Raw genomic sequence first — 72,089 nt, 5'->3', positions numbered from 1 at the left:
TGAGGTCTAAATCCAAAAGCAAAAATGTGAAGCATTTACATTTTTAAAAGCATAGTGGGTTTATAAATAACACATATGGGCTGGTACACATGTTCTTATAAGCCCAGTCCAGACTTTTCACATTTGCAATTAAATAAACTTAATTTTGTCCATTTATCACAAAACATAACATCAGTGTTTAGATGAGAGATTAATCTTTGGGTGGGCTTAATTTGGTCACTTTAATGTCACATCAGCATAATGTTAAAGGAAAACAGAAAAGAGATATGACTTCATATAGGTGGCCCAGATGGTGCGTCTGAGTCCTGTTTAACCTCCACGGCATTTCTGGTAGGTGATGAACGTGGCTCCGGGCTTCACCTGTAGTTCAGACAGCGTCTGGTGCAGCCGGACAGGTTTTCCGTTGTAAGCGAGATCCACATTTCCAACGAGCTCTGGTCTCATCTTCAGGAACTCCTGCTGCAGTTTCCCAATGGTGTCGGTGCTTCTCATCTTCAGAGGAATGGAGGTCCCATTGGAACCATTGAAGATATTGACATGAATGGGTCCAGAAATTGGTGGAACTGGTCCTTGAACCTGGAGAACGCTGTGGGTGGTGTTTTCAAACACCTGATGGAAGGGAACCTGTACTGTGTCTTTGGGGTCTCCTTTTACACACTGCCTGGGTCCACAATATTCCTGTAGATGCCTCTGGTACAGAGCCTGAAAGAGAATCAGGACATTCAGAAAATATTTTTACACATGCGGCACTTTCGTCTTACCAACCACACATGGCTGGGCACAATTCCTTACTAAATGGGTTCCTTACTATTCATTCATTGGCATATGAATCGGAATGACAGGAGGAATTTACAATCACATTTTCTCAAATTAAATAAATCAACGCACAAGAAATGAATTTCATTTGTCCATTGCAAGTTTGCAACAAAGCACAATCACAAACATTTTTACAAATTATGACTATGTATTCTCTGATACGTAGAATATATTTTCCCACCTGTGTTAAATACTGTTAAAACAATTAACACAACCAATAAAAATAGATTTTTAATTTTTGGTGGTCCAAAAAATACAAATAAATGTATTTAATATTTGATATGTATTTAGTAGATATTCTGCATGTGCCATTTCAAACATTCATTTCTAATCGAATCTAATGTTTGGGGAAATACCCCATATGTTTAGTGTATGATGTAGTGAAAACTACACCTACAGGAGGGCAGGGCCGGGCTGTGAGGACACACAGCTCACGCTTAATTGGGCTAATCAGCCAGGAAGACGAGCTGGAGGCGCCAGTTCGAGAGAGAGAGAGAGAGACAAATGTGTCTGCGTTTGTTTATGTTTGTTTTATGTTGAGTTTTATCCTTAAACTTTACGTTGACTGTTTAGCCGGTTCCCGCCTCCTCCTTGCTCATCTCTTACCCCGTTACAAGCAGTCTTTGCATTTTAAAGCTGAAGTGTGTCTGTTGGAAAGGCCGAGTCATGTGCGCATGCGCTACTTACGTTCAGTCATCTTCAGCACAGAGCGGGACTGTACAAGCAAGACTGTGTGTGCGAAGTGCGTCAATAAGTTGACTGTTTACCTAGTTTGGTTATCAATACTTGATAAGGAGCTGTAAAGCCTTGATGTCATACTTTCATAAAGTGATGTATGATTAAGAGAGATGAATCCGTTAATCGCGTGAGGTTAAGGGCTCGTGAATGTGCCGTTTATGTTAGATATTACTTGCAATTTATAATATTGAGATCGCACCCAGTGTTTGATTGTGCATATGTATGTGTGATCGTTACATTAGTATTTGAAACTCTTGTTATTTCGAGTTTAAGGACGCGATCTTTATGACTATGTGCCGTTCATTTAAATTACCTCAGATTTGGTTTCGGTTTTGAATGTTATGCCATTTCTGACCACCTGGTGGCGGTGTTGCATATTTTTCGTTGCTTGTATTTTGATTTCTTTATTTAATATAGAATCAAACCTGATAATTCTTTATTTGAAGAATGTAGATTTGGAAGTAATGTTTGTATAATGATACTAGGGACATTTGTTAATATATATCTTTATTTCTTTCCCATTTGTAGACCACAAATACACACAGCTAAATACTTTAAGCAACCTGTGTACTGCTGTTTTGTGCAAGGCCAAACTGTCAACAATAAACCTCCTTTGCATGGAACTGATTGAATCCAGTGTGTTCTGATCGACACCCCATTGAGGAAAGCTAGAAATAACAAATCATCACCTATTACAGTCCAAGCCTCCTATCGAACAGTGTCAATTCTGTATTGAACAGCAATAAACAATGTTTTTAAAACAGCTTTTAAATATGACCCCCTTTTGTCATTGATCAAGCAAACAGATAGTCCCACCCACAAATATTGTGTCCGTATGGACATATTAATTCAAATTGGAATAATAATTAAAAAAAGCATTCTCAATTTGCTGCATCTGATGATATTGCACAGACATTGCTGAATATAATTTTACTTTAGAACAACAGTATTGATTGGGATAAAATGACTAAAACCTGATGTTAACCATCTTATTAAAAACAATCAAATCTTACACTTAAAAAAAGCTCTTATTTAAAACCATTTAATTGTACCTGTCCTTGGCAAACGTCTGCCATACTGCTTTGAAATCTCTCTGTTGTTTGTTGGTGTTCGTTTTGCAGATGCTAGTTTTTTTTGCCCAATATATGTAAAGTTGACCTGTTATATCCTTTCTAACTTTGATTTGTCCCGCCCAGTTGTGTCCCTAGAGGTGAAGTCACAGGTATGAACCCATTCCGTCATTGGGGGCGTGTCTGGGTTATATAATGCCTCCTCATTTTTACAGCTGCGTGCGTGTTGTTTGACAATTGCTTTCATTTGGACTTGCAATGATATTTACCACTTGATATGCCAAGAAGGTGTGTGCATGACCCAGAATTCCAGATAAGGAGCTGTAGAGTATGACCAAATTCCAATCTTAATTTTCATGTGTTTTAAACGTGATCTATGTGTCATTATTTGTTAACCAAATATGTGACCTGTGCATAATAAAAACTTTGCATTAAACGCTTGCAATTTGTGGCACATACCTACCACAAATCTATCATTAGTTACATTTGATTCACTGTAATCAGTATCTTTAAATGCTGCCTGCTATATCCACCAACTACAAGTTTCAGTCTGATAAAGTTGAAACCACCTGACAATTATATAAGATTGAAAGAGAAACTAATAAGGAATGTGCCCATTTTTCCTCCTTGTTATACTAACCAAATAAGGCCAACCATTCATGGTTAATTCTCACGAAACACAAGACTTCAAATAAACCAGTCCTCAGATAACACCTGTGAATTATTCCCCCGGCAATTTTTTAATTTTTTTGCAGTTCAAAAGATCTTGTTTCCTCGTTTGTGTTTTTCTTTCATTTTAATTTGATGTGGTTCAAGTTGAATCACTTTATATCATATTTCATGACGCTACAGTAATTCTAAAGGGATATTCTGGGTTCAGTGCAAGTTAAGCTCAAGCTCAATCGACAGCATTGGTGGCTAAATGTTGAAATCTGGGTTCCAATGAGGCACTTATAATGGAAGTGAACGGGGTCAATCCTTAAACGTTACAATTCTCACCATTTTAAAAGTATAGCCACAAGATGTAAACAATATGCATGACAACATTTAGTGTGATAAAACTGCTTACTAACCTTTTATGTGTAAAGTTATATCCAATTTTCTTTGGGGGGCTGAGCCAAAAGTTGTTGAGGGGGGTGGGGCGATGTTCGCTGTCCTTTTCTGCATATCGTGACGCCTTTTTGTGGTTCGTTCTGCATAACGTGTCACCTCATTATAGCTTATCGCAGCCCATTCGGTCCATTTTGCTGCCGACCCACCAGCCCGCTCCATTCTTCCGATGGTCAGTCCAACCCTGATTGGCCCCAAAGTGAAAATGCCCGACAGGCTTGGCCGAGAAGGATTTAACCTCCGGGCCTCTTAGGAACCTGATGATTAAGTCGTGCTTACCCAAAGACTTGCCGTCTACTGCGTCGTGGTGGGCCGCAACATACACCTTCAAGGTGGATGGGGACAGCCTCCCCTCCAACCTCTCCTGCAGGAATAGGAGCACTGACCTAACTGTGCACCTCTGTGGGTCTTCAGCCCGGGAAGAACACCAATTCGCGAACAAGCGCCACTTCAGGGCGTAAAGTTGCCTGGTAGAGGGGACTATGGCTCGATAGAGCCTGTCCCTCCAGGCTGGCTGTAAGGCGAGCCGCTGTTGCCTCGAGAACGGACGGGAGTCAACGAGCGTACCGGGGGGCGGGTGGCATACCCGGCGGAGCTGCACCCGCTGCCGTCCCCAGATCGCCTCCGTCACCAGCCGCACCGTCCTAAATCCCGTGGGAAGAAGGACCAATGCGGGGGGTGTAACCTCCATTCCCTGATGGAGGGAACGAGACGTTGTGTTGAAGAAGCGACACTAGGGGTCTCTCTTGAGCGCCTAGTGTCGCTTCTTCGACACAACGTTGAAGTGAGTGGCAGACAGGGAACATCAGATTTGCTCTAAAAATAAAGGCCCCTATATTGAGTGTACTCCCAGTTTAAGTAAAAAGGGTCTGCCATCTGTCAAATGATTTCTGACGGCCGAGTAACATTTATAGGAATATAATCCCTTTGTTATTTTTATGAGGAATACAAAAAAACAGAATTATATTTGAAAGCTTTCGCAAACAAAAGCAGTCATTGCTAATAACTGTTAGCACCCTATTTCTAATGGACTGAAGGATGGCAAATATCATTAAGTTAAAGACAGAACGTTGAGGGTTTTATGTGTTTATATGTATATGTATAATACCTTTGGGCATTACAGCTTAAGACATTAAGGCATGACTTTCTATAAAGACGTTCATTGGGGCTTTAGGATGTTTAAGACATTGCAGTATGATTTTCTGTAAAGCTGCTTTGAAGCATGTAATGTGGACAGCGTTATACAAATAAAAATGACTTGACATTTCCCTTAAACCATCATTTAATTCATGCGAGACATTTCAGAGATCTATTATAAGACTAAATGTTGTCTGTTTTGTATATTATAGACATTAAAACCCATAAAGCTACCATTGCTTACAACTGTGGTCATTCAGATAGTTCACCTAATGATAGGTTGGTGGTCTCTTTGTGCCTTTCTTGGTACTTTGTACTTGTTAGAGAGACAGATAATATTTTTGCATTCTCTATTACACACCAATTCTATCTCTATCTCTGTTCTCCATGAAGCACTAATGAAAAACTTCCAGACAGTGTACAGATAAACACTAAGAACAACATAGTTTGTCTTATTGTGGCTGTTTACATGACACATCGAACAAAAGCATTTGAGAAATTAGCAAATAAGGCAAACTACACATACAATGTAACTACAGTCTATTACCCTACAGTATAATGATAAAGGAAAACAAAATAAAGATGTTGTTGACATGGTTTTATTTCTGGTAGGTGATGATCGTGGCTCCAGGCTTCACTTGTACTCTGGGGTCTCTTTTTATACACTCCCTGGGTTCTCCTAGTTCAAGGAGATTCCTCAAATCTGGAGCCTGAAAGAAAAAAGAAGTGCAAAACAGTCAAAGATTCGACAGTCAGAGACACAATAAAAAGAACAAAGTTGCACATAAGTGACAGATTGCAGCTCTATTATCTGACCATGCATAGCATAACGCGGTTAGTAGGGGTGCAACAATCGATCGGCCGCTGCATCGTGCTAAGATTCAGGGCCGATATTTTTTGTAGCACACAGGGAATCACACATACACTGCTACTCTATTGAATGAGTGCTTGCTCAGCCCTTGATGCATGACAGTGTGGAGGGTGTTGTTGGCAATTCTGCATTCACAAATTTAAAGTTTCAGACATACTGTTATCAAGCCAGATGAATATACCGGTCTGTTTCAAAGAGGATCCCCAGAGAGGATCAAGAGACTGCAAATGGGCACAAAAATGTATTAAACAGCAAATGCAAATCTGAGTATATGTGATGTAACAATCAGACGTTGTGTGGAGCAATAGAGACGATAGAGTGATCCTGAGCACTTTCAGCTTCACTCCCTTCGACGTGTTCACACTTGGTGTCAATAAAACAAGTGTGCTCACCAGGTTACATTTATGCATTTGGCAGATACTTTTATCCAAAGCAACCTATTACAGTGCACTTATTACTGGGACAATCCCCTCAGAGCTATCTGGAGTCAAGTGCTTTTCTCAAGGATACAATGGTGGTGGCTGTGGGGATCAAACCAGCAACCTTCTGATTACAAGTTATGTGCTTTAGCCCACTATGCCACCACCACTCCACTATACCACCAGCCATCCATCTCACAATATCACTAATAACCTAAATAACTGTTTAACCTTCAATAACAGCACCATGTCTTCACACATTTGCTTAATAATTAGAGATTTGTGTTACAACAAAACACTAAAGGTGGTAAACTAATCATAGATACTAATGACTGTTCACTGGGGCAATTTTGGAGCTTGTAATGGATATAACTTATAATGGATATATCTTACTTAGTTTTGAACAAGTCTGTGATGTGTGTGTGATGCTCTCATGGTGACAACTCTTTTCAATACAAATAAATGTTAATAATTCACAATTAATTTTATTTTACTGTGTGGGGCATAAACATAACTGCCGCATATAACTTGCAAAAGTGTGGTTAAGGACACTTTAAAAGATAATCATTATCGGTATCGCCCAATCTTAGTGTTAAAAAAACAGTGATCGTATCGGCCTCAACTTTCCCGACCGGTGCAGCACTAACAGTTGGTTAAAATTGTTCTGTCATTGGATTTCTAAACTACACTGAATGTGAGACCTGCTCATTATAGGCAGTTTGCATTATATGTCAAATCTGTGGCATTTACCCACCATAAATACACTCTCTATCTTTATTTCATTTGTCAAGTTAAATCCTTTAATGACACCAGACTTTTAAACCAGACTTGATGACACCAGACTTTTAAACCAGACTTGATGACACCAGACTTTTAAAGTGAAAGAGAAACTGTTTGGGAATGTACCTATCTTTTGTCCTCCTGTTGTGGCACTAATTAAATACGCCCAACCCTTCAACTCACCAAACACAAGACTTACAAGAATAGATGACATAACCAAATGTGTTTGCAAGAATCCAGATATGAGATTACACATCAGTGAAAGATTACATAAAGGGAATCACTGTTCTTTTCTGCCGTGCAAAACAAACTAGTTTCCACCTTTTTGTTGTTGTTTAATAGTTTCTTTCACTTTCATATTCATATAGATCAAATTTAATCAGTTTATTGAATATTTCATGATGCTATAGTGATTAAGGATCTTCATTAAAAAGCCATCAAACCTATATAGATGGTACATATATGACAACTTTACTGAGATTTCTATATCACTGTTGTGCCCTAAAGCAAAACATCCTATTTGTTCCTCTACAGTTTGAGTGTACTCTCAGTTGCTTTAAGTAAAACGTGTCAGTCAAATGTCAAATGAATTCTGACAACAGAGTGAAATAAGAGTCCTATCAGTTTATGATTCTTATGAAGAATTGTATTTGAAAGCTTTTACACACAGAAGTAATCATTGCTGATAATGGTTAGCTCATCATTTCTGAAATATCACGAGTCACAGTAAAGAGAACATTTGGGTTTTATTAGTGCTTGCATACAGTAAGTACTGACAGGACATGATATGTTTGTGTTGTGCTTATAACAGAATGAAATAACAGATTTGTAAATTAAATATTGAGATTAAGAGTGTGAATATGGTTTTATTTCTCTACTTTATTATACAGGTTCTTGTGTTATAATGTGTGGGTACAATTCTACACACAAAAAGACAGCCCACTTTATTTTCAGTAAAATAAAAGAAATGAACATTTTTAATTTCACTTCAGTTTAGGATAGTTGCAACATGATAATGTCATTATGATTATACACACTTCACATTATAATTTAACCATAAAATCTCTTTTAGGTTGCATAAACATTGCAAATAAATTCCATTAAAGCAGCTCATTCATGTAGGACATTTAAGAGGTTGTATCTATGACAAGTTGTAGAGCCTATAAAAGACATTAAATCCCATAAAGCACATAATGAAATTGCAGACTTTAGATAATCCCACTTTTATGTCTACTACCTTCATTGCCAGTGACAAACTTACAGCGTACAGATAAACATTAGAAAAGGAAACTGTTGTGGGAAATCCCTGAAAATGAACCCACATCATTTATATCCTGTTATACCACCAAGTACTAATAATTAAAATGAGATCTCACTTTTTAGATTTGGAATATGTATCTGTCTGTTTTGTGATTAACGGTGGTAAATATCTCTTTCATAGTGTGGCTTTTGACGTCCATGACACATTGAATCAATTAACTGTGACACAAAATGTGACAAAATTACTAACTTATCAACCGCAGCAAAATGTTGAAGGAAAACAGAGTAAAAAATCACATTAAAACATGGTGCGTCTGAGTCCTGTTTAACCGCCATGGCATTTCTGGTAGGTGATGAACGTGGCTCCGGGCTTCACCTGTAGTTCAGACAGCGTCTGGTGCAGCTGGACAGGTTTTCCGTTGTAAGCGAGATCCACATTTCCAACGAGCTCTGGTCTCAACTTCAGGAACTCCTGCTGCAGTTTCCCAATGGTGTCGGTGCTTCTCATCTTCAGAGGAATGGAGGTCCCATTGGAACCATTGAAGATATTGACATGAATGGGTCCAGAAATTGGTGGAACTGGTCCTTGAACCTGGAGAACGCTGTGGGTGGTGTTTTCAAACCCCTGATGGAAAGGAACCTGTACTGTGTCTTTGGGGTCTCCTTTTACACACTGCCTGGGTCCACAATATTCCTGTAGATGCCTCTGGTACAGAGCCTGAAAGAGAATCAGGACATTCAGATAATGTCAGAGACAACAATTAAAAACCAATATAGGACAGACACATGTGACAACTAATACTTTCTTCTGACCATAAGTGACACAGCTGGACAACATTCAGAATTTGAAGGAATATTCCGGGTTCAGTAAAGGTAAAGCTCAATCCACAGCATTTGTGGCATAATTTTGGATTATTTAGATTCGTTCTTTTTCTTTTCTGAGGTCACAGTGAGGCACTTACAATGGAAGTAAATGGGGCCAATTCTTGGATGGTTTAAAGGCAGAAATGTGACGTTTATGTTAAAAATTGAGCGAGGTTAAGATAATTTTGTTATCATTCCAGACACGTTCAGCGATAAACAGCGATATCTTTTAAAGGGCTTAGCAAATACTTTCCAAAATAGTATTACTGTAAAACGTGGAAAGTTAATAATATTCCTTGTTTTCATTCATTTCACTCGATATTATGAGCACTGGCCTGCAAAAGCTGTCGTAATGTGAGTCACCCCGGGAAGAGTTCCTTTGTTGGCACTAAGGGACCGTGGAGAAAGTGCAATTTTCTTTTTTTGCAATAACTCGCTGTGTGAACTGCATGTCCAAAATTAACTTTCTTTCTGTAATAGCTTTTTGGTGAAGGAGATAGACATGAAACCAATGCCATTCAATACAGGAGGACAGTGTGCAACTTTCACAACCTTTCTAGTGGTTGAAAAGGGAACTGCGTGTCCAAAATGAACCTTGTTTTTTATCCAAAATCTTAACCATGCTGTAAAATTGGGTATAACTTTGCAGATATACTGTATGGTTAGCAAGCAATTTTATTGCACTAAAATCGTGTTAACACTCATATTGTTTACATCTGGTGGCTATACTTTTGAAACTGAGTATTTTAACATTAATGGCTTTGGCCTCACTGTAACCCAGATCTTTGCTTTTTTTAAGTCAAAATTATGGCACAAACACTGTCAACTGAGCAAAACTTGTATTGAAATCGGAATATACATTAGCTGTAAGAATTAGTTCCTTTTCAATTCATGGATTGGTATTTGAAGAGCAATCTAATGAAAATGCTTAAAAATTATATATATAAAAAAAGATATGTGGCATTTCAAACACTGATCATTTCTACTGTTTCTGGAAATGTCTCAACTTACAGCAGTAATGAATTTCTTTTAAATTAATTCAGTTTCATACTAATTCTACTTAAATTCACATTTTAGTTAAATACGGTTCTATTTGTTACCAAACTTCAAATTGGAATTAGAAATGTATTCTTTCTTAAATTCTGGATGATGCCCAACCCTGATACATAATCATTTCATGTTCAAAAAGCATTTAATGGTTGCACAGACATTGCTGAATTTTATCTTAGAATATCGGCATTGCTGAGGCAGTTCCTGAAGCTTAAATACCTTTTTCAAAAACATATAAAATCTTTTGATGAATGATAAATCTGCATTAAAACATACTCTAATTTTACCTGTGTTGGGTAATAGTGTGTAGCCATTCTGACTTGAAATTGTTCTGTCCTTTATGTTTCTTGGTCCTTGGCTTGTTGTTGTTCTCTTTGCAGAGGTTTTTATATCCAACATCAGGAAAGTACCTGTTTAATACTGATACAGACTCCACCTCCAATAACCATTTTCGACTTTGGTTTCTTCATGCTAATTTAACAATGTAAAAGCATGCCACAGGTGTTTGAAAAGGTAATACTTTCATTTTCCATAAAGACTGAGTTTATAAAAGTGGGGTTGAAAGAAAATGAGATCACTGACATCTTAAAAGCATCTATCTGTTGAATAAAATTCACAATTCAAATTATTGATCATGCCACCACTCATGCAAAAAGTCCCTGAAAAAACGAAAGAAAAAGTAAAAGCTTCTTGGCAAAACAAACATTTGATAAGGTGGAAAGTACCAAAGTTTTACAGTTGAAGTCAGAGGTTTTTCACAATTCCTGACATTTAATCTTAGAAAACATTCCCTGTCAGAAAGGATCACTACTTTATTTTAAGAATGTGAAATGTCAGAATTATAGTACACAATTATTTCTTTCAGCATTTATTTCTTTCATCACACTCCCAGTGGGTCAGATGTTTAAAAGATCTTTGTCCCCATGTGCACTTACAAACTGTAGTCTGGCTTTTTTATGGTGGTTTTGGAGCAGTCACTTCTTCCTTGCTGAGCAGTCGATATAGGACTCGTTTTACTGTGGATATAGATACTTGTTTACCTGTTCCTCCTCATCTTCACAAGGTCTTTTACTGTTGTTCTGGGATTGATTTGCACTTTTCGAACCAAACTACATCCATCTTTAGGTGACAGAATGCGTCTCCTTCCTGAGTGGTATGATGGCTGCAGTCCCATGGTGCTTATACTTGCAAACTATTGATTGTACAGATGAACTCGGTACCTTCAGGCATTTGGCAATTGCTCCCAAGGATGAACCAGTTACAAAATGTTTTGCTGAGATCTTAGCAAATTTCTTTTGATTTTCCCATGATGTCAAGCAAAGAGGCACTGAGTCTGAATGCAGGCCTTAAAATACATCCGCAGGTACACCTCCAATTGACTAGGGGTGGCTGTGGCTCAGTTGGTATAGCGGGTTGGCCACTAATCGCAGGGATGGTGGTTCAAATCCTGGCCCACATGACTCCACATACTGAAGTGTCCTTGGGCAAGACACTGAACCCCAAGTTGCTCCCAATGGCAGGCTAGCACCTTGCATGGCAGCTCTGCTGGTGTGTGTGTGTGTGTGTGTGTGTGTGTGTGAATGAGTCAGTGTAAAGTGCTTTGAATACCGTTAAGGTTAAAATGGTGCTATATACGCGCAGACCATTTACTCCAATTAGCCTATCAGAAGCTAAATTAGGCTTGACATTATTTTCTGAAATTTTCCACACTGTTTAAACTTCATGTAAACTTCTGACCCGCTGAATGTGATATAGTCAATAGTGAAAACATCTGTCTGTAAACAATTGTTGGAAAAATGAACAAAGTAGATGTCCTAAAATACTTGCAAAAACTATAGTGTGCCAATATTAAATCTGTGGAGTGGTTAAAAAATATGTTTTAATGACTTCCACCTAAATGTATGTAATCTTCTGACTTCAACTGTATATTTCCACTCATGCAAAAAGTCCCAGAGCAAATAAAAAAAAAAGTTTCTTGGCCAAACATTTGCCAAGGTGGAAAGTCCCAATGTATTATATTTGATAAAAAGTTGACTTCATTAGTAGGGTTATCCACATCTTCTACTGTAGTTGAGAACAATAATTTCTCACCAGTGTTAAAAATGAATGTTTTCAAACAACTTTAAAACACCTGCCATCCTTCATGATTCACACCCCACTGATTCAGGCAAAGTTAGAATGCCAGGATGCTCAAACAGATTGCAATGCCATTTGGTGCCAACACACAGTACATAAACCAGGATTCAATGGATCAAGATATTTGTGGGGGGGAAATCATGTGACAATTACATAAGCTTATGTTCACAAATAGAGGTGTTGGGGGACAGGTGTCAAATAAAGGAAACGTGTTTATTTGTATTTCAATTTGCTGTACAAATATTACATAATAGTCACTCATTCCTACTCATCAAAAGCCACCATCCTGCTGGGTTTATTTCCAACCCTGTTTGTACACAACCAACTTTAATTGGTTCAAGAGCATTTAATTAAGAGTTGGAACTAAACTTTACACTGGCTCTGAAGAAGCAGGAATACGTTGCCCTGCAATAACCTCAGACATTTTTAAGCAGATAGACAACCTAAACCTCTCCACAAGACATCGTTATAACAGCTCACATACAAAGCAGTCTTCTTTGAGTCTCAGAGAGAGGTCAGCGTGCCAGTGGTACAGACAGGCACAAAAGGTGCATATTAAAAACAGCAAGCTTGGGTCTAAAGAGATTCTCACATCTACTAAACCTACGAGCTGCTGTTTGGTTTCCCTGCTCCTTTCTTGACACTAGGTGGTGTTATCTGCAGCGCTGAGAGTGTGTCTCTCTTCTCAATCTTTCTCAGCTGTTTCTTCTTCATTCTCTTGATCTTTGCAGTATTCTTAATCTGTGAGGAGCAAAGCAGTAAGTTACTAAGAAGGCACATAAGCAAAGAATAATGTCATTTAATAATAATACTGCAAGCAAGTATGAGATTTCCAGATAGCATAGCAATATGCTAACGGTAAGCTCTTTTTGAATAGAGTTTCCTGTGCACTATGTACTTGTTTTCTTTGCATTATTTGCGGTCTGAAAATGCGGCATCTTTTAGTTATTTTGAGCAGTTGACATTTTCGGCAAATAAATGCTCTAAATGACGATGTGTTTATTTGGAATTTGGGAAAAATTTTGTCAGCACTTTGATGTTCATTTTACTCAAACACGTGCCTATAAATAGTAAATCCAGAGAAACTGATAATTTCGCAGTGGTCTCTTAAATTTTTCCAGAGCTGTTTATATTTCACTAGATGAGGTTTATTGAGGAATAAGGTTTATTATTCACAAGATATGAAGCTGGAGACACAATGTATGTGCTGACGTTTCCATAGTCGCATTTTATTTTGCATGCCCACGCTTCAATATATAACTCCCAATTATTTTATCATAATAAAAACTTTATACATTGAAGTGAGGAGGGAAAATATGGATGAAAAGATTTAGATCCCCATGTGATTATCTATCGGCATAGATGTTTGAAAAAACAACTATTGGCACAGATCAATCGGTAAAACCAATATATGTTGGTTCACCTCAAAAAATAACAATGTTTTTCTTGGTTTTTTTTTTTAAAACCATGGTTCTAATGCAGTATACTGTACATGGTTTTACTAGATTAACAATAGTTTGTTTTGTGGTTGCTATGGGTTTTACTACAAATACCAGTTAAACTGTTTTTTTGGTGGTTGTTTTTTTCTATTAAAAATCATAGGAATCACAATCATTACTTGTATTACCATTGTTTTTGTTTTCCTGAGTTGATACTATTGTCACTATGAATATCACGGTTTATAAATGGTTAGCGACTGTAGTAAACCATGCAAAAATATTTCATGAAAAACAAATTTCTACCCTGTTTTCTACAGGGCTCCCACAACTTAAATAAATGAGATGATTTGTATTTACCACTTGAACAATCTCCGCTTTTCTCTCATTTTCTGCTCGTCTTTGCAGATTTTCTGCTCTTCTCCTCTTCTTGTCCTGCAAAAAAAAAGGACATAATTTAGTTTATCTGAACTACATGCCACATTGTGTGTGTGTTGAAAAGTATTCCATTCAATAATGATAAAAAAAGCTTGCAGATTGAGGCACAAACGCACCTCTTTCTCTTTGGCCTTCTCGTCTTTGAGCTGCTGGTGGTACTGCTTCACCAGTTGTTTCTCTCTCTTGGCCTCCATTTTCTTTTCCCATGAAGTACGCAGAGGTTTGTCTCTCAACAGAGCAGAGAACCTAGAAAGCACAGCTACACATCAAGCATTGAACATGTAAATACATCTGAGACTAGAGGTCAACTGATAGTGGATTTTGCCGATATCGAATACCAAGGTGGAGGAGAAGTCCGATAACCGATTAATCGGCCGATAGTTTTTAAAATCTACAAATTGAATGTAAAAAAAAAAAAGTCCAAAATAAGTTAAATCCCAAATGTGTATGTTGTGCAACCAAATTCTCAATAATAACCAGAAAAAATTAAGATTTGATGCATAACATGAGACTTTTAATTATAAAAAACACTGAAATACACTGGGGACTCTTATTTTGAAATGTATGTTCTTCCAGCTCATTCATACACACAAGGGAAACAAAACATGCACTCTTACAATTATCTACAATAGAAGCACTTTAAAGTACACATTGCAATATGGGCTATTGAACACTGTATGAGCAGTAATTCATCAACAGTATATTATCAGCAATAGCTTGTCAATTGTCATGTTTATTTATTTATTTAACATTTCACATTAATAATAGTGAGTCCATAAACATTGATTGTGACAGAGTCTTAGCTACGTTGCAATGCTTTATATGGAAATATTCACCAAATTAAGCTTTATGTAGCCAATATATTCTCCAGATGAAGGGTTTTGGCCACAGAGCAACACGGAGAGATAATAAGAAGAACTATCGCTGTCGTTTTGGTTAATAACCGATAGTTCCGGAAAAGCAACTATCGGCACCGATATATCGGTCAACCTATATCAGAGTGTTGGTTAGACTCCACTTTTTAGCCAATTATAAAAGCTTTCTGCATATCAATCATTTTGCATGTTGAGTTTGCTGACATTAGATTGGCTGACATATCTTTGGGGGTGTGGTTTTGTGAAGAGGGTGTTGAATATATATATTTTAATCTATTTCTTAAATTATGGTCCGAGAGTAGGTTAGGATTAGTGAGTGATAATGCAATGCCATAATTTTGACAAATAAATTAACAAAATAAATAAATGAAATTGAACATTTGTGTAATGTTATGGTAGAATGGTTCAACTCCCATGAATAATGTACATATAGAGCAGACTTTAAAAAGGCCATCTGACATTGACAAGAAAACAAGCAATGCAAAAAAAATTCGTCACCTTTGCTTATTACGGTCTTTCCATACTCGTCCAGATTTGGGTTTCCCAAGAGGCACCATTTTACTTTTTATCTCACTGGATTCTGAGTGAGTCCTTTTTTGGGCCCTTTTCTTCTCAGCGTCAGTGGGACATGTAGACCCCGTCTTTCTGTTATTCGCCACGTTTACCAAGTTCTCCTTCTCACTGGTCTGATCTGAACCAATTAACTCTATTTGCTTTTCCTCTGTTGGTGCTGGTGCATCTGGGCCCACCGCTTCTGTCTGATCAGTTGCATGTGCTGTAGATCCATCAGCAGGTTTTCCGGACGGTAATTCCCTGATCTCTGCAGGATCTTCTCTGATAACAGACTTTCTGGTGCGGCGGACGGGAGTTTTGGTCGTCGGTGCGCCGGAGCCCAGCAGCGCCGCGGGCGCTCGAACTCTGCGGCCGCTCCGTGTGCGACTCATCACGGGAAGATCCTCTTCGGTATCGGGAACTTCTGGCTTTATAACACCATCTCCACTGTTTGTGTGTTTTTCCTTGTTTCTGGACGCTGACATCATTAGCGTTTTATCGGTCAATTCATACGAAAAATTATTAAACAATATCGGTTTTAATAAAATCCACACATGTGCGCAAACATGCGTATTCCCCGTTTCCTCAAGAGCCGATGAAGAATATTCGTCGTTATTTTGGAAAGTGGCGCCACCTAGTGGTTGGGAGACGCAGCACCCGTAAATAGCTTTCTGAAGCTTCGAATCAATTGAACCAGTTCATTGATTCACTATAAAATGATTCACTGTTAGAAGAACTCGAAACAGAGCGGAACACAATGGTTAAAAAAATGCTGCCATCATGTATTTTCTTTTCAAATCAAATTGCATTATCCTCCAACAACCCATGAAAAGTCCTGTGTTCAATACAAGGTAAGCCAAAGTATTTATATCAAATCTTTGGAACGCACTCGGGAGGCTATTTCCAGTCAAGCTAGTGCAGCTCCTATCTATTTGAATGGAGAAAGACGAAAATCTCAAAAACGGTTGGTCAAAATTGTAATGAAAGAAAAAAAATCTAATCTGGCGACATTGGTATCACAAATTGTGTTGCTTTACCTCAAACAAAATGTTCCGGCGTGTATAGCTAATACGCATGCGCATTGTCGAGATGATTGACAGGCGTTGTCTGTATCTAAAAGGTGATTGGATCTTTTAACTGGAAGGCGGGACTTCTTTTCAAAATCTGTTGCCCGTTGAGAGCTTGTTGGTTGGCCGTTCCAATTTCTCCCATTCATTTTAATAGAAGTGGCCTGTCTATGCTAAAACATATCTGATTAAGCTCAATCGACAGCATTTGTGGCAGAAAATTGATTGTTAAAAAAAAAAAGCAAAAATCGAGGTTACAGTGAGGCACTTACAATGGAAGTGAATGGGGCCCATTTTTGGAGGGTTTAAAGGCAGACATTTTAAGCTTATAATTTCATAAAAGCACAAACATTAACTCTTCTGTTAAAATGCATGCATTATTTGAGCTGTATAGTTGTTTAAACCCTAATTTTACGGTTTTAGGGTTAGTTGTCATTATATTGTCATAGCAACAAAGTTGTAAAATGGACCGTACATAGCAACATAAATTTATTGCAATATTTGAAAAATGATTAAATATTAGATCAAATTGCCTCAAAATTAACCTTTAGACATTACACACAATGATCTCATGGTAAAGGAACATGTTGCAGTCCATAGTGACAAACAGGTGTTTAGGAAAGTAATGTGGTAGTTTTTTGTCGCTATTTGTTGTTTGGGAGCAAATAAAATCAATGGAGCCTTCAGCTCCGTTGTGCCCTATACTTATTGAACCAGTGTACTTATTTAAAGTCTTTAAAACTGACTCGAGATCAGTTAATAGAGGCTCGTTTGCTGCCTGAAGAAGTCGCACAACTTCACCAGTTTGATTCGAGCTCCGAATCATTGATTCAAATGATTCGTGAAGGATTCGATGCTTTGCGAACCGAGCCCGCTCATCACAACATCTGACTTCCGCACCGCGTTTGCCGATTCAAGCACACACACACCATGGCTCTCGGTGTCCAGCTGCTGCCGCTTCTGCCGCTTCTGCTCCAGACCATTCTTCCGATAACGGCAAGTATTGACTTTGTCTGATTGTTTCAAAAGCATCGTTTACGTCAAATGAATGCTTTGCTTACAGCGTGCAGATGTTTTCTCCGTCACTTGCTTAATATCATACTTGGAATAGTGACTTGCTGGACTGAAAATGTCATTGATCCAAATGCACCATCTCAGATTAGTATCACAGTTTTCAGTATAGTGTAATTAATTGTTTATGGACGAATGTTATTACGTAAATTGACTCGGTTCCTGTTTTGGTGTTCTAATGAAATGTAATAATAGACTGTGAGCACGGATCTCTCAATGATTATTCTTGCGTCTTGTGACATGTCATGTGAGCATGACAGTCATCATACATATACATTTACATGAAAATGACAATTATTTAGAGCTTGCATTCAGTGCATGGATGATTATTGACATATTACTACCAACCCTTATAAATGCAGACTTCACACCATTAGTTCACTAAAGTTACTGTATATAATTAAAAGGTTAGTTCACTATTTAAATGGTGTAGAAAGTGAATGGTAACCCCATATAAAGAAAGAACATTGCACATGAGGGTATTTAAATGAAGCAGATCTTTTTATTTTTGGATTACATTTTTTCTTTAAAGGGATTTTTCACCCAAAAATGAAAATTTGCATAATTTACTCCCCCTCATGCCATCCCAGCAGAACACAAACAAAGATTTTTTTGGAAAATGTCTCAGCTTTGTAGGTCCATACAATGCATGTGAATGGTGACCAGAACTTTGAAGCTCCAAAAATCACATAAATGCAGCTTAAAATCCGTTTCTCATCCACATCTATCATATCGCTTCTGAAGACATGGATTAAACCACTGTAGTCACTTTTATGCTGCCTTTATGTGCTTTTTGGAGCTTCAAAGTTCTGGTCACCATTCACATGCATTGTATAGACCTACAGAAGAAAGAAAGTGAAACACATTTGGGATTGCATGAGGGGGAGTAAATGATGAGAGAATTTTCAAAATTTTCTTTACTCTGAATCAAGTTGTTCTTGTATTAAAGCTCTCTCTATCCTCATTCTTCTTCAGCTCGCCACAACTCCCAGTTTCACTGTGGATTATCGTCATAACTGCTTCCTTAAAGATGGAGAGCCATTTCGCTACATATCCGGCAGCATCCACTACAGCAGAATTCCCAGAGTGTATTGGAAGGACAGACTACTCAAGATGTACATGGCTGGTTTGAACGCCATCCAGACGTAAGATGAGTACTGTGTGGATAACAAACAACTCAGGTTTGGAATTTGAGCTGTGTTGAAAACAAGAAAGTAATCAAAATTCACTTCATCCTAGATATGTGCCTTGGAACTTCCACGAGCCGGTGCCAGGTCAGTATGACTTCAGCGGAGACCGGGATCTGGAGTACTTCCTACAGCTGTGTCAAGACATCGGCCTGCTGGTCATCATGAGACCAGGCCCTTACATCTGTGGAGAGTGGGACATGGTGAGAGAGAGAGCGCTCTAACTCATATAATGAGCAAGGAAAGGTGTTGCAAATATAAGTGTATATATGCTGACCTCCGCTTACTCAATATTTCTTGTTGCAGGGAGGCTTACCTGCCTGGTTGTTAAAAAAGAAAGATATTGTTCTACGATCATCTGATCCAGGTTGAGTTACTGATTAACCGATCACCCGAATATGTGATAGAAAGAGTGAATCGTACAGCCTTTGACATAAAAACTCTCATTCTAGACTACATTGCAGCAGTGGATAAGTGGATGGGGAAGTTGTTGCCCATAATTAATCGTTATCTGTACCAGAACGGAGGACCCATCATTACTGTGCAAGTAAGAGAACCGTATATCAATCACAGCGATGAGCTTGAAACTTGCACAAATGTAGAGAAAAATCAAATGTATTTAGAATAGGGCTGGATGATGTATCGAATATTTATATTGTATCCGTAATGTCTTTGCAGGCACCAGTGATGATTTGAATGTGCTATTATTTATTTAATGTTAACTAGTCTACTGAATAATGCAGTAGCAAATTTAACAGTAATTCCAGTGATAGTTTTTAGTAGAAAAGATGCCAGTTTTAATGGCACAACTTGTATCTGTAAACTAATTATAATATTATGTATTAGCTTTTAGAGTTGTATTATGCAATAGTAATATATATGCAGTTGTGTCCTCCTGCTTTTATTTTGGCAGTCGGAACACTCCAGGAAGTCCTATTGAGTGTATGTAGCCCGTAGTTCACAGTCATGTGCTTCTTATTCGAAATCTGGTGCAGCATGTTATTAGCAAACCGAACTATCAAGCATCTAATATGTTGTTTGTGTGTAGGGCTCACAATTGCACATGCATATTCTATGTTTACTTAATAAATGCAGCCTTTTGCGATTCGTTTGTCTTCAAGTGACTTTAAATAAAATGCACAAGTCATATGGACTTTTACAATGGTGCTTTTATTGTTCTTTAATGGCTTGACAGTAACGGCACACGGTATCTCAATTGAATCGGGAGCTATTTTCTAGTTTTTCTGTACTCTAAAATATTTATGTGGCTAAATATAGCTGTTTTGATGAGGAAAACATGGCCGCTAGTCCGATTTGTCAGCGAATAATTCAATTATTTTAAACAAATTAGTTGATTTGTTTGACAGGTCGCAAATTGGTCTACATTATTCTTTTGAAAGTCGGTCTGAATCAAAATTATTTAAAAAAATATTTTTATCCAGTAATCACACACTCTGGAGAATTATAGTGGAAAAGTCATGAAGATGTGTTGGTCAAAAATGGCGGGAAGCCTGTTCTTTTCCTCACACTTCACGAGTATCAGAGCGTTAAGACAGATGTTTTAATAGTGTCTCTAAATTAAACATTATTTTCAAAAATCGCACTGATAGTCTTTGAATCAGTTCAAAGGGTCAGTTTCAATGAATTAATGCATCTCTAATTCAACAATATATTTGCGTCATCACTCAAAAATCTGTAAATATTGCAATTTATTACAATGTATTGGTATATTGGTGCATATACGTAAATGTAAATATCAAGATCATTTTTATTGCAAACTAGTCTCGTAGAATAAATGTTACTATAACTACATTTTTGCAAACAGACGTTTATGTTCAGGTTCTACGTTGTGCCAGAGTTAACACTAGAGGCGCTGTGTGTTTTAATGACGTTCACAAAACTCATGACTACAACGGCTGACTATTACTTTATAAACACTTATTTTTTTCACTATTACTCGCACACTTTTACTCTAATGCATTATTTGAAAAATGATATGTTTTAATGCGTGCATTACCGACCCACCTACATTTACACATTTATTCCATCTGGATTAGTTTGTGTGGTAGCTCACCTGATAGAGTGTTTTTTTATTTTATTTAATTTTTCATTTATTTTCTCCCCAATTTGGAATGCCCAATTCCCAATGCGCTCTAAGTCCTCGTGGTGGCGTAGTGACTCAATCCGAGTGGCGGGGGATGAATCTCAGTGGCCTCCACGTCTGAGACCGTAAATCTGTGCATCTTATCACGTGACTTGTTGAGCATGTTACCACGGAGACATAGCGCGTGTGGCGGCTTCATGCTATTCTCCATGGCATCCCCACGGAGAGCGAGAACTACATTGTTGTGACCACGAGGAGGTTACCCCATGTGACTCTGCCCTCCCTAGCAACTGGGCCAATTTGGTTGCTTAGGAAGCCTGACTGGAGTCACTCGGCACGCCCTGGATTCAAACTTCCGACTCCATGGGTGGTAGTCAGCGTCTTTACTCTTAGGCCTCCCCTGATAGAGTGTTACTTCAGAAAATGTGCGTTTTATTTCACAATTTGTTTTTGGACACTATCAGTTAGTTTTAGGTGTTGTTTTAGGGTAAGGATGTCTGTTTGTTTCCCTCTCATTTGAACTTTGATCACTATTGGTTCGGTTTAGGGTAAATTATGTAGGTATGTTTTACTCATTAAAACCTCCATCTAACATACAGCATAACTCTTCTGATATTGACACCTTTTCCCTCGCTTTTTACACCCCCTGCTGGACATTTCACTGGGAAACTACAGCGAAAGTGTATAAGGCACATCATTTCGATTTGCAAAAACGTGGCCACGGTCAAACAAGGCTGTTTTATTAGCTATAGGGCCCAGCCATAATTGGGATCAAGTTTCACACGTAATTTTTTTTTCTCTTTTCCAAAAATACATCTACTTATAGTTATGAATATGATTGGATGTGATGCATCGAATTAAGCTTTTCTTTTCTCATACGCAGGTAGAGAATGAATATGGCAGTTACTTTGCATGTGATTATGACTACATGCGGAATCTTTCCCATCTGTTTCGATCTCATTTGGGAAAAGAGGTGGTTCTGTTCACCACCGATGGAGCAGGTGTGGGCTATCTGAAGTGTGGATCCCTCCAGGGCATCTATGCCACCGTTGACTTTGGTCCAGGTCTGTGCATGGCTCACCTTTCTTAAACTTTTCTTAAACTGTTAGGGTGTTCACACATACAGATTTTTTGACAGATAGGAGCACGTAAGATTTATTTTACCCAATATTTTGTAGCTTTACTCTAACATTGATCCTTCTGTAACATAAGTAATGTGAATTGTACTGTTTCCAAATAGGCTCAAATGTAACAGCTGCTTTTGAAGCGCAGAGACACGCAGAGCCACATGGCCCTTTGGTAAGGGGTAAAAACAATTCTAACAAGGATGAATGTGTTTTGTTGTTTGGTAATAAATGTTTATTTAATAGTAATAAAGCCCATTTGGTTTTCAGGTGAACTCAGAGTTCTACACAGGCTGGTTGGATCACTGGGGCGAGAGACACTCTGTTGTGCCCACAGCGCCTGTGATCAAGACTCTCAATGAAATGCTGGAAATGGGAGCCAATGTCAACTTGTGAGCTTGACCGCCCATTACAACTAACATGTTTAATAATGAGATATCCGTTTTGCATTTGAAAACGGATTATTTGAAGGAATTTATAGAATTATTCAATTTTGTCCTTTTTTACCCCCCAAAATTCCTACACCAAGACAACATTTCCAATGGTAATTCCTCCTAAAGCTTTAACGCTACATCCACCAAATTTTGCACAGACCTTCAGACTGTTCTCACTCGGATTGCTTTCACTTTTCTAACTGATCGGACTTAAGGCGTTTGCACAACGGACAAGAAGTGTCGTGGCTAGGACATGGCACAGATATCAAACACAGTGCGGTTCAGGTTGGGGTTCAGGTTGCAGACAGTACACACAAAAGTTAGCAATGTTTTTCCCTTCTTCAAGAATGAACAAAGCTAGAGCTTATCTATGTCCTTTGATAATGATTTGGGTTGAATTCATGGAAAATCTAAAAGTTGCACTCCGTGGCGCAGCGGAAATTTGAGCAGCCTCCAGAGTCGTTACCTGGGCACCGCCAACAGATGCTGATCGGCTGCAGTGGTGTGCATACCTTCATTGAAAACAGTTATTTTGAATTTTAGAACATGCCATGTCGTCTATCAGACATGTCCGGTGTGTGACCGCCTTTACAATTGTCCTGTAACGGATTATAAAAAAATCCCATAGATTTACATAGATGAAATGCTCAAACAGGCCAAAGAATGTTTGCGATCTATCTGTCTATTTACATATCTATCTATATATCTGTCCATCTACCTATCCGTCTGTCTGTCTAACGTTCTTTCTGTCGGGCTTGTAATCCTTCAAGCCTTCAGCAATTTATTTTTTCAAGCCAACATCAAAGTTTGTCTTGACAAACTGTACCTAACTAGTTGCTTTTTTTTTTTTCAAGATACATGTTCATTGGTGGAACCAATTTTGGCTATTGGAATGGTAGGTCTTCTGGATTTATTTTTCTCAATAGAAATACATGCATCATGTGTCCTGATCAGTGTTTGTCTATATATATATATGTGTGTGTATATGTATATAATGTGCGTGTGTATTGCATTATAGGTGCCAACTCGCCTTACGCTCCTCAGCCAACCAGCTATGACTATGATGCCCCACTTACAGAAGCTGGAGATCTCACAGACAAGTATTTCGCCATAAGAGATGTCATTAAAATGGTAAAGAAAACACATTTTGTTATTTATTAAAGATGCTGAGGAACTTTACTTATGATGAAGAAATTCAATGGCTGTAATGACGAATTGATTTGATTGGTTGTTTTTTGGCAAACAGTACAAAAACATACCAGAGGGGCTAGTGCCTCCATCAACACCAAAATTTGCTTATGGACCAGTGAAAATGAAAAAGGTAAATACATTTTTGCCTGAGAAATAAACCCTTATTTACTTCACAAAATACTTTTTAGATTTTGATGAAGTTTGTCCATATCCAGTAACACCTCTGTATTTTTTCTTAATAAGGACTAATAATTGTGGATGTTCTTTGTACGTTTGCAGATACAGACAGTGTCGGAGTCTTTGGATATATTATCTTTCTCTGGCCCCGTCAAAACTGTATATCCACTTACATTTATTGAAATGAATCAGGTATGCCTGCATTTCTTTTTAACACTTAATCAGTAAATGTGAATCTATCTGTCTGTCCATCCATCTGTGTCTTTCTGTCATTCTGTCTGTCTATTGTTTTGTCTGTCTGTCATTTTGTCTATCTGTCTGTCTGTTGTTCAATCTGTCATTCTGTCTGTCTGTTGTTCAATCCGTCATTCTGTCTGTCAGTGTCATTCTATCTTTCGTTCTGTCTGTCTGACATTCTATCTATCATTCTATCTATCTGTCTGTCTGTCGTTCTATCTATCATTCTATCTATCTGTCTGTCTGTCGTTCTATCTTTAATTCTATCTGTCTGTCTGTTGTTCTATCTTTCATTCGGTCTGTCTGTCAGTGTCATTCTATCTATCTGTCTGTCTGTCTGTCATTCTATCTTTCATTCTGTCTGTCTGTCTGTCTGTCGTTCTATCTTTCATTCTGTCTGCCTGTCTATCTATTGTTCTGTCATTTTGTCTATCTGTCTGTCTGTCCATCGTTCTGTCTAGCTGTCTGTCTATCTACCTATCTGTCATTCTTTCTATCGTTCTGTCTGTCTTGTGGTTTTATCTATCAGTCTGTCTGACTGTCTATCATTCTATCTTTATAATAATAATAATAATTCCTTACATTTGTATAGTGCTTTTCTAGGCACTCAAAGCACTTTACATAGTATAGGGGGAATCTCCTCAACCGCCACCAGTGTGCAGCATCCACCTGGATGATGCAACGGCAGCCATAGTGCACCAGAACGCCCACCACACACGGAGGAGATGGTAGAGTGATGTAGCCAATTCAGGGATGGAGATTAATACAAGGCCATGATAGATAGGGGCCAATGGGGGGAATTTGGCCAGAACACCGGGGTTACACCCCTACTATTTACGAGAAGTGTCCTGGGATTTTTAATGACCACAGAGAGTCAGGACCTCGGTTTAACATCTCATCCAAAGGACGATGCCTTTTTACAGTATAGTGTCCCCATCACTATACTGGGGCATTAGGACATGGGGCATCTTTCTGGTTGTCTGTCTATCATTCTGTCTGTCTGTCATTTTATTTATCATTTTGTCTGTCTCTCTATCTATCTGTCTATTTATCGTTCTGTCTGACTGTCTATATATTGTTCTGTCATTCTGTCTATCTACCTATCTGTCTGTCTGTCCATCGTTCTGTGTATCTGTCTGTCTATCTACCTATCTGTCATTCTTTCTATCATTCTGTCCGTCTTGTTGTTCTATCTATCAGTCTGTCTGTCTGTCTGTCATTCTATAAATCATTCTTTCTGTCTATTTATTGTTCTGTCTGTCATTTTATTTATCATTCTGTGTTTCTGTCTGTCTGTCTTATCTATTTATCGTTCTGTCTGACTGTCTGTCCATCGTTCTGTGTATCTGTCTGGCTGTCTATCTATCTACCTATCTGTCGTTCTTTCAATCGTTCTGTCTGTTCTGTCTGTCTGCCTGTCTATCTGTCTATCTTGTTGTTCTATCTATCAGTCTGTCTGTCTGTTTGTCATTCTATTAATCATTCTTTCTGTCTATCTGTCTATTTATTGTTCTGTCTGCCTATCTATCTGTTGTTCTGTCGTTCTATCTATCTATCATTCTGTCAATCATTCTATCTTTCTGTCTGTCTGTCATTTTATTTATCACTTTATCTATCTACCTGTCTGACTTTCTGTCCTTCTGTCTGTCTGTAAGGCCTTTATAACTTTCAAACTTCAAAGCTTTTTAAACATGTAGACTTTGTCAACATTCAAAGTTTGTCTAAACTAACTTCTCATTATTTATATGTTCCTTGTCTCAGCCAATGTAGATTTTTGTTTATTATGAAAAATCAATTCTCTGATTATTGATTTGTCTCATTTATTCTTGATTATGCATGTCTTATTATGTTGTCAGGTCTTCGGGTTCATGCTGTATCAGACTGTGTTACCTGTAGACTGTTTGAAGCCCACCCTGCTGTCATCCATTAACGGAGTCCACGATCGAGCATACATATCCATCGATGGCGTAAGCAGCACTGTTTTGCTCCTCTCTCTTCATTATGTTTTATTCCTGCTATTCATGTTCCTCCATCATAATATATGTCATAGTGAAACAGGTCTCCAACAATGCATCTGATTTACTTTCAAATCTTTAACCAGTTTAATGTAATCTGATTAATCTCAAGATTTAAAGGGGGGAAAAAAACTTCAAACATTTTATTGTTCAGATTGCTGCTGGTATTTTGGAGAGGAACAAGGTGCTCATGATCAATGTAACAGGGAAAGCAGGGAGCCGTGTGGACGTCCTGGTGGAGAACATGGGCAGAATCAACTACGGCAGAGAAATAAATGACTTCAAGGCAAGGAAGAGGATATAATTTTTTTTATTATTTAAAAATAACCATAGCCTTCTTATTAGGGTGAGCAGTATGAACCAAATCTTATATGACACCATGAGTAGTTTTATATCATGGTAATGTTTTTTCTAATTTATCATCACAATCCTTTAAAATGGGACATGGTGAACATGTTGTCTTCTATCCAGTGTTTCTTGATTGTTAATCTTACCTGTGCTGTTCTTTTGTCTACCTTTTCTCTGTCTCTCTCTCTTGTGCAGGGTCTGGTGTATAATCTGACTCTTGGTGCTGATGTGCTGGGTAACTGGACTGTATTTGCTCTGAGTATCGACGAAGCGGTGAGTCAGGGGCTGCTGACGGCACACAGAAGATCTGACTCCACCTCCAGCTTCACCACATCTCCACCTCCTGCTCTCTCACCTCCAACATTTTACTCTGGCACCTTCAAAATCCCTGACGGCATTCCAGATCTCCCTCAGGACACATACATTCAGTTCCCCAACTGGAGAAAGGTAGAAACCTAGATTGAAGTCATCAGAAACCCAACAGATGTACAGTATGCTGGTCAAAACATATAAGAGGTCATATCATTCCATGAGATCCACTTATAATATAAATATGTATTTTTTAAAACGCAAAAACTGTCATAATTTAGTTTTGCATAACCATTCCACCCTAACTGACCCTGTAAACCGCTTCCTCATAGCTTTCCTCCGCTCACACACAGGCTGCGGGTTTGCAGTCGGATACAAAGTGGTGCTGGTTCATCCTTCAACAACAGCCTTATTGAAATGTCTGTTGCAGTGTGGCACATTAAATAAAAACTGTGCTGAAATGTGCCACATAAACAGTTCAGATCAGACTGAAAGGATCTAGGATCTTGCGAAAAATAAACTTTAGCCACTACGCAGAGCTGTAGGTGCTATGCACACCCAGGAACAACAAAAGAAGGATGATGAACATTCCTTCATTTCACTCTTTTAAGTTATTTCTTCTGGTGTTTAATAATAATAGTATCTAGGGGGGCTGGGTAGCTCAGCGAGTATTGATGCTGCGAGGTTGAATTCAGGGCGTGCTGAGTGACTCCAGCCAGGTCTCCAAAGCAACCAAATTGGCACAGTTGCTAGGGAGGGTAGAGTCACATGGGGTAACCTCCTCGTGGTCGTGATTATTGGTTAACACTCTCAGTGGGGCGTGTGGTAAGTTCTGCATGGATCATGGAGAGTAGCATGAGCCTCCACATGCTGTGAGTCTCTGTGGTGTCATGCACAACGAGTCACGTGAGTAACCGTGCCACCACGAGGACCTACTTCGTATAGAATTGGGCAATCCAAATTGGGATAAAAATTCAAATAATAATAATAGTATCTGTTATTCTTATAATAGGTACTATTAGATACTAGAATAATAGTAAATGTCTGTTAGTATCTATTATTCTATAATAGTAATAATATTATGTCCTACCTCCTTAGTGCCTCGCAGTGACCGAATACCGAAAAAGAACCATTAATGTGTAAATGTCGTAATGTGTTAAGTTATTTAATTGCCTGACATCTGACAGTTACAGAAGTTCATAACGAGCCAATTTTCCAACTTCCTTTCAATAAATAGTCTTTTGAACTATGCAGTTTTGACTTAACGTGTGTTTTTATAGTATATAGATATAGATATATAGATCAAGGAATCTCATAAGATCATGGCAACGAATGACCCCTTTAAAGGATGAAGTTATAGCAATAGTTCACCCTAAAGTTAAATTCTCTAATCATTTACTCGCCCTGATGCCATCCCAGACGTGTATGCCTTTCTTTCTTCTGCTGAACACAAGTGAAGATTTTTAGAAGAATATTTCAGCTCTGTTGGTCCATTCAGTGCAAGTGAATAGTGATCAGAACTTTTAAGCTCTAAAAAGCACAAAGGCAGCATAAAAGTAGCCCATATGTCTTCAGTGGTTAAATACATGTCTTCAGAAGCAATCTGATGAGTGTGGGTGAGAAACACATCAATATTTAAGTCCTATTTTATTGCCCAGTAGAGGGCAATATGCACATTGAATGTGAATCGACAAAAACACAAGAAGAAGAATGTGAAAGTGGAGATTGATAGTATAAATGGACTTAAATATTGATCAGTTTCTCACCCACACTTATTATATTGCTTCTGACATACAACTTGAGTCGTATGGATTACTTTTATGCTGCCTTTATATGCTTTTTGGAGCTTCAGTTTTGGTCACCATTCACTTGCATTGTGTGGACCAACAGAGCTGAGATGTTCTTCTAAAAAATCTTTGTTCATGTTCTGCAGAAGAAAGAAAGTCACACACATCTGGGATGGCATAAGGGTATAAATGATGAAATTATTTTTAGGTGAACTGTCCCTTTAAATTAATCTTTAGAAGTTAATATTTTGTTTTGAAGAAAAAAATATAAATTCCAATTCAAGGAAAATTAACTCACTTTATTACCACCAAGTCACTATGTTTCACTCTTCTTTACAGGGTCAAGTGTGGATTAACGGTTTTAATTTGGGTCGCTACTGGCCGTCCCGTGGGCCGCAGGTGACCCTGTTTGTCCCAGCCCACCTGCTCAGCACCTCCGTCCAAAACAACATTACTGTTCTGGAGTTGGAGTCGGCGCCCTGTTCTCCAGGTCCCTGCACGGTGGAGTTCACAGACACTCCGATTATAAACGCCACTGTGAGGTCAACCAGCCAATACATAAGACGACTATTCAACAAACAAGATCTCTTTTGAGTTTACTTACTGCTCTTATGAAATCTTACAATCATTTGTTTGTTACGCACATACCATTGATTTGAAAGAATCCAAAGGATGTAATACATGAAGCAATGGAGGTGACAATTCAGCAGCTTTCCACACTGATGTACAGATTGTAGGGATAAAATTAATCCTGGACTATATTATGAACACTGATTGCACTGTAAATCATGGATATGCTCAGGATTTCAATTGAGTTCATTGAAGTCTATCTTCAGTTATCTGCACAATTTTAAATTACAATGGAAATCTTTGTTTTTATTTTGTGTGCAGGCAGTTTTTTTATCTAAAATGGACTTTTGTTCATTACGAGCGGCTTGGGTGTACAGCAGGACTGTTTATTTTTGCACACTGTATAGCCGATGTTGTCTAATACACTGTAGTATCACAGTGAAATTATAAACCGTTTTATATGTCCATGTTGTTTAATTTTAAATGCCATCCAGGAGCAATAGTTGTGTTTAAATAAAACAACTGCACTGTTTTATTCACTGTGTTTTTATCGCTGTGTCAGACATATATCTACTTTTTAGGAAATACCTTTTCTCTCTGTAACTTAAAAAAAATCCTTGAATTCTCTTATATGTGGGTGTCAACTTGCTAGTAATTAATATATATATATATATATATGTATATATGTATTGTGTGTGTAATATATACACACACACACAAAGACTGGCGGCCAAAAGTTTGGAATAATGTACAGATTTTGCTCTTATGGAAAGAAATTGGTACTTTAATTCACCAAAGTGGCATTCAACTGATCACAATGTTTAGTCAAGATATTAATAACGTGAAAAATGACTATTACAATTTGGGGAAAAAAGTCAGAACTTCTTAAACTACTTCAAAGAGTTCTCATCAAAAAATCCTCCACGTGCAGCAATGACAGCTTTGCAGATCCTTGTTATTCTAGCGGTCAGTTTGTCCAGATACTCAGGTGACATTTCACCCCACACTTCCTGTAGCACTTGCCATAGATGTGACTGTCTTGTCGGGCACTTCTCACCCTTACAGTCTAGCTGATCCCACAAAAGCTCAATGGGGTTCAGATCCATAACACTCTTTTCCAATTATCTGTTGTGCAATGTCTGTGATTCTTTGCATGAAACTGGTGTTGAGCGGGTAGAATTCAATGAAGCTGTCAGCGGAGGACATGTGAGGCGTCTATTTCTCAAACTAGAGACTCTGATGTACTTATCCTCTTGTTTAGTTGCACATCTGGTCTTCCACATCTCTTTCTGTCCTTGTTAGAGACAGTTGTGCTTTATCTTTGAAGACTGTAGTGACACCTTTGTATGAAATCTGCAGTTTTTTGGCAATTTCAAGCATTGTACAACCTTCATTCCTAAAAACAATGATTGACTGATGAGTTTCTAGAGAAAACTGTTTCTTTTTTGCTATTTTTGACCTAATATTGACCTTAAGACATGCCAGTCTATTGCACACTGTGGCAACTCAAAAACAAACACAATGTTAAGCTTAATTTACCAAACCAAACAGCTTTCAACTGTGTTTGATATAATGGCAAGTGATTTTCTAGCACCAAATGATCAATTTATCATGATTACTCAAGGATAAGGTGTTGGAGTGATGCTGCTGCCTAGATTTGATCAAAAATGACTTTTTTCAAATATTGGTGCTGTTTTTTACATCAGAAATGTCCTGAATATACTTTGTGATCAGATGAATGCCACTTTGGTGAACTAAAGTTTCAATTTCCTACTGAAACAGCAAAATCTGTACATTATTCCAAACCGTTGGCTGCCACTGTATATAAATTCTCTCTTTCTTTCTTTTTTTTTTTTTGCCATTGTTTATTAAACCGATTTATGTCTTTTCAACAAACGGTATGGAAAGTGTTAAAGGGAGACAAACCAGCTAATACCACAAAATATAAAATAATTCATAAAAATACGATTAATTGACCCTGACACGCTTCTCTTGCACTCCTCGTGCCCGCTCGGATTAAAGATGTGATGTGCGCGCGCACGCTTTCCTAACCGGAAGTGGAGTCATCATCATCATATGCGCGAGGGGTTTGGACATTATGGTAAGTGACGTATTTGGCAGCAAACACCTTTTAGTTGCTTCAAACAAGCAGATATTTCTGATGTTTTTGTCATGTAGTAGATGTTTTAACATTATACACACAACAGGACACTCAAAGATGAAATTCTCGAGTATGCCGATAAAAACAAATACTAGCCTGTTAGCTTTCATGCTAGTCAACGTCAAACACCAAATTAAATGTCCTCATGCGATATATTGAGCATTACAATATTGTGTCTGTTACAAATCTCTGAATTATGTTATGTTTTATAAGTAACAGTCATTGAAATGCTTCGTGAGTTATCTTTTGTTTTCTAGATTATTAAATATATTAAACTCTGACCTGATAAAAACATTTAAGATGACGACTCATACTTGTGTTTTTTTTTAACTGAATAATACTTTTGTCTAAAGGGTTCATACTATATGTTTTTAAATTCACTTAGGTGGTATAAAGGTCACTGAAATGTAAGAATGTCCGAAATTGAGTAATAATAAAAAAAAAATCTCTTTAAAAAAATAACAACAACAAAAAAAAACGAATTTTCAAATGTCAGAATTTGAAAACATGGTCATCACAGAACATGTGTGTTTAAGTCATTGTCTGTTATGAATCGCATTTGTAATAACATAATAGATCCACACATAAACATCATCAATCATAAGATGAACCTTATTCAAATGTGCAACTACACTTTCTATTTCAGGTAAATCACAAGAGCCCAGGAGGAAGAGGTCTGACTTTCTGCATTGGGCATCACATGAAGATGATGTCATATCGTGAGAACAATCATCATTTATGAAAAAAAAAAAAAAAACAACACCAAATTACAGGAAATGTAATTTCTCCTTACATCAGTCACTACACACATCTACTAAAAGCAGAATTCATTGAAATTGTTGGCCTCTGAAGGCGGAAAACATACATATAGTTAATTACCCGATACATTGTCTAAACCATGGTTGACAACCGTTATGCCACAGCGCTGGTCATCGGATCTGTACTGAGCCTACTTGCCTGTGTCTATCTATCCATTGCCATGGGAACACAGCACTGGTACCAGTACCACAGCCAACCGGCTAGCAACGATGCAAATAATGGCTCGGATCTGCACAATCTGCGACAGGACTTCGAGGGAGAGGATGTGGATGAGCGGAGCTACAGTATGGCCCTGTTCAGGCTTAATGGCACTCTGGGTCTCTGGTGGCGCTGTATTCTAGTGTGCCAAGACTCGCACTGGTTTAAAGAGCCTCGTAAGGAGATTTGTCCTGCCATCCATCTTGTAGCTGTCTTAATGTTTCTATAGCTCTTTCTATCAAATCTGTAATGCTATGCTGTATAGCCATATAGCTTTAAGGTTGTAAACTTTTAGACAATCATTTTTTAAAGCCAACATCAGTGTTTGTCTTGTCCACTTCAATTTTTCTCCAGATTCAACATTGATGACTAAATGCCAGGCCTTTACTTTGCAGCAGCAGTGGGAATCCAAGTATAAATCCCCAGGAAATATCAACAGCGGAGATGATCTGCTGCGCACCTGTACGTCCCGACTCAAAAACAACCATGTACACACACCTAGCTACAGAAACTAGAGGTCGGCCGATAGTGGATTTTGCCGATACCAATAACTAAAGTGGTGAAAAGCCTGATAACCAAAATGAGTCCAAAATGAATTAATTACCAGATGCATTTAATTGTGCAATCTAAATCTCAATAATAACAAGAACAAATGTATATTTGGTGCTTGACATGGTACTTTTAATGCAAAAAAAAAGCCTGAAATTCAAAGTACAAAGGTCTATATTTAAATATTTACCAAATTAAGCTTTTTATAGCTTTTTTTATGTATTTACCAGATGAATAGTTTTGTGTGTATGTATGGAGAGAGAATGAGTACTTGTATTTAGAATACTTGATTATCTAATCAAAATGACAAAATATACATTGAAGTGAGGATAAAAATATTGAAAACTGCTAATGATGACAGATGTTGACATAGCAAATACCCACGAGGTGCCAGTGATTTTTATTTCACCTCTAGAGGCCGCTGTTATACTGTAGAAACTAACAGAATCCTCCAGTGCCAACCACAGAGAAACACAGAGGAATAAAACAAATATATCAGCATACATTTTTCCTGATAATCAATGTTTCCAAAAAGTAAATATTGGTACCAATTATTTAGTAAAAATTATGTATCGGTTTACCTCTAATGGAAGATAGCATGGATTTAAAAATAAACAAATGTTCATTCTGAATATCTAGTTAATTATTTGTTGTTTTCCAGACAGTTTTATGTTCACATGTTCTTGCTCTTTACAGTGTCAATTGCATGTTCTAAATGTCTTTCGATGTGTGTTGTGGTTGTGTCTGTTCTCAGACCTGTGGAAGTGTCAGTTCCTGTTGCCGCTGGTCTCAGTGGGTTTGGTGTTTCTAGGTGCATTGATCGGAGTGTGTGCCTGCCTTTGCCGCAGTATCACACCCACTCTGTTTGTAGGGCTGCTGCATCTACTTGCCGGTAAGACACAGAGTACAGAGTATGCACTAAACCATCGACAGTTGATTTGAATACGTGTTTTGTCATTAGTATGTGGCTAAGTTAATGACGCAATACACTAATAAGCGTAAAAATACATGAAACACAAGTAGTCCATTTAAAATTTGATAAACTATTTTTATTGATACTTTTGGATTAATTATAAATACAAAAGAATTTGAATATATGACTTGATGTATTTTGCTTGTTCACAGGCCTGTGTACTCTGGCCACAGTATGCTGTTTCCTCTCGGGTGTGCACCTACTCCATGAAATCTCTGAGCTGCCCGAGGGGATGGACTACTCTCCAGGCTGGTCCCTGTTTCTGGCGCTGGTCTCTTCTCCACTGCAGATTATGGCTGCTGCACTCTTCATATGGGCTGCCAGGAGCCACCGCCAACACTACACTCGAATGACAGCCTACAGAGTTGCCTAGGCAACAGAGGACTGACTATAGTGTTGCTCAAGCAGCTATCCGCTCTCACAAGAACCATGTCTGCTTAAGCAATAGCTTTACCACTAACAAATGAGCTGATCTTTTAGAAAGGTTATGAAGGAGACGGCATAATCGCACTACCCAATGTCAGTAGATTTGATTAATAGAACAGTTCACTAAAAATGAAAATTATGTCATCATGTACTCACCTTCATGTTGTTCCATGCCTGAATGATTTTCTTGTATGAAACCCGGAAAGGAGAAACTTTGAAGAATGTGCTAGTCGCTCTTTTCAATGTAATTGCTGTAAATGGAGGCTGGAGTTTTCAAGCCTTCAAAACGGATGCAAAAAGCACCATAGAAGTATTGTAAAGGTGTCATTTTTACACCATGTAAATGTAATTTTTCAGTGAGGTGAACTCGCGAACCACTGTGACGACTGCTTTTGTTTACGATAATTTGTTTACGAAGCGAACATCACTCTCATGAACTAAACAGGGACAGATGGATGTTACGTTTTTTTTAGTCAATATGAGCTTAAATTATCCAGGTCACGTGTTTAGAATGACATGCGGGTGAGTAAATAATGACAGAATTTGCATTTTGAGTGAACAATTCCTTTAACACACCGTCCACTCAAAGCACTCGGCTGTGAATACTTGCAACACATGAAGTACCTGCCTTTTTCACCACTCTGTTCAGCTCTGAGCTGTTTATCCCATAAACAGTAAAACAGAATTGCTCATTAACCACTAAACTGTCGCTCCACAATCAACATATTAAAGCTATAAACATATTATAGTTCTTCAAGGGCTTCACGATTATGTCATAAATCATAATTGTTGATTATTTCCCTTGATATTTTAAGCACGGTTATTCATTTTCATTAATGGAATTTACATTCAAATACTTTTGTTTGTGGCATCTGCATGCCATATTTTTAATTTAATTTATTTATTTCATTTAAACGCCTCTGATGCACCATTGCATTCATGCGCATAGAAGAAACGTAAATAGAAAACTGATGCAACAGGACCAGTCCCAGTGGAATGCTGTAATTGACGCTTCACATTTAGTTGCAGCAGTTTGTTTATTATTATTATTATTGATTGTGCAGCCCTGAGTACATTGAAGTCTTGAACTCGTGGTTCTTAACTGGTTTCACAAATTCAATTGACAGATGATCAATTAGATCGCTAATATACAGTAGTTTGATTAGAAGCACGGCCTTTGATGTCGACAAAAAAAGTTCATAAGCCTATTTCTTTTGCAATCCTTACCTTATGAGTACATGGTTAGTTGTATTGTATTATTTGCATTTAGCATTGTTTTTCCCTGCCGTCTCTGGCCCTATCGGAACAGACATGCAACCCATTTTTGTGTCATGACCCAAGCCCTCACTTTACACTTGACATTAGCCTGTGTAGTAGCTAATGACATTGCTTTTATGAAGAAGGTAGTACATTGTGAATGTGTTTTGCAATCCCAAGAATGCAGTAAGGTGTTGGCTTGGACTAAAAGACTGAATGTTTGTATCCCTTATAAGCATTAACCACTCTAGCCTTAGTGTGTTTTCCAAAATACTTGTGGTTGTGTTTGATTATGCTGTTTTGTTTAACATTTTTGGTTCTTTTTTTCCCCTTGAGAATGTATTTCATCATATACTGTACAATTGTTTAGTAACTTTTAGATTGCAGTTTTTATTTCCTATTTTGATGGTTATGTTTAGCCATTTAAAAGCATCTAAGCTGTGGTTTATATACTTATTTATAATAAGATTTTTGCCACTATTTTATTGTCTTGTAATGCAAAATCGTCAGTCTTTGATCGAATAGTGAGACATGTGATATCAAAATGACCCCCAGTTCGCTGTGAAGATGGGGCTGTCCGTGACGTGTCTTTCGGCCATCTCTGTAAGGTGTTATTGTACAGTCTGACAAGCAACGGTTGTAAACGACTGTAATAATGTCATAGTGTACACCCGGCTTAATGCATTGTAATATTTATCAAGTTTTGTTCAAGTTAAGTTGATTTTTGTTTTGTCCCTATAATTTACAGCCCTTGAGATGTTCATTGTTTTCAAAGCAATCAGGAGAGAGGGCAAAAACATATCAGCAATACAGAAAATAGGATACCTCACAATCTATAGCTCGCTGTGACATCATGATGGTGTCCCAAATACTTTCAATAGTTTTGCCTTTTTTATAGACATTTTTATACATGTTCCTGTAAAATGAACATTTTGCTGGTCACAATAAATACCTTTTCATCCACAACACTGTTGCCCATCTTTTATAGCAGAGTAAAAGGCATATGAGGCATTCATTGTGTCATATAGGTTTACAGTACAGAGTATACCTGAGATATCGGTTAAACAAAAAGAGATGTCTGCGAGATCTGTTAGATGTTTTCCATCTTTTCATTTCATCAGACTCAAATCAGATTGTTGTTTTTTATGATGATTTGGTAATCACTTAGAAATGCAAACTACCTTTTTTGAAGCCAATTTGTCCAATTGTTTGGTACAAGTTTCTTCATGTTATTAAAACCACGTAAAATGGGTACTTCATGTTTAAACTCATTTAAATAATGCAACAAACCAACTGAAAACATTATCCATGAAACACCTGCCATGACTTTCTCACTTCTTTCACCTCTCATGGAGTTTGCATTCCTGCACTTAAAAGCATTGTAAGCTGTGATTTATGGTTTATGTGATTAATGCATAAGTGGAATATTTTCTCTCGTTCAGTCTTTCTTTACTTGCACTGTAGGAATTGACAGCATCACCTTTTTTGCCAAGTGAAAAGCAATTCCTTTTTCGTAGTAGGCACATTCGTTGATAAAGAAAGGATGATGTGGTTCTTCCTCCTCATACTTCAAGGTTTCTCCAGAAAATGACAAAAACAAGGGATCACCTTTCTTGAGCAGGCAGAAGTCTCTGTCCTAGAACACAAGCCACATTTATGTATTCGTTACAACAGGGAAACAATATATATATATATATATATATATATATATATATATATATATATATATATATATATATATATATATATATTATTATCTTTTTTATGTGCATAAAGAAAATGAGAACTATTTTAGGGACCATTAGGATTTTTTTGCATTATGACTTTATATTTGGACGATTACATTATGGTTATATGAGATTCACCCTTTTGTTTCATAAGAACATTTCTGTGGATTCTGTGATACTGAGGCAACTGAGGACTATCTATAGGCCGAGCCCTTAAAGAAACAGTGCAGCTCAGAGCTGCCCCCCCCCCTCCAATAAAGATGTTCTTCGTAAATATTACTTACAATTCACATAGTCTATCCTGTATTTTCTGTCAGCTGTTTAAAATCAGAAATGGAGATGTCCGAGTCCCCCTTAGAGTCCGATACATCAATTAATTGCTCTTTTGAGTCGGTTCTTTCCAACAAATTGGTCAAATGGGTCTGAATAGGTTCATCTGCAGATCAGTTTAAATCATTCAGACAAAAGACTCACGTATTGACTCATCTGGAGCAGATTCTCAATCAGGAACTCAGATTTCTTTCAAAGTGGCACAAACTGAGAGAGATATAAATAATATACACGGAACAAATATCAGCACCTGCAGCTGTGGGTGAATGGCAGCGTTGAGCTCCTGAGTCTCAGGATCTCTGGGATAATCAATACTCCTCTGAAACATAAAGACTTCCATCTCCCCGCCTTCAAAGACTTTTCCTGAAAACACAAAAAGAAGTTAAAAATGGGAAATTCTGTCATATTTACTCAGTAGGAACAGTAGCAATAGTAGGTCTGTCAGGCTCCAAAAGTGAAGAAAAAAACATGTAAAAGCCCCAATAAAAGTAGTCCATACGACTTGTGTGCTAACACTGAAAAAAACAAAACGAACGAAACACATTTTTGAATCACGCTTTTTTTTTTATCCCCTTTTCTCCCAATTTGTAATCCCCAATTCCTACTACTTAGTAGGTCCTCGCAGTGGCTCGGTTACTCACTTCAATGTGAGTGGCGAAGGACAAGTCCCAGTTGCCTCCGCTTCTGAGACCGTCAATCCTCCAATCCGCGCATCTTATCATGTGACTCATTGTGCATGACACCGCGGAGACTCATAGCATGTGAAGACTCAAGCTACTCTCCGTGATCCACGCACATCTTACCACACGCCCCATTGAGAGCGAGAACCACTAATCGCCCCTCCCTAGCAACCGGCCAATTTGGTTGTTTAGGGGACCTGGCTGGAGTCACTCAACACGCTCTGGATTCAAACTCGCGACTCCAGGAGTGGTGGTCAGCATCAATACTCACTGAGCTACCCAGGCCCCTTGGATCGCGCTTTTTAAGTACATTCAACTTATGGACATTTTAGGTGAGCATAACTAGAAAACCTTTGTTAGACATACACAAAGATATTAGTTTATTCAGCTTTATTTACTTAAAAAGGAACAGAATCAAACTTTACAAAGAGCCACTGTGCTCTTGGGACCCTTCAGTGCAGCTGAAATGTTTCTGTACCCTTCCCCAGATCTGTGTTGACACAATAACGTCTCTGATACATAAATGCAGGCAAAACACAAGGGTTTATGGGTATTCCTCACAACCTCAGTTGAGTTGATTGTACTTAAAATCATTTAAAATTATGAAGTCAAGGAAGTTCAAGGAAATCACAATCATCCATTTAGTGTCACTATATGTTCACCTTATAATGAATATTTTGTGTTGTACACATTAATGCAAATTAAGTCAAGCTAAAAATGCAATAACGTTATGGTTGTTTTTCTGATGTATATTCCAAGTCTTCTGAAGTCATAAAAAAGATTCTTCAAAAAGTCTCCTTTGGTGTTCCAATGAAAAAACATTTAAAGCAGCAAACAGGGTTGGAACTACATGAGGGTGAGTAAATAATGACAGAATTTTCATTTTCCATGAATTAGTAAAAGGTCTACTACTGCATATAAAATTTTGTAAAATACACAATTAAGACACATTTAGTACCTGAGTTGAATTTTTGGATCCATTCCAATGTCACCTCCACAGCCTCTTTCATGACGTTATAAATGTCTGCCCTGATGACACCATGCGGCTGCGGACCAACCTCTATCGCTATGGAAACACAAGTCATAATCCTCACCGTCTGAGCATGCATTTGTGGTTGAGTATACAGAAAAGGAAATTGAGTGAAATGAACACAATCACTTACAAAAGCCATGCTTGGACACAGACTCCAACGAATATGCAGCACTTATGGGAATATCCATCAAGACCACTCGCACAGGCACTTGGGTTATCTTTGTCTTAAATGTGCACACGACAACACACCATCAATACACACATGCACACAAACATAGAAGCACGTTCTGCTCTTTTCATATAGTTGATTGTCCATCCACACAAACAGCTTAGGACACAGTATGGGGCTGTTGAAGCACACTTGATGTTTTTAATGTCTTGCCTGTAAGTATTTGCAGATGTGCAGTGTCATCCAGTCGTTGATGTTGTAATGGATGAGAGTCAGGCCCATGTTAGAAGTGGTGTTATGGAGGTCACAGATCATGTCTATGGCACCTGCAGACCCCTTCGGCCCCAACATAGCATTCAGTTCCTGAGCTCGCCGCACTTCATACGGGCTGCTGTCTGTAATAGGAGAACTATAAGAGAAAGATGATTTTAGATGCACATAATAAAATCAATCTATTTAGAAATTCACTGCGTGTTTGAACCCAAAATCAAACTGAGAAAAGAAACTATATTATATACAAATAATTAAAGCATTTTTTAGGACAATTAAGATATTTATTTATTTATTATTGCATTGTGGCGTAATTTACCTAACAAATAAAGTCAACACGAAATGGCGCATTTAATGTAATTAAAATGTACATTTGTAAAAACGTATTAATTGGAATAACTTGCACCGATGGATCATGCACAATAAGACCAGAGAGTTGTAAATAGGGTCAATTTCATATTGACTTTAGGCACAACTTCCACCTATTGTCATTACTGTAATGCATCTGAATGTTCTACTTTTGAGTTTTTTATAATATACATATTTATTTTAATTAAGGTAAACATATTATAGGCAGACAACAAATGCATAATTCTACCATGATGTAAAATCCTTCTCAATTTAAAGGGATAGTTCCCCCAAAAAATGTAAGTTCTCTCATCGTTCTTTTTTTATACTGTAAATCTACAGTTTCACTTTCACTTCCACATTCAGACACTTACTGGTAGGAGCTGGTCAAAGTTGTAGATTTGTAGTAAAAAAAGGACTTCAATATTGATCTATTTCTCACCCACATCGATCATATCACTTCTGAAGACATGGATTAAAACACTGGAGTTTTATGGATTACTTTTATTCTGCCTTAATATCCTTTTTGGACCTTCTGAGTTCTGGTCACCATTCACTTGCATTGTGAGGAACAACAGAGCTGAAATATTCTTTTTAAAATTTGTGTTCTGGAGAAGAAAGACACTCATACACATCTGGAATGGCATGAGCACGCGTAAACGATGAGTGAATTTTCATTTTTGGGTGAATTGTCTCCTTAACTGATACAGTGAATTCATAAAGTATTCAGACCCCTTCATTTTTTTCACATTTTGTTATGTTGCAGCCTTGTGCTAAAATGCTTTAAATGATTTTATTTCCACATCAATCAACACTCCATACCCCATAATGACAAAGCGCAAAAAAACTTTACAAATTTATTAAAAAGAAAAAACTGGATATCACATTGACATAAGTATTCAGACCCTAACTCAGTACTTAGCTGAAGCACCCATGGCACTTGACAGCCTCAAGTGTTTTTGGGTATGATGCGACAAGCTTTGCACACCTGGATTTGGGGATTTTCTGCCATTCTTCTCTTCAGATCCTCTCAAGCTCTTTCAGGTTGGTTGGGGACCGTCGGTGGACAGCCATTTTCAGATCTCTCCAGAGATTTTCGATTGGGTTCAAGTCCGGGTTCTGGCTGGGCCACTCAAGGACATTCACAGAGTTGTCCCGTAGTCACTCTTGCATTGTCTGTCTGTGTGCTTAGGGTCATTGTCCCATTGGAAAGTGAACCTTTGGCCCAGTCTGAGGTCCTGAGTGCTCTGGACCAGGTTTTCATTAATGATTTCTCTGTATTTTGCCATGTTCAGCTTTCCTTCGACCCTGACCAGTCCCCAGTCCCTGCTGCTAAAAAACACCTCCACAGCATGATGCTGCCACCACCATGCTTCACCGTTGGGATGGTACTGCACAGGTGATGAGCGGTGCCTGATTTCCTCCAGACTTGACGCTTAAAACTGAGGCCAAACAGTTCAATCTTCATTTCATCAGACCAGAGAATCTTGTTTCTCACAGTCTGAGAGTCCTTTAGATGCTTTCATGTGTCTTGCACTGAGGAGAGGCGTCCCGTCTGGCCACTCTGCCATAAAGTCCAGATCGGTGGAGTGTTGCAGTAATGGTCGTCCTTCTGCAAGTTTCTCCCATCTCCACACATGATCTCTGGAGTGACAGAGTGACCATTGGGTACTTGTTCACCTCTCTTATCAAAGGCCCTTCTCTCCTGATTGCTCAGTTTGGCCGGGCGTCCAGCTCTAAGAAGAGTCCTGGTTGTTCCAAACTTCTTCCTTTTAAGAATTAGGGAGGCCACTGTGCTCTTGGGACCCTTCAGTGCAGCTGAAATGTTTCTGTACCCTTCCCCAGATCTGTCTCGACACAATCCCGTCTCTGATCTCTGCAGGCAGTTCCTTTGACCTCATGGCTTGTTTTTTGCTCTGATATGCATTTTCAGCTGTGAGACCTTTTATAGACAGGTGTGCCTTTCCAGATCATGTCCAATCAATTGATTTTGCCACAGGTGGTCTAGATACAAGTGTAGAAATGACTCAAAGATGACCCAGAGTAATGAGATGCACCTGAGCTAAATTTCACGTGTCACAGCAAAGGGTCTGAATACTTATGTCAATGTGATATTTCAGTTTTTTCTTTTTAGTAAATTTCCAAAGTTATCAAAAACTGATTTTGGCTTTGTCATTATGAGGTATGGAGTGTAGACTGATGTGAAAAAAGGTATATTTTGGGTTGAAATGTGACTCTTGAAAGCTTCATAGGCATATTAGGATTTCCGTGCCTCACCTCAGTATGGCGCTACTGAAGCAGCGGTTCATGTCGGTATCAATGTATCTTCTGCACTCTTTCACAGCCCGTGGGTTTGACAGCACTGTTGTTACAGGAATGGGCCACACACCATCTCCATTCACTTTCCGCTGTCTCTCCATCTCTCGCACTACGTACACACCTGACAGCTCGTTGCCATGAGTACCTCCACATACGGCCATACGACCCACTGCTGGCAGGAAAGTGGATCCCATCTACAACAGAAAAGTAATAACAATTAGCAAATGGCGTTTTGCCTTAACAGTGTGTTTTACATAATTACTGCTGTATTGTCTCATAAGCCTTGGTCAGTTATTGATAATGGTGATTTACAATACATTTACATTAAAGGAATATTCTGGGTTTGTCAACAATGTTTGTGGCATAGCCTAATGTTGGCTGTCACAAAAAGTATAATAAAATATTAAAAAAGCAAAAATTGAGGTTGCAGTGAGGCACTTACAATGGAAGTGAATGGGCCAATTTGTAATCCTTAATTCGGCATAAATTAAGATTTAAACAACATTACAGCTCAAATAATAAGAGTTTTAACACACTTTTAAACTTTTATAAAATAATTATCTTCACATTTCGAACTTTAAATGCTTACAAAATTGGCCCCATTCACTTCCATTGTAAGTGCCTTGATGTAACCTCGATTTTTTAATTTTTTGTTTTTGTCGAAATTCATTTTTGTAGTAATCAACATTATGCCACAATTGCTGTCGATTGAACTTGTACTGAACCCGGAACATTCCTTTAATATTTTTGGCACTGGCAGACACATAAGGAACCTCACATAGGTTATGCTGTGCATGCAGTCACAGTAATAAATGTCCGTAATTTTAATGGTAAAAAAATGTAGAAAATGTTACTGTAAAAAGTTGGTTAATGTGTAGTTACCTTAATATAAACGGTAAAAATTGACAAGACATTGACATATATTTCAGCTAATTTTACAATTCGTTTTTATGTTTTTAACTGTATAATTAACTATAATATATATATATAAAAAATATATATTATGTTTAAAAAGAGAATACCTGTGTTTATTTATTTATTTTACGGTAAACTATTGTTGAAATTACGGAAAAAATCAATAATTGTGCATTCCCAGAATTCTCGCAGAGTGACCCATCACATTTCATTATATTTTAAGGGAATAATTATGTTTCTTCTTATTTGAAATATCAGTTACAGGATGTATATCAGTGTGTTCTGTTTAGGGTCACATGTTTTGTGTTTGTGTGAGTGACACTGTACACTGTCTATACATGTATATTCATTATTGCTCCTAGAAGGGTCCAATGAACTAAAGGCATCATATGGGGTTTTGTAGTTACTAATGTGTTTAATGAAACATTTTAAAGTGAAAAGCTGACTTTTATAATTCCAGAAGGTTAGTTAATCAAGTTTATATAATTTAATAATATAAATGTTAGTGAACCGTAAAATAAATACTCTGTTAGACCTTACCGGGTTTCTTCTACAGTAACATACTGTAACAGTAAAAACCTGATAACGGTAACCTACTGCAATTGTTGTGTACGGTAATTTACTGATTACTGTAATTGGTAGCTGAAGTATATTACTGTAAAAATATCAATTGTACAGTAACAGCGCGAAACTCACGCTTATTTCCTCATTAAACATCCGTGGATTTGCACGTGATGAATTCGTACGAGTTTATGCGAACAAATCGTGCGAGATCATACGAAATAGCCAACTCGTAAATGATCGGGTTGGCCCTGCTCAAATGCAGCTTTCCCTCAGACAGGTGTGCGGGGCGTCAGGGGTTAAAGTAAAGTTTGTCTCTCCCCGTCGGGGGAGGAGGGAGGCCGAGAGAGAGACAAAGCCAAGATTACAGTTTATTATCGTTACAAATATACAGTTTATCTTACTACCAAAACCAAATGCTAGGATTACGAATATTATAGAGGCAAGTTTCATTGATAAACGTACCTGCAGTTGTCTCTGTTTGTACTCCATAATAAATGCTGACGCTGCATTTTTCCTCTAGAAATGCTCTGAGATCAAACAGAGTCTTCTTATCTGCATGTTAATGCAAATAATTACCGGGATTTATGAATTTTAAAAAGTCTATAAACGCAGTGTGGCAGGGCGGAGGGCGGGGCCGGGTCGTGATCCTACACACCCGGTCCCGTATTAGGCTAATTAAGCCTCCGAGGGATAAAGGTCGACTTCAGAGGATCGTGCGGGAGAGAGAGATCATTAACGGACATGTCCGTCATGTGTGTGTTTATGTTGTCTTTTAAGTTTATCATTAAAACTATTATTTATATCGTCAAGCCGGTTCTTGCCTCCTCCTTTCCATTGATCCCTTCACACGCAGAAATACGTAAACCCCTCAAGAAAAGACGTTGTGGGTTTTGCGCCAATATACATCTACAGTAATTTGCTGTATTTAGTTACAGTTTCTTACCGTATTAATTAGATAAAAAGTTATTAATTAATGCTATTAATGAGTGATATCACAGAAATTACCCATGATGCAATGCATATTACAGTTAAATGCTGTATGATTATATTATAGTAATTCACGGATCATTTTACAGCTATTTACCCTATAAACTACAGTTAGGGTTAACAGTGTAGGCATCAAACATTACATCCTATAAAGCCTGAAACATGGTCACTGTATTTTTTACGGTAACTTTCTGGAAACCACAACTGCCGGTATTTTTCCGGAAATTTAACAGAATTTTATTTTGCAGTGTGGATTAACATTTTGGCATTCAGAATCTAATTGTAATATTATTGTAATATTATTATCCTTATTTTAAATTTAAATTTTCAAAATCTTCATTTTTAAGGTTGCTGACCAGCCTAACCAGTTAGATGATTAAAAACTATTTTAATTGCAAACTTTGCTTTCATTTTATAGTTACTGATTTACAAAACTGCTGATGAAGTTGATAAACAACGCGCTGGTAGATGATAAAACAATCATTAAAAGATCCTAAGGGGTCGGTGTGGGGTTCAAAAGGGCAATGCATGACATATGTCTCTAAGTCATTCATTCACTATTCTGCACGGTTGCAACCGTTTGCATAGTTTGAATAAAATATCAACACAATAAGCAAATATTTTCCAACAATCATCTAATTAAGATATAAGTCAAGAAAGCTGCGCTTTACACCTAACAGCACCCATAACCATTATTTAATTAAGTAAACATTACTTCAGTAAGTGCCATCCTTCTGCAAGAAAACATAGTTGCTAATGAAGTTTTGTTATGCAAGAAAAATAACAATATGCTACAAGTGCCGTGCAGTTTAAGTGGAACTATTTCAGAACATTTGTATTTATTCAGTTCTGTGGTTTGCATTATAGCTATTATGCATAACTGAGAGACAACATGGATATTTGCACTTGCACATTCACCTGTCACACAATCAGCATCTGTTTTTATATTAACAACACGTCTAAATAGCAGCATGTTAGAAATATACAAAGCTTCCCTGCTTAATCTGCATTCTGCCAATCCTTTAGAAGTAAACAAAATGATTATTTAAACAGCTTAATCCTGACAGTGCCCGTTAATCAGCTTGTTTCCTTACGTCATGTTCAACAACTACATGCAGCGAACATGAGCAAAGATTGCAAAAGAAAAGGAAAAGGTCCTACCTTTATTTGTAAGACAATAGTATTGGTGTTCTACTTCTTTGTGGAGTTGCTTTCGCTCTAATACTCTTTGAGTTAAGTTGCACAAGGCGTCAGAGACCTTTGGACACACGGTGAGGTGTGACAGGACAGGGACATGGAGTAACCAGTACACTTAAAATCTACTTAATAATTTATGTTTGAGGTGAGAACATAATTATATTGTGTAAAGTCCAAGTAAAATTCAACAGTCTTAAAAATGTTATATGATTACTAGTGTATTGATTTTAAGTGTAATGGTTTAGTATATTCTACAGCTGCTTTCCTTTTTTTTTTTTTTTTTTTTTTTGCCTCATATTATACACACGAGGTCAGTGGTGGCTCAGTGGTTGAGGCTCAGGGTTACTGACCAGAAGGTCGGGGGTTCAAGCCCCAGCACCACCAAGACGCCACTGTTGGGCCCTTGAGCAAGGCACTTAACTCCAGGTTGCTCTGGGGGGATTGTCCCTGTAATAAGTGCACTGTAAGTCACTTTGGATAAAAGCGTCTGCCAAATGCATAAATGTAAATATAAATGTCATATTAATTGAAACTGACTACATGGAGTATTTGTACTTGAAAATGTTAAAAATGGTACTTGTCACAACACAGGGTAGTTGAAGGCAAAGAGTAAATAACATGGGTGACTAGTGAGAGGACCAATACACTTTCCCTTATACATTCAGGTAAATGTTAACCTCAAATCTTGATGTAAAAACAACATGTTGTATGTCAGCTATCTATGTAAAACTAATGTAATGCAAAATGAAATGCTCTCAAATGACACACGCACAAAAGCTCTTTCATTTTCCCTTTTGGGTCAATGATGTGACTCTCTTTTTTTTTCTTCTTATCCGGATCTATTAGTTATATATTAAAAAATACATAAAAAATGCAATTCACAAAAAACAATTACTTGAATATACCTCTACTATGATGAACACATTTAAGCATTTTCTGAATTTCTCAAAGTAATTGTGATATATACAGTATATATACATACACACACACACACACACACACACACACACACACACACACACACACACACAGGCAACCAAAAGTTTGGACTAATGTTCAGATTTTGCTGTTGCGGAAGGATATTTGTACTTTAATTCACCAAAGTGGCATTAAACTGATCACAATGTATATTCAGGACAGTACTGATGTAAATAACAGCAACATCACTATTTGAAAAAAGTCATTTTAGATCAAATCTAGGCAGCAGCATCACTCCAACACCTTATCCTCGAGTAATCATGATAAATTGATCATTTGGTGCTAGAAAATCACTTGCCATTATATCAAACACAGCTGAAAGATATTTGGATCATTAAATGAAGCTGAACATTGTGTTTGTGTTTGTTTTTGAGTTGCCACAATATGCAATAGACTGGCACGTCTTAAGGTCAATATTAGGTCAAAAATGGCAAAAAATAATCAGTTTTCTCTAGCAACTCATCAGTCAATCATTGTTTTGAGGAATGAAGGTTGTATAATGCTTGAAATTGCCAAAAAAACTGCAGATTTCATACAAAGGTGTCACTACAGTCTTCAAAGATAAAGCACAACTGTCTCTAACAAGGACAGAAAGAGATGTGGAAGACCAGATGTGCAACTAAACAAGAGGATAAGTACATCAGAGTCTCTAGTTTGAGAAATAGACGCCTCACATGTCCTCCGCTGACAGCTTCATTGAATTCTACCCGCTCAACACCAGTTTCATGCAAAGAAAAAGCCACTTTTGAAACAATAAACAAAAATTTTATAATTAGTTTGGAATAATCTTTTAATTGAATTTCTTAAAAGAAATAAGCAGTCAAACAATTTTGTTTTAAAACATTATTAATATTTGAATAAACTTTGTCTACCAAATCCAAGTCAGTTGGTGCAACCAGTATGTAGCCACAAAACAAGCAGACCCCTTTAGACCCTCATGACTGTGTATGAAGTTTTCAAAAAGTGACAAAGTGCAATTTGTTAAGGTCAGATGAAACCCTCAGAAATCTTCTTGATATTCATGATATTTGTAAATATATATATATATATATTAAAAATATCCTATCATGAATATCAAGAAGTTTTCATCGTTTATTGCATCGTATTCTGTAATCTTTAGTGGGATACAATGTAAAAGTAATCCTCCCAACCCGTTATATATATATATATATATATGGTATGAAATCTTTACAGTATGATAAACCTTAAAAAAAACTGCTGTATTACGGTATCATGGTATTAAGGTGCCTTTATAAATGTATTAGCAGTTTAATATTTATTAATGATATACCGTATTTTCCAGAAATAAAGTTTCACCTGAATATAACTTGCACCTGGTCAAAATCGTGTTGTTCAAATGCAGATAAGTCACATCTTTGTATAAATCACACTGAGGTTAAATTCGAAAGGCACTAGGTCTCGGGAGCAGCCACCGCAAACGTATTAGCGCAATGACCTGTTTCCAGGAAAATAGCAACTTGTGATTTGCACCACTTGATTTACATCCAATACACCCACAGTTTGCGCTCATACACCCACAGATAGCGCAAACACTCCCAACCACGCCAACTTGCACGACAATTGCTCTTAGAATAAACGTTCCCGTGAAAATTGGATGAGACGTTGTGCAAGGTCATTGCGCGTTGTGCTGTGCTTGGTGCGCTCACGAAAATAGAGTTAATGACTTAAATGTCATTTTTTATTATTATTATTCTCAGAACTAAATCTAAAATCAGTTTCTGCATTTGCAGTTTGGAGATTTCACCAGCAGGTGGGAATAAAGTCAAGTAGAGCCTCCAAATTTATGTAAAAACTCTGAAAATATAGCGCAACTTCTTCACCGTTTTATGAAACAAAAATGTATGCGATGTATGTATCTAGATTTCATAGTTTATTTTTCAATTATTATATTATAATGTTTATATTTACAATTGACTTTAAAATCGAATGTGTATTAGTAATTCTCCACTTGTTGTCGTAGAGTGATTTCTAAGTCACTGTTTACTTTGAAAGTTTTTCATGTTTCAATAAATTAATTACATTTATAAAGCAAAATCGACTGGTAGAAGTGACCCATGCAATAACCGGAGAAGATCTTCAGAATTAAATTGCACTTGACGGCCCATTAGCGCTTTTGCCAAACCACATTTGTGCTTAGATTTAGCAAATGCTTGCATGAGAATACCAGAATTTCACGGCCATGCCCACTGACTTTGCACTTATGATTTATTGCATCTCTAAAAATACGTCCCGTTTAATACAAAAATATATATATAAATATTTTATTTTATTTTTTTGGTAGAAAACACTATAGATATTTTTCAAAAATGTATGAAACCGACACGGACACACAGATTACACTTCTGTGAACTTACGACATTTTAAACGACATTTTTTATTTTATTTGTTATCGTCCCATTTTTATCACCTCAGATAACCTTATTTGTTAATGACACTTATACATGTATATACATTACACACAACCTAAATCCACATGTTGATTAACAAATCTCCATGGACAGGCTATGCATCAACTACTCATCTACAAACACACACATTTAGCTTTCTAAATGAGGACACACCATACACTTTAATCATAAAGGTTATAATGACCGCAGACTAACACTATACCCCTAAAAGAAAACCTTTTGCATTTTTAGGATGCAAAATTGTATTTTCTTTATTTGAAAATACATTTTAAGATCAGGGACCCGTAATTCAGATTCAGCTCACTTTTGGGGACAAATACCATATATCCCCGTACTATAGCTACTACGCACCCACCGCACATGTTTGTTTTTCTATCTAACAGGGAACTTACCTTGTCTTGTATTGTTTTTTATACTAAGCTAATTACATTTTTAATCTCCTAACCCTAAACCTAACCCTTACACAAACCTTTCTGTATGTATAGATTCCCATTAAGAATTGTTTTATTATGTTGAAGAAGCCGCTTTCCTCGTAAGGTCCTTTTGCTGGTCCTAAATGTAGGTGATTTCAGGTGTTACTGTCTTTGTGGGGATGTTTGGTCCCCAAAATGTAGCCAAACCTGATCCACACACACGCAGGGGCCTCCCATATATTCCCAGTGTTGGACGCTTCCAAATCGCTCACACACAACAAAATAACAAAGAATTGATTTACCTTCAGCTCTGTCTCACTGATAGCTGTTTCTCTTCTGCAGTGATCAATCCTGGATCATCTTTCACACACGATGATGTCACAGCAACTCTCACTTCCACTGGCCATGAGGCTCCGGCATGAAGGCAGTGTTTTGCTGACTCATACATGCACGCGGAATAGACTGTATGTAGGGAAAAAAGGAAGAGAGAGAGAAAGTGGAATTGAATGAAGAGAGGTGTGACAATGGAACTGCTGTTTTCAATGTGAATGCAGAACACCACAGATAATACACATCTGTGACAGAGACTGGTAGGAAAGTGTTTAAATACTGACCGGTTATTCCTGTCGCCTTCGCTGCTATGTCCTTAGGGGATGCACATATCCTGAGAAATGTAAAGGGGTGCTGTTGTGTTTGAACAGTTGGTTGTTTGAAAGGTCCGGCTCTTATGGCTCAATGGCATAAAATAAATAAATCAATCAATCAATAATCAATTACAGCACAATCCCATGAAATGTGGCACTCTTTACATATGATGTGATCTTTTTTCAAATATGTCTTCTTTCTATGTGCAATGGGACAGTTGACTTGACATGTAAATGTACTGTCCTCAAAGAAATGTACTGGCTTCAGTAACCAGGACCCCCAACAGGAAGTAAACAACAGATAATCAGTTAAAGCTTTAGGTATTGTTTAGATGCTAGCATATGGGAGTCATGTTCTGCAGATTGGCATGCTAATCTCTATCTAAAACTACTTAAAATAACACTTTTGAAAATGTGTTATAATTGTTGTGCATGCATGCAACTACCTCAAAATAATATTCTGTATGCACTTAAAAACAATTCTTCTTTTTTTTAACACATTTCAAGACCATTAAAATGAACAAATGAAAGTAAAAAGTTATTTAAAAGGTGTGAAAGCTCTCATCATTTACTCACCCTCATGTCAACCCAGATGTGTTTGACTTTCTTTCTTGTGCTGAACACAAATGAAGATATTTTAAAAGAATATTTCAGATCTGTAGAGCCATGCAATGCAAGTGAATTGTGACTAAAACTTTGAAGCTCAAAAAAGCTCATAAAAGCAGCATAAAAGTACCATTGGTTTAATCCATGTTTTCTGATCAAGCGTTCAAATCGGTTTTGAATGAGAACAGACCAAAATATCCCAAAACTCCTTTTATAACACTTCCTAGTGCCATCAAGCACTCTGTGCATGCGTCACGCACGAGGAAGTGTAATCGAGCTTGAAATCATGATCGTGCTCAAGAGACTGTACAGTGAAATAAGAGTTACATTTTGGTCTGTTCACACCCAAATCTCATTAGATTGTTTCAGAAGACATGGATTTAACCACTGAAGTCATTTGGATTACTTTTATGCTGCATTTATGTGCTTTTTGGAGCTTAAACATTTTGGGCACCATTATTACTAGCATTGTGAGGACCTACACAACTGTTCTGCGGGGAAAATGGTACACATCTGGGATGGCATGAGGGTGAGTAAATGATGAGAGAATTTTAATTTTGTGGTGAACTGTTCCTTTAATGTTAAAAAAAGATAATGTCCATATCCATTTGTCAGCTACACAATAGTTCACTGTTTATTGCACATCACTTATGGGCTTCTGTCAGGGTTGCAAGAAACATTTACCTAATGTCTTCCTATACATTTAATGGCAATTAATCTTATACATCTAAGTAAGATACACTCATTCCTTAATCTTAAGAAAACATATACAACAGACAAATTGTCGAATTGTGTCTAGCTTTTGCTTATAATTTTTTTCAGCATAAATTGCATTGCTCTTTTCCAGCTCATTAATTCAGATTCAGTTGAGTCCATTGTTGACATACAGTAAGTGTATAGAGCTATAATATTAATGGATTGCATAGTCTAGATATTTTGCTCTCTGAAGTGTTTGATGAGAACTATTTGGGATCATAATGAAATCTGACTTTTGGCTAATCTTGGGAAATCTGAGCACAGTTTTTAACATTGTATATAACACCTTTGAAACTCTAGAAGAGACAAATTTGAGATTATTGGGGGTCTTTATCTCAGGAGAATCATCTGAATCAGGAAGTCTCTATGTGCTCTGAAATGTACTTGCTTCCCAAATGAATTTCACATTGAAACACTCACACTGTTCTTGGTCTCACACACAATGTCTTGAGAAAGCACATAGTTTGTACATTTTACAACCTCCGTTTGTCAAAAGGCAAAGTACTTTTAATGCTGCACAGGGTGCAAGTGAACGAGTAAATACTTTACGTGAACTAGTTCATTTACATGAACCGTCCAGGCCATTGTACAGAGGTGCCATGGTTTGTTCCTGGCAGGCAGCAGATGCCCTAACCTTGCCTCTGCCCTAATACAAAACAAAAGGAGCCTGTAAGGGAGAATAGCCAGGAACAACGGATGGCACCTTCCTCACATCGCAAACTGTCCTAAAGGACTGATTCACTTAAATTATTTAGTTTAAGTAAATTGATCTCTCTGTCAGCTCCACTGCGGTGTTCGCGATACAATGTGACAAATGTAGCGTTTTGTGATACAGCAGTGTTAAGCTGCGTTCACACTGCCAGCGACAAAACGACCTCATCTCATTCATTTTCGATGAGAGCTGGCGACTTCGGCAACACGAGCGACGGCGACCGTTGGCGATCGGATGTGGGCGTGTCCAGCGACGCGACAAAGTTGAGAAATGTTTAACTTTATGCAAATGAAGAGCAACTTTCAGGAGCAACAGCCAATACGAGAGAAGATGGTAGAGCTCACGTGATCCTAATATTTTAATAATAATATTAATTGTAAAGAAACAGTGCTGTTTAGACTCTCCATACACACCACTAGCGACCTAACCGCCAGCAACTGGCGACATGCAGTGACAAAGTAGCTGGCAGTGTGAACGCAGCTTTACTCATTGGAGCTTTGTAGCTTTGTGTGACAGGTCTCAGGTCAGTCTCAAGGAAAACGAGGTTGCGGGAACCAGCTCACAAGCTTGGGACAGTGCACAATCTTGTGGTGCAATCAGCCAATCAGCATTGTCATAATAGTCTCAAAAACTTCAATGGTTCCTATGAGATGGCAGATTTCAAGCCACATTCTTCAGAGGGGTCCTGCTCCTACCGAGCAACTGCCATTGAGATGAATGGGAATGCTAACAGATAGCTCTCTCCAGGTACCTCCATGCAACTAAATATCAAATAACTGTTTATTTCTGCTTGCATACTCTGTCTCCCTCTTCTGGAACAATGTTGATTTGAATTCTCACACTTTTACCTAATTCAGACAGCAATACAAATGTATACTTCAGATTCATAGGGACAGGACCAACTCAAGTATTCTGTTTATATTGTGTTTGTATATGTTTTCCCAGACCATCTCACATGATGGCCTTAAATGGGCGTTTCCTCACACTAATTACAGGTCTGGGTGAATAACACAATTCCAGACCAGTTCAGTCTCTTTTTCAATCATCTTACATATATGTCAGATCACCACAGGTGCAGTTAGTTTTACCAATTATTTTCCCTTTCAATCTCAGATGTACCACTCAAACTGCCACTTGCAACCAGTCAGATTTGATTGAAAGCAGTAATTTACTCACTCTACAATTGAGATAAAAACTCAGAAATTAAAGATGTGAGATTGTGGAGAGCTTGAATGAAATCAGGTGGTTCTTTGGGGCTTGCTTCTCCACTTGTTGAAGCCAGAGAAATCACTCTTCAAACTAGCTGTGTGCACAATGGATGTAATCAGACATAGAAGTTAATCTCTGTTGTGAAGAGCAAGAGGGATGTGAAGTGGGACCCTGCTGGGAACTTCAGCAACGAGAGTGCTGTAAAGAGTGGCAGTGAGATGTTATGAAAATGTTGGAGATTCAATAAAACCTCCCGAGCGAGTGACGCACAGGGTTCTAGCTCATTACATTTTGCCCACAGCCTTTTTGAAGCTTATAAATGAGCACCACGGGGCAAATTTCTCTTGAAATTGTATGTTTTAAAACCATTGGTTCACAACTGATTTAGCTTCAGAAGCCAGATTGTACATTGGGCATAAAGTGTGAACCAATCCAGCACTAAAATGGTTAATCATACATCTCCATAAAATCACAACTTGAAATGATGTACAATTTCATTCTGAGGTTCTCCTCTTGTTTATTGAACCATCTGCGTCCTATTATATAGTCTATTCCCTGTCAAGCACCAGCAATGTGAACAAAGACAGCACATGTTGGCATAAATGGACTCTTAGAAGAATAAATATGGATGTTCTTTTGTGCATTCACTGTGTCCTTGTTAAATGTCAGGCTTATTTCTATGACAATGATACGCTCCTTTTGTATGCATGGAAAATGCCGTTAAAGATATTGATCATGTGACAAACAAATCATGGCTAGACTTAACAGTGATTGTTGCATCGGTCATTTACCCGGGGAAGAGATGGCGGCAGTATGCACCATGGGAAGATGGCAACTGGTGGAGGCAGTCCTGGCATTCAGTTGCGGGGCTAGGGGATGACCAGGGGTGGCCGTGGCCACCACGGACAGAAGCCTGGCCACCCCATTGGCCACCTCACTTGCATCCCGGGTGTCATTGTATTGTCACATAGTTATAGCCTATGTGTTCATTGTTATGTTAACATTTTCATTTGTGTAAATCTTGATTAATCCTTTCTCACAATTCATTCTAATGACAAAATTCACTAATTCCACAAACTGACATCAGCCTAGTGATTAGGGGTTAAGGGTGTTCCAGTTAAATCCATTGCACGTCTTCCGCCAGAAGTGGACACTCACACAATGTAAGCAGTGACGTACATCCGGGTCCATGAGACGGAGTGAAGTTTGCGAGGGAAGGGGATACAAGTTTGAAATGGAACGCAGCCTTAGACTTCCCGAAAGCTAGCTGCCATCTGATGGGAGCAGCGTGACGCCCCTGCTGTCTGTTGCATGAAAGGCGCTGGGAAAGTTCATTTGCAGAGCTAGGGGGTGGCCAGGGGTGGCCGTGGCCACCATGGACCGAAGCCAATTGGCCACCCCCTAGCTCCGCAATTGTGTTTTTTGGTCATTCTTTGGCACAATTTATTTTTTAGAGGTGAAATCATCTCTGTACAAATGTTCAAACTTCACATGTGCGCACACCTAGGTCGCCAAACCTCTCCGTCCCGGGTGTCATTGTATCCACTCATTTTTGGGGCACGACCCACCTATTCAGAAAGCCCCAAATAGTTTTAAACATCACCATTATCATCATTCTGAGCAACATGCCATTTGGGATTACTACACCTTTTGATAGCCATGGACCAGAATCCACTTGCAAGAAAAGAGTTCACTCCAACATATACCAAAACACTTGCATTGTGGCATTAGTCAATTTTCCCCCTTGTGAAGTGGAAGGAAGTAACTGTTGATCTGATTCGTTAAGTGTGCTTCAATCAGCACCTAATCCCTTTTAATTGGAAGAGCTTCTCCACAGGCACTGACAGAGACTGTGAGAGAGTGGGACTCCTCTGCATAAAAGGGCACCTTCTTCCCAGTGAGCTCAAACACCTGCGGAAGCATCAAAGGATTAGTGAAATAGTCCAAGATGAAAGATATGTACCATCTGAACACTGGGTGTGTGGTGAGATGTGTAACATGCCCTTTCTGTGGTTAGAACACACACGGACAAAAACAGTCACGAGTGTAAACACATAAACTTGTGTGCATACACCCGTGCTGGAGTTCTTGTCTTGATGAGGATAAAGTCATTTAAAGGGATAGTTCACCAAAAATGAAAATGATCTCATCATTCACTCAACCTCATGTCATCCCAGATGTGTATGACTTTCTTTCTTCTGCAAAACACAAATGAAGATTTTTAGTAGAATATTTAATCTCTTTAGGTGATCAGAACTTTTAAGGTCCAAAAGGTCTTAGTCCCCACCTTTGACCAGCCCAAACCATTCATTTTAAAATTATGTTAAGGACATAAAAAGCTTTGAATGGTCTGGCGTGTTAATGGCTCCTAGAATATCAAAATCCACAATTGGAGGTAGACCATTTTCCTATTTAACTCCTAAACTACGGAATAGTCTCCCTAACACAGATCGGGACTCAGACACACTCAGATAAAGTCTAGATCTATTTAGCAGGCATACACCTAATTTATCCTTCAACTCACAATTAGTTATAGTTAAATTAGCTTTAGTTAGGACTGCTGCAACCAGAAACATGTATCATGATCTATAACTGTCTCAACCTCAGGATTCATAACCCCGGGTTACCAGAGCCAGCCAGATCCAGCTCCATTCCTGCTACGTGTTGTTGTGTGATGATGACTAATAGCAAACATCACTTCAGTCTATTATGATGAACTTCAGAGGATGAACTGATGCCAACTCCAACCATAAGACATGAGATACTTCATATGCCATTGTCTGAACTTTGGATTTAGGATGGACCTCACTGAAATTACTGTCCGGTTGAACTGCGCAGCACCTCACTGATCTCTGCCTGCATCACCTCGGTCTAATGATGGACTACATATACAGACTATCAATTAATTGCCAACAAAACCCTTCATCAGTCAACTAACAAAGGGCAACACATCTATGTGAACTGCTGCAGTTAATCCAGGATGAACCTCAAAGACTTTAATCAGTAATCCAACCACAATTCACATTTCATCAAACTACACAATCATGACTAATAGACATTATATACATTACAGTTTTATCTTCTGTAAAGCTGCTTTGAAACGATGTGTGTTGTGAAAGGCGCTATACAAATAAACATGACTTGAATGTGAAAGTAAAAGTAAAAGTGTAGATTTACAGTTAAAAAAGGATTTGAATATTGATCTGTTTCTCACCCACACCTATCATATGTCTTCAGAAGACATGGATTAAACCACTGGAGATGTTTGGATTACTCTTCTGCCTTATTTATATCATTTTTGTACTTTAAAGTTCTGGTCATCATTCACTTGCATTGTATGGACCTACAGAGCTGATGAATTCTTCCAAAAATCTTCATTTGTGTTCTGCAGAGGAAAGAAAGTCAAACACATCTGGGATGGCATGAGGGTGAGTAAATGATGAGATCATTCTCATTTTTGGGTGAACTATCACTTTAATATGAGTAAATGATGACTTTACAAACCTTCTGAAGCCACACAATTTGGGAAACAGACAAAGAAATGAAGGTTATACACAGAAAATGTCCCCAGCTCTCCCCTCAGTATATAAAAAAAGAAAGAATATATATATATATTTTAATTTTGAAGTTATTTTCATGACAATTAAGTGCATTTTCCCTTCAAACTCTCATTACAGCAATGCAAAAACTAAATTCCATTACAAAAAATCAATGTCTGTAAAGGAAATCCTTCTGTCCAGATACAATTATATATATATTAATCCTGCTTTATTCGGCTATTTGAAAATAATAATATATTATTAATGAAAATATGTAAATTATTAATTTGAATGCATATTTAAATATATTAAAATAAATGCGTATATATACAATATAATAATTATATATATATATATATATATATATATATATATATATATATATATATATATATATATATATATATATATATATATATATAATACAATAATATAATATAATAATATAGCATATTATTATTATATCCAGTACAGGTTATATTTTTTTTCTTTACATTACAACACCATAATAACAAACACTAATAATAATACCGTAATACCAAATGCCCAACCCAAATAAAATACAACTCAAAACACTTAAACACACGCCTGCATATATCTTTCCATCTCTATATATAAGAGCAGCAACATGTGGCACATCTCCAAACGTCACCGCAGTCCTGAACAGCGCAACTTTGGATGGCGCACCGAAGACTTCAGCAGATGTCTGATCTTTAATTATGTGAATAACTCTATAAAGGCATAACTATACCTCAAAGCACGTCGTACACGTTTTAACAAGGACAACAGAGGAACTGTACAATGGCTGCTCCTCAGAGCGCATCAAACGTAACGCGCAACTTAACGAATCAGTTCGTGCAGCCGCCGTGGCGCGTCGCGGTCTGGTCGGTCGCATACAGCTCCGTGCTGGCCGTCGCCGTGTTCGGAAACCTCATTGTTATTTGGATCATTTTGGCCCATAAACGGATGCGTACCGTGACCAACTATTTCTTGCTCAACCTGGCTTTCTCCGACGCATCGATGGCCGCTTTCAACACGCTCATCAACTTCATTTACGCGACGCACGGAGAGTGGTACTTTGGGGAAGTGTACTGCAAGTTCCACAACTTCTTTCCCGTCACCGCCGTGTTTTCCAGCATCTATTCCATGACAGCTATTGCAGTCGATAGGTAACTGTTGTTTAATTTTAATAACAACATTTTGGTTATGCATTTACATTAATACAGATGAGATCCTTGATTCTTGGTTCATATGGTCAAAAGTCATGGAAAGATCTATAGGCTATTATATAAATCATTCATGTTCACATTATTTCAATATTAAAAGTATATATTATGTTAAAAGTCTATAGAAAATCTGTTTTATATATACAAATTGTATATTATTAATTGTATTACTCATTTTATATTACTAAAATATTTTAAATACTCACATTTATAAAAAGATTATTAAAAATAATATTAAATGTTTATTATTTTAAGATAATAATTAAAAACGCATTATGATGATTTCCATTATGCACGTGTTATATTAATATACACATTTGATAATATTAATTGTATTATTAACTTTATATCAATAAAGCATTTTATTAGAAAAATAAAATATATTATTAATGCATTATTTTTAAATATGTATTATATTTTTATATTAAAATTATGTATATAATAATATTAATATGCACATTATATTTATATTAATACAAATATTTATATATACAAATATTTAAAAATATTGTATATGAGAAAGTCATGGAAAATGTATATTTTATACATTATTATTTATAATGCAATGCATCCAGAAGATGTATAAATAATAAAGTCATGCAAAATGGAAAAAGGAAAAGTCATGAACATTTTTGTAGTATATTTTATTTTTTCAGTTTTACTCATCTCTAAAATAATTAATCGGCTAGTTGCTCTTTGTGAGTGCAATCTCTGAAATTTTATTTTTATTATTTTTTTAATCCTTATCAAGTAATCATGACCAACTGGAAAGATCTTGGAAATTGCTGGTCATAAAGTGTGGGAACCCTGTTGCTTTAGTGATAAAATACTGGTCTACTGTTTTTTTCTCCCAGTTTGGAATGCCCAATTCCCGCTACTTTGTAGGTCCTCGTGGTGGCGTGGTTACTCATCTCAATCCGGGTGACGAAAGACAAGTCTCAGTCCCCTCCAAGTCTCAAGTCTCAGTTGCCTCCACTTCTGAGACCGTCAATCCGCGCATCTTATCACGTGACTCGTTGTGCATGACACTGCGGATACTCACAGCATGTGGAGGCTCATGCTACTCTCCACAATCCAGACACAACTCACCACACGCCCCATTGAGAGCGAGAACCACTAGTCGTGACCACTAGGAGGTTACCCCATGTGACTCTACCCTCCCTAGCAACCGGGCCAATTTGGTGTCACTCAGCACACCCTGGATTGGAATTTGCGACTAGTCAGTGTCAGTACTTGCTGAGCTACCCAGGCCCCCTGGTCTGCTGGTTTTGATTAACACATACAGTAACAGGTTTACAAAAAAACAGGAAACTTTCTTCCTCGTGCGTTCTCTGTTCATCTAATCTCTTTTAGGGAGCCCATAAACTGGAAAGCTTCATTTTAACCCTGCAGTTATCTAAATTTAAAATGAAAAAGAGGAAAACTCATTTCCTGCTAATGTACCATAGGGACAGTTACAGCTCATGCAGCTCCAATCTTAAGGATCAGAACATACAGGGTACCATCAATAGTCCCATTAGCCCCGGATTTACTGAACCCTGTCAAAACTCGCAACCTTCAGTAAGTTATACCCAGTTATTGAAAATAATGAGATTGATAAGATCTTACAGTCTGATCTGCATCCAAAAAAAAAGAGGAGGCTTTTCCTTCATTAAAACGTTGGCTCTTATGCAGTGCTATGTACTGTAAGAGCCAGAATAAGTAAACATGAGTTCATTGTATATATGTGTAAACTCTCTGCATGTTTGCGTATTCATGTGTGGATACCTGCATCCCTATTTGTTCTTATAACCATGTGGTAACACTTCAATAATTTGGCTCTCAATTATATGGATCACCATTCTTGTTTTGTTTTTTTGTGCAGGTACATGGCCATAATTCACCCGCTGAAGCCCAGACTGTCAGCGACAGCTACTAAAGTGGTGATTCTCTGTATTTGGGCACTTGCGGTGGTTTTGGCTTTCCCCTTATGTTTCTACTCTACCACAAGAACAATGCCTCGACGAACCGTCTGCTACGTTGCCTGGCCGAGACCTGCAGAGGATTCATTTATGTGAGAGATTAATATATTATTATTTTCATTTCATTATATACATAGATTATATACATATATATATATATATATATATATACATATATACTATATATATATATATATATATATATATATATATCAAAGGTAAGCAACATAATTATGCTGTCTTCTAAGATGTCTCATTTTGGCCAAATTCTAAGGCAGGATTATAATCTTACAGTGCATTGCAACAAGCTCAGTCGATCCAAGATGGCGGGTGACGCTAGAGAAAAGTTGATCATAAATACACTTAAATGGAAAAGAATTGCTAAATAGTATTGTTACTATAGTAAATAGTAAATCTAATTAAAAATGACTGTTTTACAATATATTTTTGTGTACTGTGTAAAGTAATGCTTACTGGAGTATCACGTTGTTAGCCTAGCAACATGCTAACTCCAGACTATTGACATCAAATGTTAGCCGAGGCTTTAGCGATTTGCATTGGGAGTGCTATTTGAATTACGCACGCCGTTGCTGCCTATAGAGTGTCCCAAATCAGTCACATATGCATTTAGGATGCTACCTGGGAGACAGCAATAGGCAGCATACTTGGCCACACACATTCACTCATGATTCACACGATTTCACAATTACTTTTGTTCACCATGTTTGGAAACCAGATTGTAGGGCTAGAAAATACTTAACGCAAGCATATGTGAATTCAGGCGTGAATATATTGCCAACGCATTGCAAGCGCGCTGCCCCACTGAACATACTACATTACTGTGCTCAAGGGGTGATAGAGTTACCTTTAAATGTCTGTTATGTAACTAGGTTTGTTATAATTCAGATAGCTACCTAGAACATGATGACTTTAACAAACTTTCTCAGCAAGATTCTTAAAACTGTGCCTCTGCCAAGACAGCTTATTTAACTGAAAGAGAAACTAACCATAGAAGAAGACAGTTTATGCTAATGTCTACTTTAGAACCCCTTTTGGAAATGCTGAGAATTGAACTGTAAAAATACTATTTAAAGACCACCTGTTCTTTATATTGGCTTCCTCTTACCTGTGCAGGTATCATGTCATAGTAACAGTGCTGGTGTACATGCTGCCTCTAGTGGTAATGGCTATTACCTACACTATAGTAGGGGTGACACTTTGGGGAGGAGAGATCCCTGGAGATTCCTCTGATAACTACATTGGACAACTGCGTGCCAAAAGGAAGGTAAGAGGCCACACTCACATTTAATCTAATATTTGTGCTGAGGTTTTGCTCAGGGGTCTAAAAATGGAATAATATATACTGAGGTATGAGATCAATTCTGAGGCATTCAAATAATGAACTCTAGTGATTTCACTAACGCATTTGGGAACTTGGTACGAAGCCTTGAAGTCTTGAAGCTTTTAGGAAAACAAAAAAAGACCTGGCCTTCGAAAATGGTGGTGGCATAGTGGTCTAAAGCACAGAACTGTTAATCAGAAGGTTGCTGGTTCGTTCCCCACAGCCACCACCATTGTGTCCTTGAGCAAGGCACTTAACTCCAGGTTGCTCCGGGGGGATTGTCCCTGTAATAAGTGCACTGTAAGTCGCTTTAGATAAAAGCGTCCGCCAAATGCGTAAATGTAAATGTAAAATGCTTGAAAATGAATTATTTGAATACATTAAATATTGAATTATTCAGCTCAGAACTGCTGAAGTACTGTCAAAGTCTTTTATGCAAGTCAGTTCACTCGGCGGCCATTTTTGGAACGCTTCCTATGTAAACAAGTGGCAAATAAGTGTAGCTCCTATCTACTTGAATGGGGAAAGGCTGAACTCTCCAAAACGGTTGGTCAAGATTACAATCAAAGAACAAATTTCGAGTCAGTATTAAAATCTGACTACACTGGTAGTTACTGGTATTGTGCTTCTTTACCTCAGATTACGCAAAAAAAAAAAAGAATATTCCCGTATTTTAAAGCTAACGCAAATGCATGTTCTCAAGTTGATTGACAGACGATGTCTAAATGGCATCTATAAAAGGTGACTGGCTATTTTACCTGAAGGCAGGACATCCTATCTACATCTGTTCACCATTGGTGACCGCTGAGCGTTCCAAATTCGCCCATTAATTTTAATAGAAGTGACCTGTCTCTGCTGAATAATCTCTGACTACTGTTCACCTAGCCATGTTTGTGAGAAAGTCTTAACAGGATAGTTCGCCCAAAAATGAACCCTCATCCCCATGTCATTCCAACATCTTTTGAAATGTTAGGTATAATGTCTGAGCTGCTCTTTTCCATACAAGGGCATTAGGCTGAGATTTATACTTCCAAGACCCCAAAAGTAAAAAACAAAGCACCAAAAAAGAAGTCTATGCGACTCCTGCATTGATTTCCAAGTATTCTGAAATAATATTCTGATAGATTTGTATGAGGAACTTTGAGGGGCTTTTACTAAATGTGCTAAAAAGTTAGATTCACCACAACGAATTGCACTGAATGCAGGGGTCTCGAAATATGTCTCAAGATCTTTCAACTTGACATGGCGTCTTAAAACAAACATGCTGCTCCTGAGTGAGACGCTGAAAAAACTGAGTTGTGCCAATAAGAAAACAATTGAAAAACAGCGCTGATGAACGCAAAAAGCACGCTCAGTGTGAACAGCTCCTTATTTATTGATTTTTTTATTTGCAGTCATGGATAGTCAAACTTGCTGCTTTGCAATGGCTCACACGAGGTAGAGGAATCAATACGGGTTGATGTCAAACCTGGCGTGATGCGTCTAAAGGAAGAACACTGAATAGTGACCTAAAGTTTGGTCAGTTTCTCACATAAAGCAATGTATGATGGAAGAAAGGAAATAGTGAGGGTGTGTAAATTATGTTGAAATGTTTTCTTTAAAAGGTGGTCTGAATGAGACTATCTAGTGTTCATCTCATGGAGAGAAAATGTTATTCAACATTGCATGTAATTAAAAGCCTGGTAACTATATCGTCATGTCTCTCTCATGTAATATGTTTGTCCTCATCAGAACTGTCTGGATGAAGTGACTGCATAGCAGTAAATCATACAAATTAATCTATAGATTATCTGTTACCTGTACTGAGTGAATTTCACTGTATTGTTATAGCTATTTGACATTTTTCCACAGATTAAGGTCATGACTGGTTTATCTAGCAGTTGGAGCTTTTGTGAGCTGCAGCATTCAGACACATGGAACAATGATAGTTCTCTCTCAGGGATAAATCCAGGTCAATTCATCTCTTATTGTGCAAAAAAGAAAAGTCTACCTTTGTAATCCAGCACTTTTGTTTGTGATGCAGAGATTACAGTGACGTTTCAGGAAAAAAAACTGTGGGATTACAATGGATTAATCCAATTGCAATCCCACCTTTGTACAACCCTGCTTTCCAATGCCCATTCACTCTTCGCAGCACAGGCTGATTGGGTAGAATGTGATGGAGAGGATTTCAGTACTCTTTCCCACCCTTTTGACGGAAGACGGAAGTTTTCACTATTGCTGAATAATTGATTTAAAGTTTTCAGATTATCAACATTTTCCATATTATTTCCACAAAGGCAAATAGAGATTTTCAATAAAAAAAGAACAGCAAAAGACAAAGAAATATTTAATTTTGTTTTTAAAATGCTTTTTGATATTTTTATCAGTGCTTTCAATGCGTTAAATATTAAATAAGTGCGATTAATTGTATACAAAATAATGCGTTCAAAAATTACGCAATTTAGCATTTCACCGGACCGTGATAGGAACACTCATGTTTGAGTCCCAGTCAGCAGGGGGCAGTAAGTGCAGCTCCAGATGAACTGACAACTCGCAGCTGTACAAACCAAACTTACTGACAGCATCCAGCACAAGATGACGACTCGTTCTTGAGTTCGAACATAGCTGGACGTAGCGCTACTCTGAATTCAGGGTTCTAGAGATGTGTATTTTTAAGATTCAAACAACGTTTAACTTAACACAGCATCCTAAAAATGCGGTGTTTTGGCCAAGATGTCATGCAACTATAGCGAGACGCTCCAAAAGTGTCCGTCTGAAGCATGTGTACATTGACACGTTCTTATAAAATCACTTATAATAAATCTAACTCGGACAGATTGATGAATTAAACTGCAATATGGACTGCTGTGGACTGTAGGCCAATAATGGGCTTATGTTCAATAATTTGGAATTAAACTATATTTTGCTTTCTAATACTACTTTTTGTATCGCCTATACAAAACTTATCTGCCACGATAATGTTATGCATTTTAATTATCTGAATTATTATATTTATTATGTATTATATTTACATTTAAAATTATATTTTATCATAATATATTGAGATGTTTTTACATTTGGGGGCCTTTCTCTGCAAATATTGATTATGCGATTAATTGCGAATTTGATTAATCAGCACAGCATGTAATTAACTTGACTAAAACATTTTATTGATTGAAGCCCTAATTTTTTATAGCAAAAGTAAAAATATAAATGTTAATAAAACAAGACAGACTGGATAAAATATTGAATAGATAAACAGACAACATGACATTGACATAAAGTCTCTTTGTAAATGAGGCTTTAGTTATCATACAGTCAATTGATGAATTATTGGCAACTTTCAGGAAATTATACAAAAATTGTTGCATGAAAGTCACATGTTGGCAGTGTTGGGGAGTAACAGGATACATGTAGTGGGATTACATATTTAAAATACAAAACTACTTTGCATTTTATTGTCATTCGTTATAAATGTTGCGATCCAAAGTGCATTTGAACAGCGGTGAAACACTTTCTTAAGATTCATACGAGCAGACAGAGAAGTAAGTTTGAAATAAGTTTGGAGCAGAAGAAATAGAAATAAACCTTGTGTAAATTGTCAGCTTTATGCTAAGCTAAAATGCTATTTCTAACCATTTTACATGCACGTTACCCGACACGATCATATTTATTTATCAAGTAAATTCATGTTGGATCTCAATTTCTTTGTCTAGTAAGACCTTTGATATTAGGGCAAAAATCATGTTCTTGATAATAATATTTGTATTGTTTTCCTGTAAAAATATCTAAAAATCCTTAATTGTAGCAAATCAATAGAACAGAAATGTATAGTATTAGGCCACGTTCACACTAAAATGTTTTCGGTTGAAAATGCATTGACTTTGTTGCAATTAAGCCTCACATCCACACTGTTTTCTTCCACCCAAAACAGAGCGGTTCGAAAACTCTTTTATTACCGCATGCTTTGAAAAACGATGACGGTAAGAGACTGAAAACAGAGTTTTCAAAATAAAACAGATTAAAGTGAATGTGGCCTTAGTGTGAACTCAGGCCATGTCAACACTAATCCGTTTTAGTTTACTGACGTCATTGTTTCCCAAAGTATGGTGTACTAGAGAGCGTTTCGAAAGTCTCAAATGCTGTTTCACTGTGAATGGCGTAAATGTATTTTATCATTGACCTCAACCTGACGCATTTTCAACGAAGATGTGTTCGTGTGGATTCTACGAATGAAATAGCGGCAAATCTTACATCTGTTAGATAGAATCTAATCCATGACAGAACGTCATGAAATTGGTGTTGAAAGAGACTGAATATATCCATGTTTCAATTACTGCCTGGCATCTAGTCAGTCTTATATTGCCATATTGGGTTAGAAATGAGCTGTACCCTCATGACAGGTCATGTTCACCTGCCTTCCTGAAAGACGTTGCACTTTCACACTCATCAAAGACCATTTTGCGCTTCACTTTTAGCCTTAATAAACGTTAGCAAAATTTATGCCAAACTGGCATGGAAGGGCAGGTTCACTCCTAACACACACTGATAGGGTTACGTCACACCTAACCTTTCTCAGCTTTGTGTAACTGTCAATCAAAAGATTATTCGTAAGACAACCGAGTCCCATTCCTCATTAAACTACAGCAGGGTCTCTTTAGAGAACAAGACTTTTGTCACTTGCTTTCAGAGACAAGGTGCAAATGAAAGTGTTCATTGATCGATGACGGATGCTGTTCCTTTGTCTTCTCCAGCATCTCCGTGTCAAATTATGCACAAATTAATGAGGCTATTTGAGGAGTTGTGAGTGGCCTTTCAAAGGTTGTCGTACGCCAAAGGGAGCGGAAGACCAATGGTCTAGGAGAAAGGTAGATGGTTGTATATCGTTTGCAAAAGTGACAGAGTAATGAGTTGAAAATGTTTAATCTTAACAAAAGAATTGCCAACAATAAAGGGGAAAGATATAAAGTGCAAAAAGGGCTGTACCTATAATAGCCAAACTTTCTATGAAGTTTATATTGCCTGAGATTGTGTGTAGCCTAAAGGATGTTTTAAATAGTCAATAGACACTATACGAAAATTGGCAGTTCCAAGGGCGGCTGTGGCACAGTTGGTAGAGCAGGTTGTCCACTAATCGCAGGATTGGTGGTTAGATTCCTGGCCCACACGACTCCACATGCCGAAGTGTCCTTGGGCAAGACACTGAACCCCAAGTTGCACCCAATGGCAGGTTAGCGCCTTGCATGGCAGCTCTGCCGCCATTGGTGTATGAGTGTGTGTGTGTGTGTGTGAATGGGTGACTGGGACACAGTGTAAAGCGCTTTGGTAACCTCTAAGGTTAAAAAAAGCGCTATATAAGTGCAGACCATTTACCAATCTTATCAGCCAACATGATCACATGGGAAAACGACATGTTGCTTCCGAAAATATATGTTCCTGAAATCAACACCATTCAGCGCCATCCCCATCCGACGTTTTTGCATCAATTCAAATGTGAACACATTTCCCTTTATTGCGCTTCATAGCGCCTCACAACTCGCTTTTGGCGCCACTCTGTGGACATTTCACCAGGAAACTGCAGCGCATACATTCAACAACACACACGCTGCTGTACAATTACTTAAAAGAGATTTAAATATAGGCTACAGATCTTATAGAAATCTAGGTTAAAACACGTCAAGTTCGTAGAAATGTAATATTTGTGTCCAACTTTTTTAATAAATTCTTTAGGAAAATTTAAAGGGAACAAAATTAATAATGACTTCAAAAATGTCATGTGGTGTAAACTTCAAGTAATAGGTACTAAAATACTTCCCTTGCACCTAGAAAACATTAACACTGTACAAACATATTACATATTTTTCAAGGTAACATTTTTTATATATATAAAATTAAAATACTATATCTATATATATATATATATATATAGTTCTTCTCCAAGTGAGCTCATTGAATCATTATGATACATTGTAAAAACAACTACGTTTCAAGATGGATTGGTGCACCAAACAACTGCGTGAAATAACTTAGTGCCAGCCAATGGTAGGTTGAAAGTTTTACTGCTGAAATGTGTTTCCAGGTGATATGTCCACAAAGTGGCGCCAAAAGCGAGTTATGAGGCGCTATAAACAGCACTACAGGGAAATGTGTTCACATGTCGGATGGGGATGGCGCTTGTCAGTTATTCGGCTGAATGGTGTTGTTTTCAGGGTACATAAATATTCAGAAGCAACATGTCGTTTTCCCATGTGATCATGTTGGCTGATAAGATTGGTATTGCCAATTTTCGTATAGTGTTATATTTTGACTATTTCAAACATTCTTTAGGCTACACAAAATGTAAAAAAAATATATATATTTTTATACAGATACCATGAAATTTTGAATGAAGAATACCAAGAAGTTATCTCAGGGTTACTCCAAATGACCTGAACGAAATATATCATAAAAATGTCAAAATATCAGATTTTCTAAAGGGGGTCCTCTATTTGAAATGTTTTTTTGTTTCACATGACAACAAAATGGCACCTATATGTTGTTACACCACATGACAAATATTAATATTTTAAAACAAAATATTACTTAATATCACTTCTTTAAAAAATTTGTATTCTGTACTACTAACTTTTCTTCTTTTTCAACTTTTAATGAAACTTTCTTTTTTACAGTCTCTGGATGGTTACATCACATGACATTTTTTACTTGAAGCCCCAGAAAATATATAAAAATGACGTTGAACTCAGAAATTCAAATAGTTTTGTGTAAAAATGTAAAAATGAAATATGCTCATATGCTTCATGTTGTGAATTTAGATCCCTCCTCTCTCCTCAGGTGGTGAAGATGATGATTGTGGTGGTGGTGACCTTTGCCCTCTGCTGGTTGCCCTATCATGTGTACTTCATTGTGACTGGCCTGAACAAGCGGCTAAGCAAGTGGAAGTCGATTCAGCAGGTTTATCTGTCTGTTCTGTGGTTGGCCATGAGCTCCACAATGTACAACCCTATTATATACTGCTGTCTAAATGGCAGGTAATTACAACCTACTCTCCTACATACACTACCAGTGAAAGATTTGTAATATATTCATATTTGAGATGCGGTTCATTTCAGTGAGCTGTGTTTCCTGATCTGCAGGTTTAGGGCAGGCTTCAAACGGGCCTTCAGGTGGTGTCCCTTCATCCAGGTGTCGAGCTATGATGAACTAGAGCTCCACCCCACCCGACTCCACCCAGGCAACCAGAGCATCTTGTGCACCCTGTCACGCATCGAAACCAGTGTCCATGGCGACGACCCTCGCCATAGCAACCGAAAGAGCACTAAGTCTCCAGGTCAGATTGAGGTCAATGATTAAGATGAAAACGCACCAGGTGTTAAACACTGTCTGCACAGAGAGCAAGCTTTTGCAACCGAGTAACTCAGCTGATGAGCTTTCATTATATATATAGAATTGAATTTCGTATAATTATGTTATTTTAATTACGTTTTAGGCTTAAAGGTACTGTAAGCTATTCGTTTTCATGGAAAAGTATGCAAAAAAATGTCCTACTATCTTAAAGATATGAATGAAATAAGTGTCCTGAGATATCTCACCGGTCTCTGTGACAGATGTTTCACCTGTCAATCATTTTGCTTGTTCTCATAGTGTTGTATTTGAAGCAGATCATTGAGGCAATGATTCATAATGTTTGTCAGTTGAGGGCATTATTGTGCCACTGTTGAATTTGACAGTCACATGTCACTTTGACATGCTCTTTTGACACGTTCTCTAGAATTTACTCCGAATGTTGCCAAAAACAAAAAGCATCCAGTGAGTGGCAGTTTTGTGGCTCTAGTGGCTATAAGCGGCTTCAGCACAGCAACATAACATACACAACACATTACAGTTTAAATCATCTTGCATCGCCTTGCCGGGAAGCAAAAGACACATTTCACCAACAATCATGCCACAGTCCAAATCACTGAGATCACATTTTTTCTTCAATCTGATGGTTGATGTGAACATTAACTGAAGCTCCTGACCCGTATCTGGATGATTTTATGCACTGCTGCCATACGATTGTTGGATAATCGCATTGATGATTGTTGGTGCCAGACGGGCTGTTTGAGTATTTCTGGGATTTTCAAACACAACAGTGTCTGGAATTTACTCCGAATGGTGCCAAAAACAAAAATCATCCAATGATTGGAAAAACCTTGTTGATGAGGTCAACAGAGAATGGCCAGACTGGTTAGAACTGATAAAGTCTACAGTAACTCAGATAACCACTCTGTACAATTGTTGCTGAGAAGAATATAATAACAGAATGTTGTTCTGAGAAGCGGGTTGGTGCTGATTTGTTGGCATGAGGGGGACCTACACAATATTAGGCAAGTGGTTTTAATGTTGTGGCTGATCAGTGTGTGTGTGTGTGTGTGATATATATGTATATATATATATATATATATATGTATATGTATATATATATATATATATATATATATATATATGTATGGATGGACAGATGGACAGATAGATAGATGAGAATTGGGGGTAATTGTGCATAAACATCATGAGAACAATTTAAAGTATCTTAATGGCTCTAAAAATAGGCTTCATTCTATATGCAAAATAAGAGCAAAATTAGTAAATTTCCTTGACAAGTTTTGTGAGAATCACTTTATAATCTTTGGTTCATTTGTCTTGTATTGCATTGTCAAATATGGTACTCTGTGTGCTTTGTTGTATACTGCACATTATGGCAAATATTTAGGGTAATGTGGGTATTCCATGCATATATGCACAGTATATATATATATATATATGGGCTCCGAATTTTAACCGGATGTAATACAGAATAACACATCTGAGCCAACAAACTGCTCTTAGTCAAGTTTTAAATGTGTGCTATGAGATAATCAAAATCATGAATTTGCCGAGAAAAAAGGAAAACTAATAAATAGGATTACAATGGCTGTAGATAGGAGATGCATATATGAAGTTACAGAAATAATGAATGTATATAAATACAGTATATTTTTGTGTCCTGTTCGCATTTGATGTACTATGTTCTGTATTTATGCCAAAGTGTGTACAACAAGTATTCATGTCTCAGTGACATACACCAATGATATTGTGCTCATCGTTTTTGTTTGTATTGTAATTTATGTGCAAAATATGTTCTGTGTAATCATTATTGCAGTAAGTGACATGTATGATATTTCCCAGCTTTTAAGCCCGCTTTGTTTTAATGGTCCAATATAGATATATGTCTAATAATGTGAATATGCTGCTCGCTGTTATTACATTGTTTTGATGTTGAGTTTGAACAAAGCTTCATTAAAGTGAACAGAGATGATTAGCCACAACATTTATTGTCAGAATCATTTTCCCGGTGTCCATTGTTTTATCCACCATGCTTGAAAATTAAACAGACATTCGGTATTCTTAATGTGATTTACGCTTTGAGCCAGGCTATGTCTAGGAGTCTTGCAAGAGCACCTACCCCTAAACCTAACCCTATTCTTAACCCCACCGGTAAATCTAACCCTAAACATAACCTTAGTAACAGTGAAGACTCTCGTGATGTTACCTTCTTGACTCAACCGATCAAGAAACCTTCAGAGTTCAACTAAAGGGCACCTAGGAGTAGAAATGAGCAGATTCATAACTTTCTCATAGAGTAAATGGCGCCATCTACTAGTGACCGTAAATCAATTCAGGGAAGGAGTAGGTGAAGTGTGTCATTTCTTCTCCTCAAAGGCTCAAAAAGATAAGTAGGTGTAGCTGCAGCCCAGAGATCTCCAAAAGAGGGTGGGGTAATTCCAGTAGGCGGCAGGGTTACTGCAGAAGGCTACCCCAGCTCCAAATGGGGGCGACACTTCCACACACGGTTAGGCAAAGGGTTTGGCTTGGGGCACTGTATATATGCACACTGATACATACCCATTTCCGAGAGCTGTGATTCAATACTCATCACAGCTTGTCTCAAATCATCCTCATCCTCCAATTTGGTTGGTCATCGGTTTGTCAACCCCGACTCTTTATGGCGGAAAAAGTTGACCGGCTTGTCTTTGAACATGGGGTGTTTGGTTTATAAGTGTTTGATCAGTTTCACAGGTTTTAAACTGTCATTTGTGAGAAATTCGGAGCATACAACACACTGTGCACGTGGTTCATTATCAAGATCGATTCACATGAATCCGCTTCTCTGGTTTCCAT

The 72,089-nt window shown here is 37.6% G+C and overlaps 5 protein-coding genes across 5 annotated transcripts; 3 read left to right on the top strand and 2 right to left on the bottom strand.

Moving 5' to 3' along the window:
• Positions 1 to 5,424: 5,424 nt before the first annotated feature.
• Positions 5,425 to 16,154, bottom strand: LOC127651592 (coiled-coil domain-containing protein 86-like). Its single transcript, XM_052137494.1, has 5 exons — positions 15,499 to 16,154; positions 14,242 to 14,371; positions 14,048 to 14,122; positions 12,859 to 12,992; positions 5,425 to 5,581 (listed from the first exon to the last, which is right to left on the bottom strand). Exons 1-5 carry the CDS (start codon positions 16,038 to 16,040, stop codon positions 5,569 to 5,571), a joined length of 894 nt encoding a protein of 297 aa, XP_051993454.1. The 5' UTR covers positions 16,041 to 16,154; the 3' UTR covers positions 5,425 to 5,568.
• Positions 16,155 to 17,486: 1,332 nt separating this feature from the next.
• glb1 (galactosidase, beta 1) lies at positions 17,487 to 29,695 on the top strand. Its single transcript, XM_052137480.1, has 16 exons — positions 17,487 to 17,615; positions 18,666 to 18,835; positions 18,930 to 19,080; positions 19,184 to 19,244; positions 19,330 to 19,424; positions 21,865 to 22,045; positions 22,222 to 22,280; positions 22,376 to 22,497; positions 23,394 to 23,434; positions 23,558 to 23,670; positions 23,786 to 23,860; positions 24,010 to 24,099; positions 26,001 to 26,111; positions 26,314 to 26,445; positions 26,703 to 26,954; positions 28,943 to 29,695. Exons 1-16 carry the CDS (start codon positions 17,550 to 17,552, stop codon positions 29,195 to 29,197), a joined length of 1,974 nt encoding a protein of 657 aa, XP_051993440.1. The 5' UTR covers positions 17,487 to 17,549; the 3' UTR covers positions 29,198 to 29,695.
• A 1,537-nt stretch (positions 29,696 to 31,232) lies between these two features.
• Positions 31,233 to 34,256, top strand: LOC127651593 (claudin domain-containing protein 1-like). The gene is made up of 5 exons (XM_052137495.1): positions 31,233 to 31,274; positions 31,981 to 32,527; positions 32,706 to 32,813; positions 33,655 to 33,792; positions 34,026 to 34,256. The coding sequence occupies exons 2-5, from the start codon at positions 32,233 to 32,235 to the stop codon at positions 34,244 to 34,246; spliced, it is 762 nt and encodes a 253-aa protein (XP_051993455.1). The 5' UTR covers positions 31,233 to 31,274; positions 31,981 to 32,232; the 3' UTR covers positions 34,247 to 34,256.
• Positions 34,257 to 36,980: 2,724 nt separating this feature from the next.
• LOC127651590 (N-acyl-aromatic-L-amino acid amidohydrolase (carboxylate-forming) B-like) lies at positions 36,981 to 46,186 on the bottom strand. Its single transcript, XM_052137489.1, has 7 exons — positions 46,060 to 46,186; positions 42,391 to 42,626; positions 39,709 to 39,904; positions 39,457 to 39,550; positions 39,252 to 39,359; positions 37,864 to 37,976; positions 36,981 to 37,192 (listed from the first exon to the last, which is right to left on the bottom strand). The coding sequence occupies exons 2-7, from the start codon at positions 42,624 to 42,626 to the stop codon at positions 36,995 to 36,997; spliced, it is 945 nt and encodes a 314-aa protein (XP_051993449.1). The 5' UTR covers positions 46,060 to 46,186; the 3' UTR covers positions 36,981 to 36,994.
• An 11,996-nt stretch (positions 46,187 to 58,182) lies between these two features.
• On the top strand, positions 58,183 to 69,242 carry LOC127651875 (neuromedin-K receptor-like). Its single transcript, XM_052137915.1, has 5 exons — positions 58,183 to 58,550; positions 60,472 to 60,660; positions 61,703 to 61,853; positions 68,724 to 68,920; positions 69,026 to 69,242. The coding sequence occupies exons 1-5, from the start codon at positions 58,183 to 58,185 to the stop codon at positions 69,240 to 69,242; spliced, it is 1,122 nt and encodes a 373-aa protein (XP_051993875.1).
• Positions 69,243 to 72,089: the final 2,847 nt, after the last annotated feature.

This window comes from Xyrauchen texanus, chromosome 11 (assembly GCF_025860055.1).
Source record: "Xyrauchen texanus isolate HMW12.3.18 chromosome 11, RBS_HiC_50CHRs, whole genome shotgun sequence".
Lineage (NCBI taxonomy): Eukaryota > Metazoa > Chordata > Actinopteri > Cypriniformes > Catostomidae > Xyrauchen > Xyrauchen texanus.
The sequence above is the reverse complement of the archived record's forward strand: the minus strand, read 5'-3'. Positions and strand labels throughout refer to the sequence as shown.

What these genes read in the sequence shown, in the direction of transcription:
- LOC127651592 (XM_052137494.1), bottom strand. Translation starts at nt 16,040, where the DNA reads ATGATGTCAGCGTCCAGAAACAAGGAAAAACACACAAACAGTGGAGAT. An exon ending in AGAAGGCCAAAGAGAAAGAG is followed by an intron (nt 14,123 to 14,241) that starts GTGCGTTTGTGC and finishes TTTTTTTTGCAG; the next exon opens with GACAAGAAGAGGAGAAGAGC. An exon ending in AAGCGGAGATTGTTCAAGTG is followed by an intron (nt 12,993 to 14,047) that starts GTAAATACAAAT and finishes TGCTCCTCACAG; the next exon opens with ATTAAGAATACTGCAAAGAT.
- glb1 (XM_052137480.1), top strand. Translation starts at nt 17,550, where the DNA reads ATGGCTCTCGGTGTCCAGCTGCTGCCGCTTCTGCCGCTTCTGCTCCAG. An exon ending in GACCAGTGAAAATGAAAAAG is followed by an intron (nt 23,861 to 24,009) that starts GTAAATACATTT and finishes GTACGTTTGCAG; the next exon opens with ATACAGACAGTGTCGGAGTC. An exon ending in AGTTCCCCAACTGGAGAAAG is followed by an intron (nt 26,955 to 28,942) that starts GTAGAAACCTAG and finishes TCTTCTTTACAG; the next exon opens with GGTCAAGTGTGGATTAACGG.
- LOC127651593 (XM_052137495.1), top strand. Translation starts at nt 32,233, where the DNA reads ATGGTTGACAACCGTTATGCCACAGCGCTGGTCATCGGATCTGTACTG. An exon ending in AGATGATCTGCTGCGCACCT is followed by an intron (nt 32,814 to 33,654) that starts GTACGTCCCGAC and finishes GTCTGTTCTCAG; the next exon opens with ACCTGTGGAAGTGTCAGTTC. An exon ending in GCTGCTGCATCTACTTGCCG is followed by an intron (nt 33,793 to 34,025) that starts GTAAGACACAGA and finishes GCTTGTTCACAG; the next exon opens with GCCTGTGTACTCTGGCCACA.
- LOC127651590 (XM_052137489.1), bottom strand. Translation starts at nt 42,626, where the DNA reads ATGGGATCCACTTTCCTGCCAGCAGTGGGTCGTATGGCCGTATGTGGA. An exon ending in TGTGTCCAAGCATGGCTTTT is followed by an intron (nt 39,360 to 39,456) that starts GTAAGTGATTGT and finishes GTGTTTCCATAG; the next exon opens with CGATAGAGGTTGGTCCGCAG. An exon ending in GATCCAAAAATTCAACTCAG is followed by an intron (nt 37,977 to 39,251) that starts GTACTAAATGTG and finishes TTGTGTTTTCAG; the next exon opens with GAAAAGTCTTTGAAGGCGGG.
- LOC127651875 (XM_052137915.1), top strand. Translation starts at nt 58,183, where the DNA reads ATGGCTGCTCCTCAGAGCGCATCAAACGTAACGCGCAACTTAACGAAT. An exon ending in ACAGCTATTGCAGTCGATAG is followed by an intron (nt 58,551 to 60,471) that starts GTAACTGTTGTT and finishes TTTTTTGTGCAG; the next exon opens with GTACATGGCCATAATTCACC. An exon ending in TACTGCTGTCTAAATGGCAG is followed by an intron (nt 68,921 to 69,025) that starts GTAATTACAACC and finishes CCTGATCTGCAG; the next exon opens with GTTTAGGGCAGGCTTCAAAC.